The sequence below is a fragment of the Phyllostomus hastatus genome, unplaced genomic scaffold (assembly GCF_019186645.2).
Source record: "Phyllostomus hastatus isolate PE091 unplaced genomic scaffold, TTU_PhHast_1.1 phas_contig_40, whole genome shotgun sequence".
In the NCBI taxonomy this organism is placed as follows: Eukaryota; Metazoa; Chordata; class Mammalia; order Chiroptera; family Phyllostomidae; genus Phyllostomus; species Phyllostomus hastatus.
The window spans coordinates 1,688,389-1,749,215 of NW_025333872.1; the positions used below are offsets into that span (position 1 = coordinate 1,688,389).

The 60,827-nt window shown below is 44.3% G+C and overlaps 1 protein-coding gene across 2 annotated transcripts; it reads left to right on the forward strand.

Moving 5' to 3' along the window:
- Positions 1 to 15,242: 15,242 nt before the first annotated feature.
- Positions 15,243 to 59,716, forward strand: CMTR1 (cap methyltransferase 1). Of its 2 annotated transcripts, none has more exons than XM_045842840.1 (24): positions 15,243 to 15,383; positions 17,394 to 17,531; positions 25,241 to 25,392; positions 28,835 to 28,993; positions 31,577 to 31,669; positions 33,293 to 33,364; positions 34,523 to 34,617; positions 34,735 to 34,807; positions 39,418 to 39,616; positions 40,422 to 40,540; positions 42,677 to 42,773; positions 43,104 to 43,236; positions 43,939 to 44,118; positions 48,947 to 49,003; positions 49,740 to 49,797; positions 50,529 to 50,597; positions 51,556 to 51,687; positions 52,678 to 52,800; positions 53,453 to 53,544; positions 54,376 to 54,444; positions 55,756 to 55,803; positions 56,653 to 56,765; positions 57,382 to 57,490; positions 58,338 to 59,716. In XM_045842840.1, the coding sequence occupies exons 2-24, from the start codon at positions 17,399 to 17,401 to the stop codon at positions 58,468 to 58,470; spliced, it is 2,508 nt and encodes an 835-aa protein (XP_045698796.1). In that variant the 5' UTR covers positions 15,243 to 15,383; positions 17,394 to 17,398; the 3' UTR covers positions 58,471 to 59,716. The 2 variants fall into 2 exon arrangements, with proteins under 2 accessions (XP_045698796.1, XP_045698795.1); XM_045842839.1 differs by having other exon boundaries at positions 15,253 to 15,383; positions 17,330 to 17,531.
- Positions 59,717 to 60,827: the final 1,111 nt, after the last annotated feature.

The following is a 60,827-nucleotide window of genomic DNA, read 5'->3' on the forward strand; positions in this document are numbered from 1 at the left end:
ATAGATGCTTCTTAAAAATTAAGAACATTTTTGGTTAAGTGATAGATAAGAAAGAAACTGGAGTATAGGCTTTTCTAAAATGGAGATGTAGTGCAAAATTCTATCAGTTTTTTTGAAATGAAAAATTTGCAAATTTCTGGAACATTTCAGAAGTCTTTTGAACGTTCCTTATATCTTGATGGCTTCTAGGTTGAAGCATACATGTGCAATCCTTTTCTTTTCTGATATAACTAAGTCAAAGATGTTAAGATGTTGAGCTAACTGAAGGAATTAATCCATTAATCTTCACCATTAATGGGGGAGTAACCCAGCCTACCTGGAGAATTCTGGCATATTCCTTGAGAAAGGATTATTTTTGCCTTGATTAAAAAGAAATCTAGAAGCCTTAATCCCATTTGTAGCTATAGATCTTTATGAATCTATGAATGGGGATTTTCAACACTGACCATGAAAATAAATTTTAAACATTTATTAAAAGTCCAAGGACTTCCCATTAAGATGGATGTGTAGGTAGATACACTTTATTTCCTTGCACAACCAAAAGAAGGACAGCAACAAATTTAAAAACAAAAACCAACTAGAACTGACAGAAAATCAAAATGTATGAAAGTCCAACAACCAAGGAGTTAAACAAGAAACATTCATCCATACTGGTAGGAGGGGCAGTGACAGGCAGCCTGGGTAGAGAGGATATCTGGTAAGGTGAAAGACCAGGCAGTCCCATGTTCACATGTGGGTAAGCAGGGAGGAACAACTGGGGAGCGAGACAGACTGAGCAACCCAGGATTCCAGTGCAGGGAAATAAAGCCTTAAAATAGCCTGGTTGTAAAAACCTGTGGGAATTGCGGCAGTGGGAGAAACTCCCAGCTTCAAAGGAAAGTTGGTTGGAGAAACCCACAGGGTCCTACAATGTATACAATCCCACCCACCTGGGAATCAGCACCAGGAGGGCCCAATTTGCTTGTGGATAGAGGCAGAAGTAACTGAGAGCAGGACAATAGCTGAGCAAGAGGAATTGTTTCCTCTCAGACCTGCCCCTAACTACAGCACCACATTCAAAAAGGTGGGTTGCCCCACCCTGGTGAATACCTCAGGCTCTACCCCTTACAATATAGTAAGTGCACCAAGACAAAGGAATATGGCCAAAAGGAAAGAAAGAATCAAAACTCCAGAAAAAGAAATAAGTGCTGAGGAGATAGCCAACCTATCAGATGCAGAGTTCAAAATACTGGTAATTGCGACGCTCACAGAAATGATGGAGTACAGGTGCAAAATAGAGGAAGAAATGAAGGCTATGCAGAGTGAAATAAAGGAAAATACCTAGGGAACCAATAGTGAAGGGAAGGAAAATAGTACTCAAATCAATGATTTGGAGCAGAAGGAACAAATAAACAGTCAACCAGAACATAATGAAGAAACAATAATTCAAAAATATGAGGAGAGCCTTAGGAATCTCTGGGACAGCTTTAAGCCTTCTAACATCCGAATCATATGGATGCCAGAAGGAGAACAGGAAGAGTAAGAAATTGAAAACTTATTTGAAAAATTAATGAAGGAAAACATCCCCAGTCTGGTGAAGGAAATAAGCTTCCAGGAAGTCCAGGAAGCTCAGACAGTCACAAAGAAGTTGGACCCAAGGAAGAACACACTAAGGCACACTGTAATTATATTACCCAAGATTAAAGTTAAGGAGAAAATCTTAAAAGCAACAGGAGGAAAGGAGACAGTTACCTACAAAGGAGTTCCCATAAAAGATGTCTCAAAAGAAACCTTACAGGCAACAAGGGACTGGAGAGAAATATTCCAAGTCATAAAAGGCAAAGACCTACATCCAAGATTACTCTATCCAGCAAAGCTTTCATTTAGAAAGGAAGGGCAGATAAAGTGCTTACCAGAGAAGGTCAAGTTAAAGGAGTTCATCATCACCAATCCCTTATTATATGAAATGTTAAAGGGACTTATCTAAGAAAAAGAAGATAAAAAGTATGAACAGTAAAATGACAATAAACTCACAATTATTAACAACCAAACCTAAAACAAAAACAAAAAGGAACTAAACGAACAACTAGAACAGGAACAGAATCATAGAAATGGAGATCACATGGAGGGTTATCAGCAGGGATGAGGAGGGAGATGAATGGGGGAAAAGATACAGGGAATAAGAAGCGTAAACAGTAGGTACAAAATAGACAGGGAGAGGGTAAGAATAGTATGGGAAATGGAGAAGCCAAAGAACTTACATGTATGACCCATGGACATGAGCTAAGGGGGGTGATGCTGGTGCAGGGGGTGCGCAGGGTGGAGGGGAATAAAGGGGGGAATGGGACAACTGTAATAGCATAATCAATAAAATTTATTTTTAAAAAAGAATGCATTTTAAACTGTGAATACAAATAAACTTTTTTGAAAGAAAAATGTCCAACAAAACATGTGCATCAAAGACCATCTCACAGTTTGGTTTCTTATTTAAGCTAGGTAAGAATTGGTCTTTCTCACTTATTTTATTCATACACATGGTAATTTTTTATTGAGGTTAGTTTTACGTCCAGTGAAATTGTTACAGAACAGAAAGTGTTTGATCGTCCACCAGGCACCAGCAGAGCCAAACAATAAACACCCAGAATAGCAGTGAAGAAATATTGGCTATTTTATTATGAATAGTGCCACCCAGGAGAATGGGAATCTAATGCCCAAAAGTCTGAACTCCCTGATCCGGAGGTCCAGGTGACTTTTTAAGGGTATAAGGGGAAAACGTATGCAGAAACTCTAGTAGGGCAAGTTTTAATTGGAGAACCTTGGACCTTGGTCATTATGGGAAAAAGGTTTAGTATCAGATATTTCTGGACAATGGACCCTCTGCTTCTGAAAGGTTTCCAGTGTAAAGTTTCAGAATGTTCCAGATATGTCCTGGTCCTTTGGTTCCGTGTGTGTGTGTGTGTGTGTGTGTGTGTGTGTGTGTGTGGTGGGGAGAGACTTTGGCTCCAGATGAAGGTAAAGGTCAAATTCTCTCCTCTGGGCGTGACATACACATTTGGTCTGTTGTCTCGGAAAAGTAACCAATACCTGGTCAAACAGGATAGCACTATTTTGAGCCAGTTCTGCAGTTACAAAGTCACTGATGTTAAATGAACAGTTTCATGAATTTCAAAACAGTTTAATAAGTTTTGACAATGCATGTACCTGGTAACCAACAAATTGATCAAGATATAAAATGCTTCCAGCACCCCAGGAAGTTCCCTTACAGTTCCCTTTCAGTCTGTCCCATGGTCCAACACTGTTGTGAAATCCCTAGAGATTAGTTTTGACTGTTCTTGAACTTTATGTAAGTAGAGTCATAGAATATGTACTCTTATGTGCTTGGTTTCTTTGGATATGTTACATTTTTAAAAAATATTTTTTTATTGCCCTGGCTTGTGTGGTTCAGTGGATTGAACACTGGCCTGTGAACCAAGGGGTCGCTGGTTCGATTCCCAGTCAGGGTACATGCCTGATTTGCGGGTCAGCTCTCCAGTTGGGGGAGTGCAAAAGGCAACCACACATTGATGTTTCTCTCTTTCTCCCTCTTTTACTCTGCCTCTAAAAAATAAATAAAATCTTTTAAAAAAGATATTTTTTTACTGATTATGCTAACAGTTGTCTCAATTTTCCCCCTTTCCTCCCCTCCACAGTGTACCCCCATTCCCTCCAGCATTTCCCCCCCCCCGCCCCCCACCACAGTTCATGTCCATGGGTCATGTACATAAGTTCTTTGGCTTCTCCATTTTCTATACTATTCTTAACGCCCCCCGGCCCGGTCTATTTTATACCTATCAATTATGCTTCTTAATCCCTGCACCTTTTCTCTTATTCTCCCCCTTCCCTTTTTCCCAAATGATAATCTTCTAAATGATCTCCGTATCTATGATTTTGTTCCTGTTCTGATTGCTTAGTTTGTTTTTTTAGATTCAATTGTTGATAGTTGTGAAGTTATTACCATTTTACTGTTCATAGTTTTGATCTTTTTCTTAAATAAGTCCATTTAACATTTCATATAATAAGGGCTTGGTGATGATGAACTCCTTTAACTTTACCTTATCTGGGAAGCACTGTATCTGCTTCCATTCTAAATGATAACTTTGTCGGGTAGAGTAATTTTGGTTGTAGGTCCTTGCTTTTCATCACTTTAAATACTTCTTGCTAGTCTTTTCTTGTCAATAAAGTTTCTTTTGAGAAATTAGCTGACAGTCTTATGGGAACTCCTTCAGAGGTAACTCTCTGCTTTTCTCTGGCTGTTTTTAAGATTCTCTCTTTATCTTTAACCTTTTAATTATGGCATTTTAATTATGATGTGTCTTGGTGTGGTCCTCTTTAGATCCAACTTATTTGGGACTCTGTGCTTCCCAAACTTGCATGTCTATGTCCTTCACCAAATTAGGGATGTTTTCTTTTATTATTTTTTCAAATAAGTTTTCAATTTCTTGCTCTTCCTCTACTCCTTCTGGCATTCCTATGATTCGGATGTTGATGCATTTGGAGATGTCCCCGAGGTTCCTTATACTATCTTCACTTTTTAAAATTCTTTTTTTCTTCTTGCTATTATGGCTGAATGCTTTTTTTCTTCTTCATGTTCCAAATTGTTGATTTGAATCCAGGCTTCATCCCCTCAATTGTTGGTTCCCTATAGATTTTTCTTTATTTCACTTAGTGTAACCTTTATTTCTTCCTGGGTATTTTTATGTTATTGCTGCACTCCATGAGTTTTTTGAGTATCCTGATCACAAATGTTTTGAACTTTGCATCTGATAGGTTGGTTATCCCCATTTCATTTAGTTCTTTTGGAGCAGTTTTGATCTGTTCTTTCATTTGGACCATATTTCTCTGTCTTGGCTCACCTGTTATGTTGCAAGGGGTGGAGCCTTAGGTAGTTGCCAGGGTGGGGGCAACTCAGGTCGCTGCCTTGTGGCATGGTGTGTGGGGGAGGGGTCACAAAGGGAACAATGCCTCTTGCTCAGCTCTCAGCCGGCTTTCAGTCAATTCCTCTGCTACCCAGAAGTGAATTAGGCCCTTCTTGGGCTGGTTCCCTGGTGGGTGGGTTTTTGTACTTTTTAGGAACCTCCTATGGTCTCTCATGTGAGGCTGGGAGTCTCTCCCACTGCTCCAACCCCCACAGGATTTTACAGTCAGAGGTTTTGAGGCTTTGTTTTCCCATGCTGGAACTCTGGGGTACTCCCTCTGTCTTGCTCCCCAGTTGCTCCTTCCCGCTTATCTGCACGTGAATGTGGGACCTCCTGGTCTGCCAGCTGCCGTGTTGCCCTCCTGGTCCGCCAGCTGCTGCCTTGCCACAGGTCCCCGGCTACCCATCTTGGTCCCTCCTTATAAGTCTAGATGAATGTTTCTTCTTTAAGCTCTTGGTTATCAGACTTCCATACAGTTTGATTTTTGGAAGTTCTGGTTGTTTTTTGTTTCTAAATTGATTGTTGTCCTCCTTTTGTTTGTATGAGGAAGCAAAGTATATTGATCTATGCCTCCATCTTGGCTGGTCATTGATCTATTCTTTGTCCCTATAGTTTTTTCTTTTCCAGGGGTCATGTAGATGGAATTATACAGTGTGTAATCATCAGAGCTTTTATTTTTTATTATTTCCTCCCTATGGTTCCTTATTTGCTCTTCCTTTTCTATTTTCTTAAGGTAGAAGTTTTGATTGTTGAACTGTGACCTCTCTTCTTTTCTGATAGAAGCATTTAATACAATAAAATTTACCTTTAAGCATGACATAGCTGCATCCTACAAATTTTGATATATTGTATTTTCATTTTAATTTTGTTTAAAGTATTCTCTAATTTCCATTGAGATTTTATTGACTCATGGATTATTTTAAAAATTAAAATAGTTTCCAAGTAGGTGGAGATTTTTTTAGTTATCTTTCTGTTATTTATTTCTACTTTAATGCTATATAGTCAGGGAACTTTGTGTTACTTTAATTATTTTAAATTTATTAAGTTTATTTTATGATTCTCAGTGGTCTATCTTGGTGCACATGTGTACTTTAAAAGAATGGATATTTTGCTCTTGTCGGGTAAGTGTTCTTTGTTGTCAATTAGATATAGTTGGTTGATGATATTGTTCAGTTTGTCTATATCCTTGCTGATTTTTTGTCTACTGTTACAATGGCTACTGAGAGATGAGTTTTGAACTCTTCAATCATAATGGTGGAGTTGTTCATTTTCCCTTTCATTTCTATCAGTCTTCACATTTATTTCCAAGCTCTGGTATTAGGTACACACATAGGTAGGATTTTTACATCTTCTTGATGAATCCTTTTATTACTATGCAGTATCTCTCTTTATCCCTGATAATTTTCTTCACTAACATCTACTTTGACTGATATTATTGTCAAAATTTCTGCTTTATTTTGATGAGTGTTTGCTTGGTATATAATTTCTTAATCTTTTTAATTTTAACTGACATATACCTTTACACAGTGGTGGGCAAAATAGGTTTACAGTTGTGAGTATTCAAAACAAATTTTATTCTTATATTATTTAAATATTAATTATTTTATTATTTATTATTAATCTACATTTGCTTACTATATTTAGTGGGTTTTTACAGTCAGCATATAGTTGGTTCCTGATTTTTTTAAAATTAAATTTATGTTTAGAGAGAGGAGAAGGGAAAGAAACATTAATGTGCGAGAGAGTCGATTGGTTGCCTCTCAAATGCCCCCAACTGGGGACTTGGCCCACTACCCAGGCATGTGCCCCCAACCGGGAATTGAACAGGTGACCTTTTGGTTCATGGGCCCATCCTCAATCTACTGAGACACGCCAGCCAGAGTTGGTTCCTGATTTTTAAGAATCCTTTCTGACAATCTTTGTCATTTAATTGATATGTTTAGACCACCGATATTTAATATAGTTATTGATGTGCTTGGATTTAGGTCTGTCATTTTATTTCTTCTTTTCTCTTTGTTCACGCTGTTTTTAATACCAATGTTTTCTCTTTCCTGACTTCTTTTGGATTATGAAAAACTTTAAAATATTCCATTTTAATTTATCTAGTGTGTTTTTGACTCTATGTCTTTGAATAGCTTTAAATATTCACATGTTTGTTTTTTAAATAAGAAATAAATACTTATCTTCTCAAACTGCTTCTAACTGGTTTTCTGATTAGGAAGGAAGGATTAGTATGGGAGGCAATATAAGATCGAGTGCTCTGCATGCAACTTTTTACTCCATTTCATCTGCCTACTCCCAAAATGAGTTTGAGGGAATATTTACTGATGCTATATATTTCTTTGTGTAGATTCCATTTATTGTCTAGTGTCCATTTTTAGCTTAAAGAACTCCTTTCAGTATTTCTTTTTATTGTTCTTCTTGGGCCACAGGTTTTACTTTATTCTATTTTACATTCAATATTGCTTTGTATAATAGTTTCAGGTATACAGCAGAGTGGTTATGAAGTGTTCCTCCCAATATTTCAAGTACCCACCTGCCACTGTACATAATTATTTCAATATTATTTACTATATTCCTTATGCTCCAGTTTACATGCCCATGACTATTTTGAGACTACAAATTGGAACTTCTTAATCCCTTCACCTTTTCCACCCAGCTCCTCAAACCCCCTTTCCTCTGACAACCATCAGTCTATCTCTGTACCTATGAGCCTCTTTTGATTTTATTTGTTTGTTTGTTTTGCTCTTTGATTTCATATGCAAATAAAATCATATAGTATTTGTCTTTCTCTATCTGACTTATTTTACTTAGCATAACATTCTTTAGGTCCATCCATGCTGTCACAAATGATGAGATTTCATTCTTTTTATGGTCGAGTAATATTCCATTGTATATATGTACCACAACTTCTTTATCCATTTGTCTATTGATGGATACTTAGGTTAATTACATATCTTTGGTACTGTAAACAACATTGTAATGAACATATGATCACATTATTTTAAATTAGTGTTTTGGTCTTCTTTGGATATATACCCAAAAGTGGAATCTCTAAGTCATGACGAGGTTCCATTTTTAACTTTTTGAGGAAACTCGACACTGTTTTCCACAGTGGCTGTGACAATCTGCATTCCCACCAACAGTGCCTGAGGGCAGCACTTGTTGTCCTTTCAGTATTTCTTATAAGGCCGGTGTATTAGTGACAAATTGTATGTTTTTGTTTATCTGGAAATGTCTTAACTTTTTTCTTTATGCACCTCCTCCCCCAGTTTGTTTCTTTTCATTGCTTTTTTCCTTAGGATAGTTTTTCTGGATATAGAATTTTTGGTTGACAGTGTTTTTTTCTTTCTACTCTTTGAATGTCATCTGCCATCTGGCTTCTATGATGAGAAATGAGCTGTTAATCTTATTTAGGATCCATTATGACTCCATTTAACCATAATTACTTCCTTACATTATTTACATTATTTACATTATCTCCAAATACAGTCACATTGGGAGTTTGGGTTTCAACATATTCATTTTGTGGGGTACACAATTCAGTCCATAGCAAGCCCCAATAGTGAAATTTTATGTCAGTTATTATATTTTTCAAGGTTAGAATTTCTATTTGATTCTTTGAAAAGTAATTTCTATTTCTTTATTGATGTTCTCTATTTGGTGCCACATTGTCATCATATTTTCTTTTAATTCTTTTAAAAATATTTTATTTATTTATTTTTAGAGAGAGGGCAGGGGAGGGAGAGAAACATCAATGTGAGAAACATGCCCTTGTGTGTGTCATGACCAGGGACTGAACCTGCAACCTAGGCATGTGTCCTGACCAGAAATTGAACCAGCAACCTTTTGCTTGGCAGGACAATACCCAACCAACTGAGCCATACTGATCAGGGCTCTTTTAAAAATTTAGATATAATTTTCTTTAATTATTTAAATATATTATAATTGCTGATTTAAAACCATTGTCTACTAGGCTCAGCCTCTGGGCTTCCTCAGGCACAGTTTCTATTGACAGTTCCCCTCACCCCTTCCAGTGTCTGGAGCACACTTTATCATTCATTTCCTAGTGTGTAGAAAACAGTATCTAAACTAATGTGGAAACCATGGATATAAGATACCCCAGTGATCAGTCGAACAGTAGACAGAAATCAGCATGGATGTACAAAAACCGAATGACATATCTATCAGCTAGATCTAATTGACAGTTGTAGAACTTATCACCCAACAACAGCAGAATACACGTTCTTTGCAAGTACGGTTTGTTTTTGTTGCTGTTTTTGAATGATTTCCCTGAACTAGTTCTGTAAAGCCTATATTCTTTGTCATGCATGGCCACTGAAGTTGCTGCTTGGTTAGCTTAATGATCAGCTAATGACTAGACAGATTCCCTTAGATACCTCAAACCAATAAATTTCCTCGCCTTCATTAAGAGTCTCTGTGGCTTCAGTGCTCTGACAGGCTCTTTACAGCTCTGCCTTTTGTCTTGTAGAGAGACTCAAAGTCAGTCAGAGCTGAGAGATTGGGGCCTTCTCAGATCTTTCCTCAGCATGTGCATAGCCCTGCACATTCACGTGGCCTTCTAAATACCTAGGAATATTCTGGGGCTTTTCAGAAACCTCAATGGGCAACTAATTCCCAGATATTTCTTTTAAGGTTTTTGTTAGCTCCATTGGTGATGCTCCCTAAGGCAGATGAAATATTAAACAACTGCCACTGATTATTTTTGACAATGCCTTTCAAATAGTACTGTGTGCACAAAGTAACCTCTGAGTCAGGTAAAATAAAGACAAGCTCGAGAATGGGGCTTTTGAGATGAGCTTCTGGACAGGTCAGATAGTGACATGACTTGGGGAAGGGACTGGGGGAGTTCCAAGCCTGTTTTGTGCTCTTTAGTGGCCCTAGGCTTCTGCTTTTTTCAGCTACCACAGTTGCCACGTTGTTGGCTTTCAAGTCTGCTACGGTGAAAAGGAGACAGTATGGGCACAAGTTAAATGCCACAAAGCTCATGGTTCTTTTTTTAAAATATATTTTATTGATTATGCTATTACAGTTGTCCCATTTTTCCTCCCTTTATTCCCCTCCACCCTGCACCCCTCTCCCACCAGCATTCACCCCCCACCCCTTAGTTCATGTCCAAGGGTTAGAATTCCTAAATCTTTTTTTTTTTTAAGAGGTTGCTCCAGGGATTACAATACAGGCATACCTCAGAGATTTTGTGGCTTTGTTTCCAGACCATCTCAATAGAGCAAGTCACAATCTTTTTGCTGGTGGAGGGTCTTGCCTTTACTTTGTAAAAAACACAACATCTGTGAAGTGCAATAAAGCAAAGTGCAATAAAATGAGGTATGCCTATATATATAGGTATATATATATATATATACACACATATAAATAGCTTTTCAGTCTATTTAGAATTCCTATTTTACTACTTTAAGTGGAATTTTAAAATCTTAACACCTTATAAGTTCTTTGGCTCTACCCCATCTGTTGTAGTTGCTATATGTAATACATCTACACCTATTGAAAATTCCATCAGACAGCATTACATACATGTGTGTATAGATGATTTTATTTATTTATTTATTTATTTATTTTTAGAAACTGGGGAAGGGAGGAAGAAAGAGATGGAGAGAAACATAGATGGCTTGCCTCTTGTACACACCCTGACCTGTGACTGAACCTGCAAAGCAGGCATGATGCTCTGACCACAATCAGTGAGGGGTCTTTTGCTTCAAAGGACAGCACCCAGCCAGCTGAGCCACAGCAGTCAGGGCCAGTGCTACATTTTTTGCTTTTTGCTATTATATATGTTTTTTAAAACTTTAGAGGATAAAAATATTTACCTAGGTATTAACCGTTTTTATTGCTCTTTCTTAATTCTAGACATTTTTGATGTGAAATCCACAATCATTCTGTTTGTTCTGTCCCTATATAAGGTATATGGTTTTTATCCATCTGTTTTCAAGATATTTTCTTTGCGTTTAGTTTTCAGCAGTTTGGTCATTTTAAGTTTGGGAATAGGTTTTTTTGAGTTTTCCGTGTTTGGAGATGGCTGAACTTCTTAAGCCTGTAAATTTATGTCTTTTGCCAACTTTTGGAAGTTTTTAAGAATTATTTCTTTCAATATTTTATCTGCATCACATATATTTTCTTTCTTCTTTCCTTTTGAAACTCTGATGACATGAGTGTTAGACCTTTAGGTTTTTTTCCCACAGGTTCTTGAAACTGTTCAATTTTCCTTCTCTTTGTCGTTCATATTTGATACTTTCCATCTATCTCTCTTCAAATTCAGTGACTTTCCATTTGCATCTCCATTCTGCTCTTAAGTCCATCTTGTGAAAAAAATTTTTTGTAACTGTATTTTTCAATTCTAAAAAATACATTTGGTCCTTTTTATATTTTTTTCTTTCTATTCATTTTAAGAGTCTTCACTTCTCCTTGGATTATAATTATAACAGATGTTTTTCTTTCAATTGTGTTAAAAAAACCCAGATTACATAAAATTTACCATCTTAACCATTTTAAAGTGTTAGTAGTGTTAATTATGTTTATATTGTTGTGTAACATATCTTTAGAGATTTTTCATCTCTTTTTAAATTGATTTTAGAGAGAGAGGAAGGGGGTGAGAGAGAGAGAGAGAGAGAGAGAGAGAGAGAGAGAGAGAGAGAGAGAGAGGGAAACATCTATTTGTTTATCCTCTTATGAACCCACAACCTCGGCATATGGCATGACCATCTAACCAGCTGAGCTACCTGGCCAGGGCAGAAACTCTTTATCTTATGAAACCGAAACTCTATAACTATTGAACAATAACTTCCCATTTCTCCCTCCTTTCAGTCCTTGGCAAATACAATTCTACTTTCTCTTTCTATGATTTTTACTACTATAGATACCTCATATAAGTACAATGAGACAGTATATTTTTTTTATGACTGGCTTATTTCACTTAGTATAACGTTCTGCATGTTCATTCTTGTTATTCCATGTGACAAGAGTTCTTACTTTTTAAGGCTGAAATATACTTCAGAAGGAAATGAGCTATCAAGCCATGAAAAGACATGCAGGGACCTTAAATACACATTTCTAATGGAAAGAGGCCACCTGAACAGGCTACCTACTGCAGACTCCCAGTTGTATGACATTCAGAAAAAGAACTGTGGAGACAGAAAAGAGATCAGTGGTTTCAGGGATTCAGAGGGGGAATGATAAATGGGCAGAACACAGAGGATATTTAGGGCGTTTCAGGTTTCTTGCTGCCTTTCAGTCTGGGCTGGGAGATAGTGTGGGGGTGGAATTTGGGAGGCTCACTCTTGATTTGGTGATTGACTTCCACTTTCCTTCCTCAATAATCCTGCCACCTTTTACTTTCCAGAATTCCTCACGTATGTGTTCCATACGTTCTGCCTAGGCTTTACATTGTATTTACTGAGAGAAATGGGATGGAATGTGTTTTCTCCATTTTGACAGGTATTAGAATCTTCTGTTTTTCTTTTTATTACTGGATATTATATATATTTTGGGGTTTAAGTAAATTGTCAGATATATGTATTGTGAATGTTTTTCTCTCAGTCTGTAGTTTGCCTATTTAATTTCTTAACTGTGTTTTTTGATGAGGAGACACACCTTTTATTTTAATGAGGTCTATGTTAAACTTTTTCTTCCAACTAATGCTCTCTGGGTTTTATGTATAAAATCTTTGTCTATTCCAAGTCTGCAAAGATATTCTCCAATGTTCACTTTTTCCTGTTTTATTAAGATATAATTGACCTATAACATTGTAGTAGTTGAAGGTGTACAACATAATGATTTGATATATGTACCATATTGGGAAATCATTAACAGTTAGTTTAGTTATTCATCACCTCACATAGTCACATATTTTTTTCTTGTAATGAGAACTTTTAAGATCTACTTTCTTAGAAACTTCCAAACACACAATACACAATGTCTATGTTGTTAACTATAGACATCCTTGTTTTCTTTTACAAGATTTATTATCTTAGCTCTGATCCATTTTGACTTAATTTTACTTATGGTGTAAGGTAGGAATTAAGGTTCATCTTTCCCCCATGTATTTATCTGGTTGTTACTGTAGTATGCATTGGATTCACTCATACACATTAGAAAATAAACTCGAACTTTTCTATATTTTAAATGTATTCCCTAATTACTTAATGCTTTACATTAAAATTAAAAACAAATCACACAATTGTTAGATATATTAATTGTATTTCAACCTAATTGATTTCTTTTGTCATTGTGAACATTTTATGTCCTTCAAATTGTTATTGTGAGAATGAGCCCATGAACTTTATAAGATTACCAAAGGTGTCCAAGGCACAACACACGTGAAAACCCCTGCTGATGTTTCCACATGTGGAAAAACACTCAGCTTCAGAACCAAAGAGACCTGGTTTTAAATGCTCATTTGCTGCTTTCTAGGTCTGACCTCGGGCACATCATTCAATCTTCATTCATATTCCACACTTCCACAGATTCAGCAAATGTCTATCGAGCACCCACTACCAGCCACTCTACTAAACATCTAACACAGACACACAGACATAACCTTTCCTCTACCCAGTTTACAGCTGAGTTGGGGAGGCAGATGAGTCAATGGGTGGTAAATGGTTTGATGGAGAAGTGATGGTGTGCTCAGTGGAGGGGTCAGGAAAGACTTCCAGATATACTGACCTAAACTGCTAAGCATACATTGGCCAAGCAAAGAGGGGTTGGAGTGACCCAGGCAGTGGAATGAACCCTTAATAGATATGGCATGGTTGAGAAACAGAGAAAACCAGGTTAGGGAGAAGGAAGGGACAAGGTAGCATAAGGGGTCAGACTAGAGGTTTTTGTAGCCATCTTAAGGACATTAGCTTCATCCTAAGAGAAATGGGAAGCCATTGATGGGTTTTAATCATTGACAGATTGTGGCAGGATTTGAATAAAAAATTTTGAAATCATGTTGGTTTTATGGAGAATAAACTAAAGCACAGATTTTCAACCATTTTTATTTCATGGCACACATAAACTAATTACTAAAATTCTTTGGCACACCAAAAATATATTTTTTGCTGATCTGACAAAAATTAGGTAATTTCGATTCATTCACACCAAGATGGCTATTGTTGTGTTGCTGTTGTCATGCCTTTTAAAAAAAGATTTTATTTATTTATTTTTAGAGAAAGGGTGAGAGAAAGAGAGGGAGAGAAACATCAATGTGTAGTTGCTTCTCACACTCTCCCAGCTGGGGACCTGGCCTGCATCCCAGGCATGTGCCCTGACTGGGAATTGAACTGGCAAACCTTTGTTTGCAGGCCGGCGCTCAATCCACTGAGCCACACCAGCTAGGGTGTTATCATGCTTTTATTTGACACTCCAAGAGAAAAAAAGTCAATGCCCCTGACTAAACAGTCAGGTATTGCCATGTTTTAAAAATTCTTGCAACACATTGGTTGAAAATCACTGCGCTAGAGGGATCGTGACTAGAGACAGTCACAATGACTTGAAAATTATTGGACAAATCCAAGTGAGAGAGGGTAGTGGCAATGGGGTGGGAGAAGAACGGAGAGATTTGAGTAGTTAGGAGATAAACTCAATTAAGTGGATGTTGGAGACTCTGGAAAATGAGGGAGATGGAACCTCCTCAGATTTCTGCTTGGACCAACAGAATGAATGATGGTGCCATTGACTGGAAAAAGAGTAGGCCTATGGGAGAACACAGGGTCAGATTTGCATTTTGGGTGTGAGGACTGAAGATGTTTTGCAGACTCATGGCCATATTGGCCTGAAAATTGGAAGAGAGGTTTGGGATGGGAAGCCATCTATGTCCATATGGTAAGTTGCCAAAGATAGTATTCCTTCTATTCTTCTGACATTCCGTTCAACCTCTATTGAGGATGTAGTACGTGGTGGGTGCTGGGGTACATCAGTCAACATGAAGACGGGGTACATCAATCAGTTTACCGGCTACCTCTTTAAACTTGTTATTAATCTGTAAAATGAATACAATGAGACTGAGTGAGATGAGGTGAGGTAACGGCACTTGGCTCTTAAATTTTTATCTTTCGTCCTCACCGACAGAAGAGAAGATACTATGTTACTTTTGCTTTTGAATCCTTTGCCGGCTGGCTCTTCTGCGCAAGCGCCCTGGATCGCCCGGGTTGGGGGCGGGGCGGGCCCCAACCCTAGAGGTCTTCCCTGGGGGCCAGGACCCTGACGGGCGATGGGAGCGGCTGCCTCGTGACGTCATCAAGCTGCGCTTCCCGTAGGGCGGGACCAGAGTGCGACAGCACGGCCGGCGCCCCAGGACTGGCTTGGGAAACGAAAGTGAGGGAGGAGCCGGCGCTCTGGCAGCAGCAGGGCCGGGCCCGGTGGCGGCGGCGGCATTGGTGGCCTGACCACCCCCCCTCTCCGCTCCCTGGCAGCTTGCCCTCTCCCCTCAGTGTGAGTGCCGACGCGCGGCCCCGGGGGGAGCGAGCGGGCGGGCTCGCGGGCTCAGCATCCTCCTCTCCACCGCCGCCTCGCCCCCCCAATCCGCGCGCGGTCTTGACCCTCACCGCCTCCTCGCTCTCTTTTCCTCCTCCCTTCCCCCCCACCCCTACCCCGCTCCTCCAGCTCCCGGGAGCCAGAGCTGCCACTGACTTCGTCTCTGCGCACACATTCACACACTCACGTTGTCTTCAAATGAGAAGACTGGTCTGGGGAGATAGATGGGAGCTCATTTCTCCCCTCTATGGATAGGGGTGGCAGTGCGAAACGGAGGCCCAGGGAGAGAAGACTGGAGAGGGCATTATGAAGCCCTTCCCTGAGGAAGCAGCAGTTAGAACCATGCCTTCTGCCTAGAAGTTCCCTGCCAGAACACATTTGGGGCTGTGTAGGTCACTTGAGTTGGGCACTAGTTACCTGTAAGGCCTTACCCTCTCGGGCTTCAGTTTTTTTCCAGTGGAAAAATGAGAGGGTTGGATTAGATGATTTGGAATGTTCTAATCTAAGGTGGTTTGGAGAGGAGAGTGCCAGCATCTCCTCCCTTTCACACAACTATCTCCTCGCCTTTCCTTGCACCCACCCAACACTGTCCACATTGAGTTTCTCCTGCTTCCAGCCTCCCCCAGAGTCTAGCTAAGAACCACAGGGGCCTTTTTGCTTTTGTTAGGGACCTTTCTTGGGGGGCGGGGGGATTTAAGATGAATTTAAAGTTAAATGTGGCTCAGCGTGGTCTTGCTTTCTGTTTGTTAAGTGTCTTCCGTTCTTCCTGCAGCCTCAGGATAGCCCCTGCCTGTGTCTCATTCGAGGCTACCTCTTCAGGAAGGATGAGATTGAGCATTGGGTTGACTGTCTCATCTTTGAGCTGGAGGGAAGTGAAACATGTGATTCAGGGTTTTGTGAGGTTTAGGGAGTCAGTGGTATATTTGGATTTTGTTGCTCTTTTGATGCTATTACTCTACTACATAAAATAAGCATGTTCTTTTGCCCCTGCACCAACCCCTTCCCCAAGGATTGCAGCCCTGCCAGTCACCCATCTGTTTGCTGTTTTGAGTCTTACAGCCAATCAGTTGTGTATAAACCACACTTATTCACTACTACTCTTGCTTGCTCTTTAACTTGATAATCTCTTAAAATTTCCGGGTCTTCATAATCTCTTTGTTCCATCCCATTTTTTTTTCCTCATGCACACTTCTCATGTACCTACCGGTGGAAATGGATGGTGGTGGCATGGTGCCTGCCTGTTTTTATTTTTTATTTTTTTGGTGGAGGTGGTTTCCTGTTATAATCACTGCTTTTGTACTTGAGTCCTATACTATGGCCACCTCCAGTTCTGAAAACATTCCCACCCTTATTTCCTCAGTCTTAAGTCAACCACTGCTTCCATTCCTTACTCTGGTGAAGAACTTTCCCACTATTTTTACGTTTTCAAACATCCTGAAGTAAACCAAAAGCCAGTGTTTGTATCATATTATGTAATAAGTTAATTATCTTGGTAAAATGATAACAGTGATGGAACAATCATTCTGGGGTGGTCCCCTTCACCTTGGAAACATTGGTTAACATTCATTAGGTTTCATAAGAAATTTCCAGTGTACATGGTTGTTACATGTGGGCTGTGTTGCACTAAAAGTATAGAATGACAAGTTTCCAAGGCTTTCCCCCCCTGTGGTGTGTGGAGTTGATTCATGACTTTTTGGTATCTGACCCCAGTGGCCCAGAGGCCTTTGAGTCTGTGAGTACCACATTTGCCAGTGAAACTAATAGCTATTTTTGAAAACCAGAGCTTGGCTAGCAGTCCTTGAATTTCTAAAACTGAATTTCTTTGAGGAAGAGGCTATTTAAGTGTTGGCACTGAAAGTTTTTGGAGTTGCCAAGTCCCATCCCATTTGTGGTTTATACTTTAGAATTCCTGCTCTGATCCTAGTGACTCTGACATGAGCAGCCCACTGTCTGGATTTATGGTTGCAGTAACAATGAAGAGGAGAAATGACCCAGAATGCACTGCCCCTATCAAGAAACAGAAGAAAAGAGTTGCAGAGCTTGCCCTGAACCTCAGCTCTACGTCTGATGATGAACCGCCCTCCTCTGTCAATCATGCAGCAAAAGGTATGCTTGTCTGTGTGGTCTGAGGCCACTGGTCACCTGGTTATTTGAATCCCTGGAGCTTGAATTGGGCAGCATACAGTCCACTGCTCCTTGAGGAAAATTAGGCAAATTCTGCAGAGATATGTTGGCTGTAGACTCTCTTCCCTCTCTTGCCAGTTCTCCTAATAGGATGGGGGACTTGTCTTAAATAAAAATTGGAATTTTTACAGAAATGTGTTAGTTTTGTTGCTGGTCCTTCAGTAGGTGGCACTCTTTTGCTGCCATAAACCAGGTGGAAGTTCAGGTATACCTTGGAGATACTGTAGGCTTGGTTCCAGACTACCGCAATAACGTGAATTGTAATCATTTTGCTGATGGAGGGTCTTGCCTTCAATTTGTACAAACCACAACATCTGTAAAGTGCAGTAAAATGGGGTATGTCTGTAGTGGGGAGCATCAAGTGTCCTGTGCTCTTAGTAGTTGTTAATGATCCTGAGGCTCTCTACTGCAGTGATCTGGCCTAATTCCCCTTAGGTTTTTACATTGTTTTCTCGATTCCCTCAGCAGGAATTAGAACATCCCTGTATTCGCTGTTTACATTAAACTCAAAGGATTTTGCTGATCTGATTGAAAGTAGCATTTTGCTTTGCCTCTTTTTTAGCGTTATGGACATTCACAGCTTCCACAGATGCTCTCAGTGAGAAATTGTAGAGTGTCTAGGAGCTTGCCCCAAGTACCAAACAATTAATAGTAGTCCCATTTGCATTTACCTTGACTTATTAGTTGTATTAATTTCCTATGACTGCTGTAACAAATTACAGACTGGGTGGCTTAAAACAACAGCAGTTCATTCTTCATAATCCTGGAGGCCAGAAATCTGAAATCAAGGTGTCAGCAGGGCCAAACTTCCTCCTAAGGCTCTTGGGAAGGATGCTTTTTTCCCTCCTCTAGCTTCTGGTGGTTGGCAGCAGTGCTTGCTATTCCTTGGCATATAGCAGCATAACTCCAGTCTCTGCCTCTGTGTGTGCCTGTGTTCAAATTTCCCTCTTCCTATAAGGACATCAGTCATTGGATTAGGGCCCACTCTAATACAGCATTGCCTCATTTAATTTGATTACATCTGCAAAGATCCTATTTCACATTCCCAGGTGTGAGGTGACATGATCTTTTGGGAGATACTCTTTAACCAGCTGTCATGCATTTTGGATCATCTGCTGGATCACTGGTAAATTGGAATGAAATTTAGTAACAGATTGGTAACTGTAAGGGTGTGAAGCATCCTTTGAGGGTGTCAGAAAATACAGTTTATTCCTGAGTGGTGGGCTGATTGAAGGGCAGTTACTCTTTAGCTGTACTGAGAAGCTGGTCCAGAGAGGAGAAGCTTGACAGGTGTTACAGCTAGTGAAGCATTTGATGTGGCTGTGGTCCTGGCTGGATAAGAGACTCTTTATCAACTTGCTTTTGGGGATATGTGTGCCTTGAAAGTTGTCACGGGTAAATTTCAGGGTAGGAGAGGAGAGCTTTATGTAACCGAGGTTACTAAACGGGAAGGTAAAAAACATACTGGGTGCACTCGTTCGAGGGACTATTGAGGAAGGGAGTTTTGGTTCTCACCCAGGATTTGAGCAGCTTGGTGAAGGTAGAGGGTTTCCTTGGGTAGGGCTCTGGGGTTTTAGGAGAGAGAGACCCAGAAGGGAAAAAGGGAGAGCATGTGTGGGGGAATCAGTGACACTTAGCTGGTGGCAGTATCTAGTTCCAAGCAGATCTTGGGGAACATTTGCTCTCAAGTAACAGCTCTTTGAAGTAAGGAGAGGACCACTTCCAGGTAGAGGAAGGTAAGTGTATATGGTTAAGGATCTTTCAAGGGAACAAGTCTGATTTAAATTTCAAGGTTTCAAAACCGTGACTTTGAATTGAGATTATCTCCCTCCCCCCATAAACTCCCTTTGATTGTACCAAATAGCTTTAACCTTTTCTGTAAGTAGTACCTTATGACTCAGGATTGACTCTTGCTGTTGTGTGTACAGAATGGGAATCTGGAGGTGGCCAGTACCTTGTATGCTTCTGGCAATAGACCCTTGGTCCCTTTCATTTGCGGAAAATGAGGCAGGAGGCAGAGGTTAGCAAACATTGCTCGACTTCCGACTTCTGTGGGTCAACTTACTTTAGTAAGGGTCAGTGCCACATTGACACACAAACTCTGAGGCCTAGAGTCTAATGTCTTCATCAGCAAGATTGCGCCCTGTGCCTGCCCTGCCCCTCCACACTATGCCCAGCATGGAGGAGTAAATGTTAAGTAAATATTTGCTGAATAAAATTGAAGGCAACAGTAGTATCTTTTCCAAGAAGCTTACAATGCTTCTCCACTTTCATTTTGCCTATCTCTCTTTGAATCTACAGAAGGTCATTTCATTAAGTATTTGTAGTTATTTATGTTATTGCTGTTCTGTATTGGCTCCTCTAAGGCATTCCCTGGACAGTGTGCCCTGGCAGTGTGCTGTGTCGTAGACACCGTTGTGCATTCCCATTCTAGTCACAACTCTCAAGTACGTGTGTTCCCTTTGTTCCAGCCACTTCTGCCTGGACGTACTGTTCAAAAGGATGATTGGAAAATGCACTTTGGGGAGTACAATTAGCAAAACAAAAAAAGCAGTGGTTACTATTTCTGTCTGTCTGGGCCTTGTTTGTACTTCTTCTGCCAGATCAATGTGATGACTCATTAATAGATCTATTTAGTTTAATCAATTTGTTTATTTTACATTATTGACAAGGTAGCTGTATTGCCAGGTTAGAAATTGACATCTGACTGAAGTAAAGAAGAAAAAGGGACTTTATTTTTATAGCCACTGTAGCATCATGTGATTTTTTTAAAAAATTATTTTAAGAGGAGTTTGAAAGCATTTTCAAGCCCAAATAAACCCTTGAAAATTTGCTATTAAATAACAATGTTTTAGAGTAAGGGGAGACAGATAGAGGTCATTTTCATCTTGTTCTTTTTGGTTCTTTCTCACAGGGAAACTATGATACAGACCAAGACAATTTCCTTTTCTCCTTAGCTGTGCATCCAGTCTGGGCTTCATTCAGGCCTCCGAAGCGTGTTGCTTTGGAAGTTGCCAGGGTCCTTCACTGGCACCACACTAAAGGTGCCTTCCCTCTACCAGGTTTAATTCTTCCCTAAGTAGGTTATTTTCCCTGAAACACCATTGCTTTCCTGTCAGTCCAGATTCATGACCTTAATCAAAAACTTCCTTTATCGGTATCTGTTTAAATCGCTCTAACGAGTCACCATTTGTCTGCCATGACAGAGAAATTGAGTCTTTAAACAGGAGTGAGTGCATTCCACAGCAATTGTTAGGCATGATAGGATGTTTATTAAAGTCCATAGTTTATTCTTCTGCATCTTTGTGCTGTTCACCTTGGCCACTAGTGGTCGAGTCTGCCCCTCCCTGTGTGTTGTCACTGTCGTTTCTAATCTTGGCGTGTTTGCCCTGCTGTTCTCCTGCAATGTGGAAAAAATTGCCAGCAGCTGGGAAACCTCTGATTCTTCTATAAAGCTAACCTTTCTTCTTTAAAATGACTCAAGAGTAAGGGCCTCTTTCAGGTAGAGAGGAAATCTTCAGTGAAAACTCTAAATAATGTTTTGGGTTCTCTAGTAGGTTTTAGAAGGGGAGTTCCTAGAGAGGTAAATGGGAATGCCACCCAGCCTTGGCAAGTTCTTAATGAAACCAATGATTTTAATAGACTGACCTTATTACTCCCCTTAATTTATATGCTCATTACAAGAGTGTCTGTTCAATGTTTGCTGCAGTTTTATCAGCCTTGGGAGGCTAAACCTCCTCTTCAGTTTCTGCTGCAGCCACAACAGTTGTCTCCTTTTTATCTGAAAAGAGTGGCCCCATAGGTCCAGGGATAAAAATGAGGAGTGGTTGTGATAGTCTGGGAAACTTTGTCTTAAATCATGTCAGGCTAAGAATTGTCTTCAGAATACCACATAAAATAAAAGAGAAATAAGGATTATCTGTTTATCCATTACACTTCTTGATCTTACAAAGAAATGTCTAGTAGGGTGGTATTTTAGCTTCCATCAGCCTCACTCTCAGGACCTGAACAGGTCAGCTGTACATTAGGTGACACCTGGGCAAGAGGAATGGAGGTGAAAGATTTTTTTTTTAAATAAGTGCAGGGATTTTATCTATCTATCTATCTATTTATTTTTAGAGAGGGAAGGCAGGGAGAGAGAGAGAGAGAGAGAGAGAGAGAGGGAGAAAGAAACATCAATGTGCAGTTGCTGGGGGTTATGGCCTGCAACCCAGGCATGTACCCTGGCTGGGAATCGAACCTGCGATACTTTGGTTCGCAGCCCGCATTCAATCCACTGAGCTATGCCAGCCAGGGCTGAGGTGAAAGATCTTTGTACCCAAGTCTGGTGTTGGAATTTTGCACCAGTGTTGTTATTGATTTGCCTTATGAATCTTCCACCCAAATGTGATTCTTTCTGTTACTTTGGTCCAAAAATGTTATGAGGACAAAGAAAACAAACAATCTCTCTCTCTCTGAGATTTGTGGGTGGCAGAAACCCTCCATGCTCAGGAATGATATTCATACCTTTGATGGATGCCCATTAATGGGTCTGCAAGCAAACCTAACATCCTGGCAAGTTGCTAGAGCTGGACCAAGTGCACGTTCTTCTTTGAGGACACAAGGTTTTCCTAACCTTTTCATAGATAGACCTATGAGTCCCCAGATAGCTGGTGAGAGGAATAATGATTGATTTAACATTGTAGCTTCTGGTTAGTCAGGACCCTGGATCCCTGGGCTGCCCTGAAGGAAACTGCCCACATTCCTGGCACCACCTCTTTCTGCACTAAGCAGTACCAGTTGAAGGCGTGGAAACAACTGAGTGAAGAGAACCTGCACCTTTGGAAGGGTGGTTCTTTGGCGTGTGGGCACTCTTTCAGAGCATATCTCGCCCCTCCTCATGGGAGATAAGACTAAGCCCATACTTGTCTTCAGCCATTCAGGAGGTCTTTTCCCTCAGATCGGCTGTCCTCTGAACATTTCTCTGGAAAGGAACCAAACTCTTCCCAAGGGTTGGAATGGTACTTTTTCAATAGCTTTGTAATTTTTACCCTAATTTTCAAATGAATATATTCTTATTTCTCCCATAGAAAAGCAGAAAAGTGTGAAACAAAATAAATATCACTTCACTTCTCAGTTTCCATGGTTACTCATTGTTAATTTTCTGGGTCTTCCCTTCTGAGTGGCACTCGGGCACTCTGTGATATGTGCTGCATTGGTCAGGTAAACAAGTCGGCTTCTTATTGGGGGAACTAGGTAGCCACCTTAAGGGGGAGGGGTGAATTTGGGGCTTCTTGTGCACAGATATTCCCAACCAGAATTTCTCCTTCTTAACTGCTTAGGAGCCAAGATTTTGGTTTTTACATTTATTTTGATTTTTTCACACATATTCATACCTGCCTTTTCTTTTGCAAAATATTGTATCTTTTAACAATTCTTCTGTATTTTTTATCTTAGCAATTAGATTTTTAAGCTCTTTTAGGGTAGGATTGTTACTTTTGGATAGTACCTCATTATATATAGCATAGACCTTTTATAGAACAGGTCCTGAACCAAAGTTGTCAGATCTATTAAACAATATCAATAATAAATAATACAGTCTAATTAGGACCCAGTTCTCTTTCAGGATATAGGTATTCCATCCTCATGCTTAAATTTTTGGTTGGTGTTTTACCTTTAAAAGTATTTTTAAACACTTCATCTCTTTTTAGAGCAGTTTAAGGTTCACAGCAAAATTGAGAGGAAAGTACAAAGGTATCTCCTATACCCCTTGCTCCTACCCATGCATGTCCCTCCTCCATTATCAACATACTTCACCAGAGTGGAGCGTTTGTTGCAGTTGATGAACCTGCATTGACACGTCACTCTCATCTAGAGCACATAGTTTACATTAGGGTTCCTTCCCTCTTGGTGTTGTGTACTCTGGGTTTGAACGAATGTAATCATACATGTCCTTATACTTACGAGGGTGGAATGTCTTGCACTACTTGTATGAGGAAATAAGGAGCTGCACATTTAGTAGGTGCTCATTAGCAAAGGTGGCAACTGGATAAGAGTCCCTTACATTCACTACAGTGAGAGTGTAATTTCTCTTAAGTAGCAAGCCTCAGTCCAGCTGTGGGAGACGGAAGGTCGTCTGGTTTTCAGGACTGGCTCTCAGTGCTGTGCTGATGGTGTGAATACTGATGTTGTGCTGGAGCCCAGTGGAAGGGAGAATCAGGCCTGGGGTGCTGGGGAAGGCTTTGCTCCTCTCGAACGTCAACCCTTTGCAAGTTTGTGTTCTAGTAGGGAAACGGATGGATCAACACACAGGAGTTAGGGTGACATGCTCATGGGTATAGTCTTACTCTTCTAGTCATTTGACAGTGTGTCTGGGTGATCTGTTCCTTCCAGTACACAGAAAGAGGCTCTAAATTTGCTTGGGTCTTGGGCCCTTAGTGCCACCCTAACTTTTTTCACCATGCCCCTAGGCCCAAAGAAATACCTCACAGTTCAGTTTATTAAGTACTTAAGTCTAAATATTAAGCACTTATATCCTTAAAACTAATAGATGTTTAAAGAACAATACACATAAATTGAAAAAAATTATTTTAAGCACAATAACTTATTAATGAGATAGTACACATATCTCATTGGGATCAGGTTGGACATCACCACCCTCATTTCCTGTTCTGCATTCTTCCTTGCTTGCAATTTATGCTATTTTCAATGGGAATGTGTGTAAATTTAAGCAAATTTTTTGAGATGTAGTCTATTTACAAATCGGGGTGGGTTTGTCCAAGAAATTATCTGAGTAAAATTACTTTGGGTTGAAATAGATTTCAAGTTAATAGGTGCATATATCTATAAAAGAGAGGGAAACAGTCAGTCATAATAAATGTCTAGACTGGATCATCCGCTTTTGGCCAGGAGACACGTAACCCACCCCTTCTGGCAGCTGCTAGGTAGGTCTTGTTTGGGGTCCTTTGGCAACAAGGTTGTTGGCAGTGAAGTTAATGGCAGAGCTCACTCAGGCCACCAGCAGCTCCTCTGTTCTCAGCCTCAGTTGGTGCTGCTGCCTGAGCATCTCCTTCTTCCCTGTCCTTCATCTCTTTCTTCCTCTTCCTTCTCTTTTTCCTTCCTTCTTTGTTCCCCTCCCCCTTCCCTTCTCCCCGCTCTTTCCCCTGTCCTCCCTTGTGAGCCAGCTGTTCTCCAGGACTGCGCTGCAGACCCGCCCTCTCACCTCGGCATTTGAAGGACCATGAGAACAAAGGAACCCAGGAGATTAAACAGTCAGAAACTGTTAGTCTGACAATTATATCCTCAATAAAGACATTTTATATTTAGCAGTTTCCTTTAAATATGTTATTTCATTTCATTTTCAAACAATCCTGTGAGGAACATATTACCATTGTAGTTTGGAGGAGAAGAAATTGAAGGATAAGAATGGAAAATTGATATTTATAAGTCCCAGTTGTATGTCAGATATCATTAGAAACTTTTAGTGACTTGACTAAGATTGCACAGCTAGTAAGAGGGAGAGAATACGTTTGCCCCTGTCATTTAATGAACTTTACGTGAGCAATGCATATGCTAAACACTAGTTGAATAAATGAAATTGGGCTTCTAGAGGCTATCTTGTGCTGTAAATACCTAAATATTTTCTTTTCTAGTATCTACCACAAGCCTCAGTGGGTCTGACAGTGACACCGAGGGGAAGCAGCGCAGCTCTGACTCTTTTAATGATGCATTCAAAGCAGACTCTCTCGTGGAGGGAACTTCTTCTCGCTATTCCATGTACAACAGCGTCTCCCGTAAGCTTATGGTATGTCCATGCTTGGGTTGGGTTTCCTAAGCTCCACCAGCACAGGGAGGAAAGCAGAAATGCTACCACGTGAGTTTTTCTTTTGCTTTTCAGCTGCTGAAATTTAGCAGAGTGTGGCCACCTCTTCATAGAGGTGTCAGTCACATTGAAGTCATCTGTGGGCAGTGGCTGCTTAGGCCTGCTTTTCTTGCCCCATTCAGAGCTGTATCACCCTTTGGTCTTCTGATTAATGAATTCTTGTTGTGAGCATGTGTGAACATACTTCTCTACACATGGATGTGTATCGATGGGTAAAGAGGCTTCATGTGGTGAATTTTTGTTCTAGTGAATGATCTCAAAAGAAATGAATAAAATCCTGCTCACTCCCAGGTGCCTAAAGTAGATGGGAGTAGTATAGTCTTCTGTACTGCTTCCAAAAGAAGGCCCAGTTCTCTTTCCCAGCGTCTGTACACCACTGATATACCACAGAAGGAAGACGACCAGGGAGAGCTGCCCGGTTTCCTCATCAAACTTGGGTGTATGTACAAAGGTTGGAGAAATCCAGGTTTGCTTTCTGTCTGGCTTCAGGAATATTACACTCTTCCATTTTCTGTTGGATCTATTTAAGAATGAGAACTGCCAATTCTGAAGTCATAGTAGGGATTGTAGTTTGGGTGCTGTAAACTTTGGGGAAGTGGAAGATGGGGAGAGTCATGACAGCCTCTGACCTGGGGAAAGATTTGTTGCTACTATAGGAACTCCATCTGGCTCTTAAACTGGTAGTGCCCCTTCCAGAGGCGATACAGAGACCCTCTAGGGGAAATCAGATCTTAGGATTGAAGTTCCTTTATTAGACAAAGACCTATAGGGTTTGGGATTCAGGTCTCTGATTTCAAGGGTATAAAAGTAGGCCTAGTGACTCTAGAGTTCAGTGTGAGCTTATAGACAGTTGTGACATTTTAAAAAATGATTCTGGGGGACTTCTGGCCAAGATGGAGGCATAGGTGGACACACTGTGCCTCCTCCCACAACCAAGATAGGGACAACAATTTAGAAACAGAATAACAACCAGAACTGACAGAAAATTGAACTGAATGGAAGTCGGACAACCAAGAAGTTAAAATAGACCTGTTCATCCAGACCGGTAGGAGGGGCGGAGTCAGGGTAGATGGGCGTGGGTTGAGGCACAGAGAGCAGAAAGTGTTGGGACTAGGCGCGTAAGGCATCTGAGGAGCGCAAGACTACAGTGGGTGTACCCTGAGCTCGCAAGCGGCAGCTGGCAGACCCCAGCTGAGGGGTGGCAACCGGCAGACCCAGCGAGGCGGCGATTGTGAAGCAAGGCACTGTGCGCGTAACCCAGGATCACAGTTCTGGGAAATAGAGCCTCGGGACACTGACTGAAAACCCCTGTGGGGGTTGAGGCACAGGAAAAAACTCCCAGCCTCAACAGGAGAGGTCCTTGGAAAGTCCCATGGGGTGCATGACCCACCCACATGGGAATTGGCACCAGAGGGGCCCAGTTTGCTTGGGGGAAGCGGCGGAAGGGACTGAGGTCCAATGGAGAGTGGAGCTAGCGCCGTTGTTCCCCCTCGAACCCCACCCCTGCCTCACAGCCTCACAACCCAGCGACTGGAGTGCCCCACCCTGGTGAACACGGCTCTGCCCCTCATATATAACAGGTGCAACAACACCAAAGGGGGGGGAAGATAGCTCAAACAGAATTGAAAGCCCGGCAACCAGTGCTTTTAAGTGACTGAGAGATAGCCAGCCTATCAGATACACAGTTCAAAGCACTGGTCATCAGGATGCTCACAGAGTTGGTTGATTTTGGTCGCAAATTAGATGAAAAAATGAAGGCTATAATAAGTGAAATGAAGAAAAATGCACAGGGAACTAATAGTGATGGAATGAAAGCTGGGTCTCATATCAGTGGAGTGGACCAGAAGGAAGAAAGAAACATACAACCAGAAAAGAATGAAGAAATAAGAATTCAAAAAAATGAGGAGAGGCTTAGGAACCTCCAGGACATCTTTAAACATTCCAACATCCAAATTATAGGGATACCAGAAGGAGAAGAGGAAGAGCAACAAGTGGAAAAGTTTTCTGAACAAATAATAAAGGAGAACTTCCCCGTTCTGGCAAAGGAAATAGACTTCCAGGAAGTCCAGGAAGCTCAGAGAGTCAGTCCCAAACAAGTTGGACCCAAGAAGGAACACAGCAAGGCACATCATAATTACACTAGCCAAGGTGAAAATGAAGGAGAGAATCCTAGAAGCAGCAAGAAATAAGGAGACAGTTACCTACAAAGGGGTTCCCATCAGACTGTCAGCTGATTTCTCCAAAGAGACCTTACAGGCAAGAAGGGGCTGGAAAGAAGTATTCCAAGTCATGAAAGGCAAGGACCTACATCCAGATTGCTCTATCCAGCAAAGCTTTCATTTAGAATGGAAGGGCAGATAAAGTGCTTACCAGATAAGGTCAAGTTGAAGGAGTTCATCATCACCAAGCCCTTATTATATGAAATGTTAAAGAGACTTATCTAAGAAAAAGAAGATAAGAAAACATGTACAGTAAAATGACAGCAAACTCACAATTAGGAACAACCACACCTAAAACAAAAACAAAAACAAACTAAGCAATCAACTAGAACAGGAACAGAACCACAGAAATGGAAATCACATGGAGAGTTAACAGGGGAGTGGGAGGAGGAGAGAAGGGGAAAAGGTACAGAGAATAAGTAGCATAGATGGTAGGTAGAGAATAGACAGGGAAGGGTAAGAATAGTATGGGAAATGTAGAAGCTAAAGAAATTATGACACATGGAGATGAACTAAAGGGGGGGAATGTGGGTGGGAGAGGGTGTGCAGGGTAGAGGGGAGTCAAGGGGGGAAATGGGACAACTGTAATAACATAATCAATAAAATATATTTTTAAAAAATGACTCTGTCTAGGATCTTATAGTACCTCTCATACCTCAGTTTTACATGAAGTGATTTTTCAGTTAATCTTTCAATTTGGACTCCTATAGGCCCCCATTGTCCATACCTAGCTGAGGTAAGGCAGAAGTAGTCACTTGAAGTGGTTCCATTTTGAATTAAGTTCTCTTTATCAACTCTACTTGGAGATCTACTTGTCAGTCACTCAGACACATTAGCTGGAAGGGTAGTTGTGCAAATGTCCAGTGATCCTCATTAGGTGCCCTTGTGCTGTTAATTGCAGCTGTGAGGTCCCTTCTCATTTATCTAACTTCTGGCTGCCCTAGACTCTCAGCCCAGGACAAACAGCCCCTGGGCCCACAGTTAAACTGCAGTTACTTATTTATGCATCTTTCTTTATTAGGCTAGAAGAAAACTTGTAGGTCTTTTCTGTATTTCTTAGGGTTTAGCACAATGTCTGGTACATGATAGGGGCTAAATAAATGTCTGTCTGTTTATATAAATGCTCCATTACTTCTCTCTTTCAGGCCAAGATGGGCTTCAAGGAAGGTGAAGGATTAGGTAAACACAACCAGGGTCGGAAGGACATCGTTGAAGCCTCTAATCAGAAAGGTCGGAGAGGCTTGGGTCTGACCTTGCAAGGCTTTGACCAGGAGTTGAATGTGGACTGGCGAGATGAGCCGGAGGTAACTGGTGTGGGGAGGAGGGGGCAGGACAGCCACTTGGGCTTTGGGGTGCATGTCTTTAAGTAGTCATATTAACAGACTAGAAGTCTCCAGAGGCGGTATGGTCAGGGTGGTTAGTGGGGTTGAACCAGTTTCTTACGGGGAAGGTTCTGGGGATGTCCAGAATAGAAAACAAGACTGGGGGAGGGGGATGTTAGGATGTGGATTTGTTTCCTGTTGCTTCACAGAGGACTAAGACCAGTGGGTAGGAGATGCTGGAAGGCCAAGTTTGCCTCCACGCCACAGCTTTCTCCTATTGACTGAGAAACGTCACAGGGTAGTGAGTTCCCCTCTGCTGAAAGGATTCAAGTGGCTGAACAAGGACCCACTCTTCTGTTGTGTGAGTGGATTAGGGGCCCTCTAAGGTCCTCGCACCTTCTTGAGCTTATGACATCCTGGTTCTAAACAGGTGCTTGTTTATGCCTTATAGCTTTTTTATTGTAGGTTTAGTCTGCTTACCTACTTGGATACCAGTTTGTTTTAACCCTGAAAACCAAAAAAGACTCTTATTCCTTTTCATGGTACAGATATTGAGATTTTGTTTTTATTCATTTATTTATGCCTGAATCTTACTCCACAAAGGATTTGAAGTTATAGGTATAATGAAAGTCCCTAAAAATAATGATGAAATATTATTATTATGGAGTTGAAATGAAAGAAAATAGAAAACAAATGTCTAGTCTTCTATATAGTTGCTGTAATTTAGCGTTAGATGTGGCTCTGAACTCTGGAAAATTGAGTTGATATTTCCAGTTCAGGAAGAACTCCCATGAACCTGTGCCCGATAAAAGCCCATTACGGCTTCAGAGGAAGAAGCCCACAAGCCCAGAGCTAATGGGTCTGGGGTGGTGGGGGTGGTCCTACTGTTTTGCCTTGTAGTTGTGAGGCGAGGAGACCATCAGAGTAGCTGATGAGACCGTGCAGAGTAAGGTAAATATTTGTAATGGGGTACAAGGTGTAAGTTTTTACTTCAGAAATATTTGGTGCTTTCTGTGTCCTCATTTGTGTGAAAACAAGTAAAGAGCCCTGATGTGGCTCTCAGTGGGGCAGAATTAGAAGTAACTTTGCTAAACTTGAAATGTAAAATTTGCTCATAAAATCTCTGCTTTTAATGGAGGCAGGCTACTGAAATTCCTTTTGAGACAAGGCTCTCCTAATTTCCACCTGCCTTATAATTCAGTTTTTCTCTTACAAAAGATACCCTATCTTTTGGTTAGGAGTTTGGCTTAACTATTAGGTGGTGGCTACTTCTTGAAGGTAGAAGGGTCTGAGGAGCCTGAGGCTGACTGTCCCATTCCTGGAGTCACCACAGGGGAAGCACTCAGTGGCTTCTGTAGCTCAGGAATGGAGAGTGTAAGGCTGGATGCTTTGGTCCACTTTGCAGGTAGCTATAGTTAGGCTTCCATGGGGAGATTGAATCTGCTTTTTTCCTCCAAAGGGATATGTATCGAAACTGTATATGAACTTTTTAAAAAAGAGTTTATAAATCAGAAACATTTATGCTTAAAGGTGATGGATTTGACCCAAGAAGAGAAGCCATGATTCACTGCCAGTTTCATTGACAAAAGGCTTCAGTAATTTTTCTTTTAAACTTTTGCTCTGTTGATGGTGCCTGCCCTAGAGACCTTGCATTGTGATACCATTTTATGCCTTTCAGAGCATGTAATATTGCCTTTAACCGCATTGCTTCAATTTGCAATGGTGGGTCTTCTCTCCACACTTGCTCAGGAGGGAATGTGTAAAGCCGCCATGCAGGTTAGCCACCTACTTAGGTTTCATGATCCATGTCTCTCTGGCCCAGTGAACTCAGCCCTGGCTGCACACGAGACTCATCTGGGGACTTCTGAAAGCGTACTTATACCTAATCCCCCGCTCAGACCACAGACCATATACTCTGAGGGTAGGGCCCAGGCATCAGTACTTTTTAAAAGGACTACAGATGATCCTAATGTAGAACCAGGTTGAAAACCACTGATTTAGCATGATAAGGAAAGTAACTGAAAAATTAAAAGGAAACAATATGTTAGAGGTCAGTTTCTACCCTATCTCGGAATGAAGAGGTGAGGAACCCTCTTTGTGTAACACGTGCGTGCAGTCCTCTTGCATGTTAACACTTTGAAAGGCATTGGGGGGTGAGACTCACTGCTTTGTGTCTTCCTGATGTGATTGCCTTGTCACAGACACACATTCCGTGTGTGCCTCTCTGTATCCCCACTGCCTCTTGCATCTTCTTAACTATGCTTTCTGAGCACATAGTCCAGAGCAGGATTCATCAAAAATATTAGAACAAACCTTCAATGAAATACACATCGAAGGTTTGGAAGTTTCTAGGGATCCAGCTAGAATTGGACCTGGCCTTCAGAAGTTAAACTTTAGAATTCTAGCTCGCAATTCTCATGTCTGACCTCTGCCTTTGGCCTCAGCTCCCCAGACCCTTCCCACTCTATAAGTCCCTCTTGATTGTTTTGGGGCAGCCCTGATGCATTAGGGCACAGCCCCGAGGGTCTGTCTTACTGACTTAGCTTGCCTGTCTTTTGTTTGCAGCCCAGCGCCTGTGAGCAGGTGTCATGGTTCCCAGAATGCACCACTGAGATTCCTGACACGCAGGAAATGAGTGATTGGATGGTTGTGGGAAAGGTACGTTTTCGGGAAGATGTACCTGAAATTGTTGGCACTTATCTCCTGACCTTTCTCCTCTCCAGGTCGGTGTGTGTGTGTTTATGCTCACATGTGAAAAACTTGAGTCTTACCATTCTGGCAGGAATAAAACTGTCAAGGGGCGCCTCAAGGACTTGACAGACATGCCCCTGGGAGATGCAGCAGACAGGGTTTTTTTCCTCCTACTCATTTAACTTGCAAGACAACACAAAATGCCTAACTTTTATTTTCCTCACAGATGTTTTGTAGAGAAGCTGATTATACATCTGTGTATATTCTGGTCACTACTGGGCTCTGTTCCAGGTGGATGAAAAGACACTGTACCTGTCCTTAGAAAGTAATGAGGGTGTTAGAGAGGGAATTTGTTTAATATCCTCCTGGAAAATGTTGAGAGTGAAGTAGATAGCTACTAAATGAGTATGGTCTAGAGAGCAGTTCTTAAAGTGTAGGGGCCCCCAGGGATCTCCAAGACACTTACAGGGGGGATCTGCAAGGTCAAAGTTATTTTCATAATGACACTGAAATGTTTTTTCACTCTCATTCTCTCCCAAAGTGTCCAGTAGAGTTTTCCAGAGGTTATGACATGATATCAAAGCCAATTGAATGCAGACGCGAATAGAGGAATCTGGGTGTTTTCTATTTAGCCAGATACTAAGAGATTTACAAAACTGGAAAACAGTGCCATTCTTCTCACCAAGTTAATTTTGGAAACAGTTATTTTTCATAAAATTATGTTAACATAATATTGTTCTTTTTTTTTTAAAGATTTTATTTATTTATTTTTAGAGAGGGAAGGGAGGGAAAAAGAGAGAGAAACATCAATGTGCGGTTGCTGGGGGTCATGGCCTGCAACCCAGGCATGTACCCTGGCTGGGAATCGAACCTGCGACACTTTGGTTCGCAGCCCGTGCTCAATCCACTGAGCTACGCCAGCCAGGGCTTAATATTGTTCTGTTAAACTGAATAAATATTTTAACATTTTCTGTTTTAATTTCTAATAATAAATCTCGAGTATATACGTACATTAAATAAAAAATAAACGAACAAATAAAAGCAAGCTCTTTGAGGTCCTCAGTGATTTTGAAGAGTGTAAAACCTGAGAACACCAAGTTTGAGCACCGTTGGTTTAGAAGTAGCTGCACTCAGACGTGAGGTCGGACTGTATCCCTGAGAGGCTCTCTGAGCCCTTGTTGACTGGGAGGCTTTCAGGTCAGTGTTTAGTGTCCTGCAGTCATACTTACCACAGAGCAAGAGGCTCACTGCTTGAAGGACAGGCTGCTGTCATTTGGGGTAGTCTCCCTCCTTCTGCCCCCATGCCTTAGGGACAGACAGCTTGAATGTCTCCTTCTTGTTCGATTTTCTCCACCTCAGCATTCGTGGGTCTTGTATCCATATGGTGCTCTAGTCAGAGCACCCGAGGGACTGCTCCATCTTGCAGCCCTCTGGAGTTCAGCCAGAGGGATTTCTCATGCCCGCCCCTCGGGGATTGATGTTCTTTGGCAGGGACTCAAGCCTCTTCTCTACTCAGAACCCTAGTTTCTCCACTCATCCCCCCAAATGCAGTCATACATGGTTGTTATTGACTGTTTTCTTCTCCTGTAGCAAAAGATGATTATTGAAGACGAAACCGAGTTTTGTGGGGAAGACCTGCTTCACAGTGTGCTGCAGTGTAAGGTAAGGCCTTGTGGCTAGGGCTGGAGTTGGGAGCTTCGTGTGGGGGGCTGTGTTGGGCTTTTCTATTTCTTTTAAGTCAATTGTGGGTGGCTGAAGTTTAGCTGATATTTTCCTGGAGACCAAGATGTGTAGCTTGTACATTTCTCCAAGGTGCCCTTTTCCTGGTGACTGTCCTGCCTTGTAGTGTTTGTTGTTCTGTCCCTGTGGTCAGTAGCCAGGACAGGATCCACTTAACCTTGGTGGGTCAGTTCATTGTAGTCTTGGTCGGGGGGTGGGGAGAGCTGGTGTAATGAAAAGTTTGGAATCATTCTTTAGCATCAGATAGACCTGAATTCAAATCCTAGTTTGGCAACATTTTTTGCTGTGTGACCTTGGACCGTGCTTTCGCTTCTCTGAGTTTTAGTTCCCTCATCTATAAGATAGGGAGGAAATATTTCCCAGGGTTGCTGTGAGAATCAAATAAAATACTGGGTGTGAGGCTCCTAACATGCGGGGTGAATATTAGCCTTCTCTTGATATCTTGTGGCCTAAGTTTTGAGCCAGCAGGTGCATTGCCCAGGACAGAATGAGCCAAGGAAATTAAGGAGGAAGTGGGTCGGAGAAGCAGTAAGGCCTCAGACCAGCCCCACAGGGCTTATTTTCTGACAGGCAGAGGGTTGGGAATATCCTTCCAGTGACCGGTGCTCATGTGAAGTGAGGCTTGCTTCCAGAGAGGAAATAGGAGAGTGGAGAAGGAATCCCTCCTGTGTGGGAGGTCTTGGTTTATTTACTCTATCTCAGTGAGCCCCGGTCAAGAGAGCCTTGGTATCAGAACTCTGGTCCTTGGAGAGTTGCTGCTGGAGTGGAGAAACATTTTCTGTGAGGAATAGCAATGCCAAGAGGTGGCCCTGTGCATAACCACGGATGCCATTTATTAACCAGTTACCATGTGCTAGGGATATGCTTACATTTTATTTTTTCACATTTTACCAGTGATGTAGTGAGGGTCAGAGTGATTGAGTAACTTGTCCAGGGTCACACAACTGGTTGTTTTCAAGCTGGGATACAGCAGGAGCCTTGCTCTGTGGAGGGCTGCCTGTTGGGCTTCTCCAGTTGTTGGGAGCCCATCCCATCCCGGTGGGTGGTGCTCACCCTGAGTTTCTGATTCTCTGTGGGCAGAGCGTGTTCGATGTCCTGGACGGGGAGGAGATGCGGCGAGCGCGGACCCGGGCCAATCCCTACGAGATGATCCGAGGAGTCTTCTTCCTAAACAGGTTTGCTGATGTTCCCCGCCCCTCCCCTGACGCATGCACCCTTCCGCCTTTTCTTTGAGCTTCGGCTTTCTGTATGTCTGGTACTGAATTGAGCTTCTCTGTCTGACTTTGTTGTAGGGCGGCAATGAAGATGGCTAACATGGATTTTGTGTTTGATCGCATTTTTACAAATCCACGGGACTCCTACGGGGTGAGAACAAGTTTCTGCTTCTGAAATCATGGTGTTAAATGGGCTTAAGCTTCAGTGGCTCAGAAATTGCCATTTGTGCAATGCAGTTACACCTGCTATGTGTCCGAGATACAAATGTTAGAGGTACACACTTTATGTTAGAGATATATTTTGGTTTGAGCTCCTCAGATGGGGCCCCACAGTGTTTTTTTGTGGTCCCAGGAGTGCCCCAATAAACACTGTCTCTAGGGCTTCCTGTCCCAGCCCCCAGGTCTGCAGATCCTCTTGCTTACTCCAGGTGGAGATGGGTAGGGCTTGCAGCAGTGGAGAGGGAACATTCCTGGGCACGATCAGCAGCTAATGGCATCTAATGGCCTAGGGAACAGGTAGATGAGGCCACGAGTTAGAGCATGGGCCTGCCTCCTGTACTCATTAAACATGTATTTATCCAGCCCCTATTTTGTGCCAGGCACAGTGCTAAAGCACCAGGAATATAATTTGGAATGAGATAGATGTGATTCCTTTCCCCATAGTGCTAAGGTTCTGGACATTCTGGTGGACCTGAGAGCTGGTAAGTATACAGGGTTGGGATATTTGTAAAGCCTGTTGTGCTTACTGACATGTGAGGCCAGTTGTCACCAGGGCCCTTTAGCCTGCCTTGTTTGTACCATGGACGAGATGGAGTAGAAGGGGGACTGTGCAGTTCTTGGAGTGAGCTTATTTTCTGATTTGAAACAGACATCATCTGACGTGGGTGCTGTTTCTGGTATGAGAGGGGAGTGCTCTGGGGAATGTTGAGAGGTGAATGAAATGTGGGCCTCTGCAGCCTTCTGCTGATCCATTTACCATCAGTGTCAGGGCTGTGTCGTGGAGGGGAGTGCAGCATTTACAGTCACAGGTGGTGTGTCACTTAAGATCGCACCTTCTTTGTGCCTCAGCTGCCTGCTCTCTGAAAGTAGCCCTACTAACCTGCTACAGGACCAGTGTAGGACCAAAAGGTTCTTAAGAGTTGTTGCAGCTCTCAGATCTGTGATTTCTGATGTGGCTACTTTCCCTTCCTGCCTCTTAGAACAAGCTTAGTGTGGGGTCATAGTTATCAGGCTTTGGCCCATTCTCAAGAAATGGTAGAGCAAAATGATCTTCTATTCTGCTGCACCTGATTTTTCTGAACACACACCCTCTGTGACAATAGAGAAAGAATAAAGGAAATTTCATTCTGGCATTACCTTGGCTGGGTTTCGAGGCATTTTTACCCAGTTCTAGAAAGTGAGCTCTCTGTTTCTGCTTTATTCACCCTTCTTCCATTAGGCCCCCGATTATCCACTCACTGAAGAAACTACTTTTCCAAGCTCTTTAATGTTTCAGTTCCACCTGCCTCACTGCTTTCTCCGTGCAGGCAAAGCTGGCATGGAGAGCCCTCCAGCCTTTAGTCATTTCTCTCCCAGGTCTCCCACCCCATTTTCTAGTCCCAGCAGGCAGCACAAAAGCACTCTTGGAATTAGCATCTTGAGAAAATTAGGTTGATATAATGTTGATTAAATTTTCTGAGCTCCAAATGATTTTAAACTCCTGCCTGGCAGAGGAGCTCTGTCAAGCTGATGGGAAGTCACAGCATCCTTTTGGGCTTTTGAATGAAAGCGCCTCCAGCAGCTGGTATCTGGTTATTATCTTTTGCTGTCAGGAAAGTGAAGCAGGCACCAGGCCATACCATTCAGGTCAAGGCTGAAGATGTTAGTTACATAGGAAAAGGCAGCCGTGTTTGTAATGCTTCAGGCAGAGTCTTGACCTGAATTGATTATTAGTGCCACGCAGAATTGCTCTTTCATGGGTGTTTCTCTACACTCTACTATAAAAAGTGATTTCTCTCCAGCCCCTAGTATTTTCTTCTTTTTTTTACTCTCTGTTTTTCCCTGAGCACCAGCGTGACAGCCAAGGTCAGTAGGCTTGGTATGTTTTTCACGTGAGCAGAGATGCTCTGGAGCAGTTTCCAGAAAAGATGGGAGTGGCCGAAGCCCCAGCCACTGACCAGGTTTGCTAGAGTCTCTGGCTCTCGGATCAGGCAAATTATAGAAGACTAGCGAGCGTGGATGCAGAACATGAAACTTGGGGTGGTGTGGAGAGGTTAGAAGTGGAGAATGGGAGAGGGAACACGACTCTGGGTTTTCCCTGAGTTCTGCAGGTGGTGGTAAAAGTTGGAAAGAGACTAGGTTAGGAAATAAAGAAATTGTAAACAGGAGTTGGAAGAAATGGAGGAAAGAAGGGAATTTAGGTCCTTTGGGTACATGGAAGTGTAGTATAAACCATAACATTACGTGAGGAATTTGTGTGCCTAGGGATGTTGTTGAGGTAAGAAAACATGTTTTGAAGTGTAACAGGCGACAGAAACTGAGGGTAGATGTTTGAGTTTCAGTTCTGTTTTAGAGGAAATGAGAGCACTTAGAAAGTGCCCAGTGAGGCACTGGAAAGAGAAAAAGATGGAAAGGACAAGAGTTTTGACTCTTGAGTTAATCTAGTTGAATACAGTATCTTACATTTGTTTAGTATTTTACAGTTTATTAAGGTTTTTGACATATGATAATTTATTTAATCCTATAGCAGTCTTAAATAACCTACATTAGTCTCAGTTAATAGTTGAGGAAGCTTGAGCTTCAAGACATAAATTGTGTGCTTGCCCATGACTGCACAGCCAATAGGTGGCAGAGGTGAGCACCCAGCTGTCCTTTTATTACAGGGCCTTCTGGCGGTGGCCTATGAGAGCCCCAAATCTTGAAATCACAAAATGAGATCATATTTACCATCTCTTTTTAGATGTGAGGTGCTTTTGTTGGTGCACTCCCCTTTCTTCCCCTAGTCTTCCTTCGGGCCAGCTGCTCACCCGGAGAGGCTGGAGCCTGGGGCTAGAGGATGGGGCACACCCTGTGGTGAGGACCAGTGTCCAGCCTGTGCAGGCCTTAGGCTTGTGATCCCCGCCTCATTACTACCATGCTGTCAGGAAAGTGCTACGTGATGTTCCTGGCAAGTGCCATTAGGTCTTGTGTATGCGCGCATGTGTGTGTGTGTGCACGTGCAAGCATGCAAATGAATATAATCCAAATATATGAGCAGTTGATGGCTCAGGAACAAGGAAGGGGGGAAAGAACTGATACAGCATAGCATGCCTGGGTGGGCTTGTTGCAGGATGGTGAAGTGTATTTTTAGCTAAAGTCACTTTTTCCAGAAACGTATTCACTGTTTTGATAAAGCTAGATAGCTGTCGTCAGAGGGAAGACCCTTGTCACCTAGAAATGGACTGAATTGTGGATGTTAGTTTTTCCATTTCTTTCTTAAAACTGTTTTCCCTAAAGCTTTCTGATCTTTATCTGACAGTTACGGAACTCTGGACAGCACTCAGCCGTGCCCATCTATAGAGAGCTCAGGCCAAGCTGCCTGAGCCCCTTCATCAGGGTCCTCTTCTGCCGCTATCTAGAGCCCAACCTCTTGTTGTAGATGGTGCCTCCTCCCCACTGTGGAGGGTCGGGACAAGTAGAGGTCCCTGTCTGGGGGGACCAGGTGTGTAGAAGAGAAATGTAAGCACACAACACAGGTCAGTGCTGCTTTCAGCATGAATTTTAGATTAAAAGTTAAAACTACTCAAGTGGCCCAAACTATAATCCAACAAAAATTCAAATGGTTATTATAATGTAGTTACTTCTGAGCTGGGTGGGTGTTCTGAGGGTGTTCTGGAAGCAGCACACCTATGTTTCCTTTTCCCTCTGTCTCATCTGCTGCCAGCTGTGCACCGTCCCAGGCCCCCAGAGAGGCAAAGGCAAGGGAAGAGAGGGCTGTTAAAAAGGAGGAGACCAGATGCATTGTGGTGTCTTGGGTTGGATCCTGGAACAGAACAAGGACTCTAGTGGAATCCGAATCAAGTCTGAGTTTAATCAGTAGTAGAGTACCAATGTTAGTTTCTTAGTTTTGACAAGTGGCAGTGTAACATGTCAGTAAAACTGGAAACTGAGTGAAGGGACTATGAGGGCTCTGTCTTTGCAACTTTTCTATAAATCTAAAATGAAGACAAAATAAAAAGGTAATTGAAGAAAACGGGAGAGCATGGGAAGGAAAGGGGGCAGGGAGGCAGTGGCTTGGTCTGGGAAGGCAGGTAGGTGCTGTGACTGAGGCAGATGATGTTAGAGCCCCCAGACGTGGGTTGGACAGCAAGACCCTAGTGTGGCAGTCAGGCCTACCGGCTCCTGGTTTACCTTTGCTGCACACTGGTTGGAAACAGGTCGCTTTGTGTTTTGGTGTCTTTTTCTTTGTGTGTAATGAATCAGTTCTGCTCAGTAGGACTCTTGTAAGGTAGGATATGGTGAAAAAAGGATGCCGAGAAACAAAAAATGCACACTCAGGTGCCCATTAAGATGAGTTTATGAGGAGTCTGAGGTAGGCCTGTTGGTGTGGAAGGCGTTGGGGTGTTTTGAGGTGGGGATGGGCAACTCCGGAGGGTGGCGGTCACAGAGTTGCATTTCCTGGGTGTCGTGGTCCTGGCGGGAACTCTGCCTTGTGCTTGGGGAAAGGCTGATTTCCCTCCCCGCCTACTCCCCACTGAGCCATCTTTTTTCTCTTTCTCCCCCATCTTCCACTTGCCTTTGCAGAAACCCCTGGTGAAGGACCGGGAAGCTGAGCTTCTGTACTTTGCTGACGTCTGTGCCGGCCCAGGTGGCTTCTCAGAGTACGTGCTGTGGAGGAAGAAGTGGCACGCGAAGGGCTTTGGAATGACTCTGAAGGGCCCAAATGACTTCAAGCTGGAGGACTTCTACTCAGCCTCCAGCGAACTCTTTGAACCTTACTACGGTAGGGACACAGAGGGTACAAGGGGATATGGGACAGTCCTCTGTGGGGACTTGAGGTCAGTAGCAGCTACTATCCACTTGCCATGTTTTCTTTCCTTGGTCTCTTAGCTTGGGGGTCCTAGTCCCATGCCATGAAGGTCTCAGTTTCCTCTGGGCTGTCCCTTTTTACCCCAGGCCTGCGGGATACAGGTTAAACACTCTGCTAGGCAAACTCTCATCCAGACCATACTCATTCCTTCTTTTCTCTCTGGTAACAGGAGATAATGAAACTGCCTGATCTCCGGCTGAGAACTGGCAGGGTTATTAACATACACACCCCATGCCCATCTCCAGCCTGGTGCGGGGCTGTGGAAAGTATTGGTAACAGACAGCTCAGCAACCTCACAGCAGTTCCCTCCACTCGGTCTTGATTGTTGTGATTTGACAGCAGATTCTAAGTCCTTTCTTAACAGTCCTTATTAAAAAGTCAGCACTGCTTCTGAAGTGTAGGTGCTTTAAACATAGTGTTGGCCTTGGGGAGGAAGGCCCTCTGTTCCAATTGCTGATTCTTGGCTGGTTAACTCCTTTTCATCTCTTTAACATCTTTTTCATTTATTACATACAGCAGGGCCCTGTTTCTGCCTCTTGGTGCATCACTGCAAGGCAGCCTTGCAAGAGGGGTCCTACAGGGAGTTGCTCCTCGCAGGGGCTTTTCTCCTGGACCTCATGACCCACCTGGTAGCTTTTTCACAGCCCCAGAGAGCTCTTGCCCCAGCTCTTGGGATGCACAGGACCAACGAGATTAATGTGAGCCTTGTGTCCGGCAGGCGAGGGTGGGGTCGATGGAGATGGAGACATCACCCGCCCTGAGAACATCACTGCTTTCCGGAATTTTGTCCTGGATAACACGGATCGAAAGGGAGTCCACTTTCTGATGGCCGATGGGGTAGGTGTTCTGTTCTCCATAGGCCTATTTATCACATAAGAGGCTTGAGAGTTGTTTTTGTTTTGTTATGATAGCCCTTTAGCTGCCCTGGAAGGTGCTAGCTCACTATTCAGATAGTAGGGGATGCATGATTTATGTTTCTATTCTTTTGTGCATATGTTTCAATGATAACTTTGTCAAGGCAGTGATGTTGTGGACACCTTTGCTTGGAGCAAGTGGCCCCTCTCAGCTCACTTCTTTAAAGGGCCCCAGTTGGCTGTGAGGCCCAGTGAGGTAAGGACCATGACTAAGGTGAACTAGGCAAAACTGGGAAGAGCATGTCCATCCTTTGTCACCTGGGTGCCACTCTTGGCAGAGAGATGAGCACGTAACCAAAGGCAGCAGCTCCAGGGAACCCACAGCAGCTTTCAGTCAGTGGCTGGGCTAAAGCGAATATTCTTGGAGCCTCATTCTTTGGGCAGCTGCTTGAAGTGTACAGAGAGGAGCCCACTGCTGCTTTCTCACCCACTAGTCTGATGTGGCAGGTAGTCTTTTCTGGAGTGGGCCACCACTTAGTCTAGAGGAGGGACAGAGAATAAGGCAGTTGCTCCAGAGTCACATGACTACAGTTGAGGAAAACCTCTGGAACAACTTGAGTTGCCTTTCAAGTATCAGCTTGTGGAAAGATGAAGGGATGTGCAGGATGCCAGCATAGGCTCTCAGAGCATTGTGCACAGCAGGGAACAACACAGATGGGCTGGGGGCGGCGGTACTCCAGCTGAGCCAGCGTGTTTCTGGCAGTGCGTGTTTCTAGCAGTGCTTGGGAGGCCCTGTTGCAGTTGGGCAGCTGGAGTGGCAAACTCGGGTTGTCTTCCTTCTTCAGCAATGTAGACTGGTGACCTGGGCCGCTTTTTTCCTTCTTTTTTGATTGACCCTATAAACAGGCATGCATTTTGAGGAGCATCGATAAATTTAGAACACATTGCTAAACACTTTAAAAGATTTTATTTTATTATTTATTTTTAGAGAGATAGGAAGAAAAGGAAAAAGAGAGGGAGAGAATCATTAATGTGTGAGAAATACAATATATCAGTTGGTTGTCTCTTGAACACCCCCCAACCTGGGGCTCCAGCCCGCACTCCAGGCATGTGTCTCAACTGGGAATCGAACCAGCAATCTTTCAGTTCACAGGCTGGCATTCAGTCCATACCAGCCACAGTCCGCTAAACAGTTTTTGATTTTTGGATCACTTAGCTATTACCTTCATAAGACTGAGTCAGGGAACCTGGCCTGGCTGGGGCCAGCTTAACGAGTGACAGCTTCATTTACTTTTAAAAAAATTATTGTAAAAAAACATGTAACAGATTTCCCATCTCAACCATTTGTAAGTATACAGTTCAGTAGTGTTAAATATACTAACATTATTCTGAAACCGATCTTCAGGATGTTTTGATTTTACAAAATTGAGACCATGCCCATTAAACAGCTGCCCTCTCCCCTCCCCCAGCCCTCAGCCTCCTTTTCTTCTCTGTGATCTTGGCTCTGCTCCCTGCGGGGCTCTCCCAGGAGGAGACCACTCCAAGAACAGCAACATACATTCTTTGAACAAACATCCTGGCCAGAGACCCTGTCAGCTAGAGGGAGAAACTTCATGGTCTTAGAAGAGGAAAGTGGGTTTTATGAGTAAATCTTTGTTCAGCAGAGAAAGTGAGATCACTGAGAGTCAGAGGTTTGCTGACTTTTCTCCTGTCACAAAACTGAGGCCTGTTCAGCGGTCAGCACAGAGGCTGAGGGAGCCCAAGCAGAGCACTCATGCCACACGTACTTCCTGGGTCTCCTCAGACTCACCAGAGCATCGTTCCTGTATTTGGCCTGTGACTAGCCAGTGCTTTGCTTCTGTTCTGCCTTATTCTTCCCTTGGATTCTTAAGTGCGTGTTAAAATTTTCTGGACCATCTCCAGTTGTCAGGCCTGGGTCCTGTTTGTAAGGAACCATATGACCTGCCAAAATAATTCAAATGCTAAGCTGTATCTTTATCAGTCAGGTGGTGGAGATCCATGAAAACACTTGAAGAAATCTTAATGAAGATGAGATAGGGGTGTTTTTCAGTCTCCTTTGCTTCTGTTTCCCACCCCAAGTCTTGTGCTGTCGTTTCAGGGTTTCTCCGTGGAGGGACAGGAGAACCTGCAAGAGATCCTGAGCAAGCAGCTGCTGCTCTGTCAGTTCCTCATGGCGCTCTCTGTGGTCCGGACAGGTGACGCTCCCGCAGCCGTCTCCCCACCCCAGGACCCGCTGGAGGCCCCCCTGTTAGAAAAGAGCATGCATAAGGGCTGGCTCAGAAGTTAAAAACAAGAAACCCGCTCATGTTAGGTGACAGGTGGCTGAATGAGGAGTTTAGGGAGGAAAGTGCTGCAGAATCCTCTAAGTCCCCCCTAAAGCTAAATGGACCCTTAAACTGCCTCTGACTTTTGATGGACCCAGGTTCTGAGTCCCTGACTTGGTCATATTTACTCCCTGAGATCACCTTACCCGCCTCCTGGACTAGAACCTACTGATTGTTGTTGGTATTTTCTCTCTAATCCAGGAGGCCACTTCATCTGTAAAACCTTTGATCTGTTCACACCATTCAGCGTGGGGCTCATCTACCTGCTGTACTGCTGCTTTGAACGAGTGTGTCTATTTAAGCCGATTACCAGCCGTCCGGCCAACTCAGAGAGGTGAGGTTTTCCTCTCCATTTTAATCCGAGTAGTTGGCTAAATGTCAGAACACAAATCCTGGTGCCTCTCTCTGGCATGTTCCCTCAGGCTACATTAAAAATCTTGACTTTAAAGAAGTGATTAAGCCCAGAGGAGTCAGGATTTGGACTTTAGTGGGTCTGTGATAATGCCATTTCAGCCTCTGCCTCCTTCTTTACAAGCCTTATTCACCACACTTACGTGGGGGATCCTTGGGTTGGCCCAAGAAGAAGGAGGTGATCAATAAAAGGGACAACTGGAGAGACAGGGCTTGGGACAGGGCAAGGGAACCACCGGTCAGAAGCATCCTAGGTAGGACACAGTGCCCATGCACAGTGTGAGAGAAGATGCAGCCAAACTGAATTGCTAGGTGGCTTGTTAAAAACACAAGTTTTCTGAGCCCTATCCCTGGAATGTCTGATTGATGAGTCTTTATCAGAATCCCCAGGTGATGGTGATGCAGCCACCCTGGCACAGGGCTCTTGGGAACCACGGCCATAAAGAGTAGAAATACAGTCCAACATAAAAAGGAAGGATTTGAGGTGAACTTTTGTAGCACAGAGTCTGTGCTGTTCCTTGTGTATAGACTTAAGGCTGTTAAACTTCATGACTCCAGGGGTTTGGGGGAGGAGGAATGTTGGCAGAAAGTCCTTGCTCGTGGAATGAAATTTTTCTCCTGCCAGGTATGTGGTGTGCAAGGGCCTGAAGGTGGGCATAGATGATGTGCGGGAGTACCTCTTCTCAGTCAATATTAAACTCAACCAGCTGCGAAACACTGGTTCCGATGTCAACCTTGTGGTCCCTCTGGAAGTGATCAAGGGAGACCATGAATTTACTGACTACATGATACGGTCCAATGAGAGGTAAGCAAACCAGGTATTCTTTGCTGGCACCACTAGGATATTAGGGAAGGCCAAAGAATGAAGGACCAAATGATTGCCTCTTGGTATCAATTTGTCAACCCTAAAAACTGGTAACTGGATTTGGTCTGCTTGTTCTTGGCCACCTGGGACTTAGAATACCTTGGGGACCCTCATCCTGCTCCCATGCCTTCTCACAAGGGTGGCCAGTGGGAGCCTGGGTGCCATAGTCCTGCCCATGGGGGCCTGAAGGGCAGCTTCATCGTGTGTCCCTGGTGGCAGGAGTAATTTCCCTTTAATTTCTTGTTTGTAAAAGGCCATCGTGGTTGCTGGCTTGTGGAGTCCCTGTTTGGAGGCGGGAGGTGGCTGGAAAGCAAGTACATGACAGGTTTTGGAAGTTTCTGATACCAAAGCCTTTGCCAGTTCATGAGTTCCTTAGATGGGTGATTCGAATGCTGTTGTTGTGTGTTTTGTTTTGTTTTTAAACCTTGTTTAATTGTTTTTCCTCCTCCCAGGTAGTGGTAATGTGAAGTTGTGACAGTTGGCTCAGTTTTTTAGGGGCAAGCGTTAGAAACAAGTTTTTTATGGTAGGTTGGAGAGCTGTATAGTAGCAGTGAGTCCATGGAAGTGCTTTTTTGGGGGACTGAATAAGGTCATTTTATCCATTCACCTGTCCATGGACATTTAAATTGTTTCTGCATCTTGGCTATTTTGAATAATGCTACAGTGAACGTGGGGATACTAATATCTTTTCAAGATCCCAGTTTCAGTTATTTTGGATAAATACTCAGAAGAGGAATTGCTGGATCCTAATGGTGTTTGTCTTTTTTTTTCCCTGCTTCGTTGCACTTCTGGTTCCTCCAGTGTGATGTTAAATTGAAGTGATGAGAGCAGACACCCCAGCCTTGTTCCTGGTTTTAAGTGTGAAATGTTTACCCATTAAATACAGTGTTAGCTGGAGATTTTCATAGATATCTTTTATCAGGTTGACAAAGTTTTCTTCTATTCCTTGTTTGCTGAGAGTTTTTACCATGCCTAGATGTTTAATTTTGTCAAATATTTTTTATGTATCTATAGAAATTACTTTTATTTCATTTATAGTGAATTACTTTGATGATTTCCAAATGGCAAACAGATCTTGCATTTTTAGATTAAGTCAAGTTGATCATGAGTTACACTCTCATATGTTGCTAGAATTGATTTATTATATATTATTAATGATTTTTGTATCTATGTTCATAAGGGATATTAGTCTCTAAATCTGTATTCTTTTGAAGTTCTTGTCTGGTTTAAATATATATGTATATTTAAGTGCTATATATTTCTCTTTATAATCCTGTAATTCATACATAAATATATGAAAAGAAAAAGAGTCTAAAATCAAGAAGCTAGAAAAAGAAAAGCAAATTGAGCCTAAATTAAGAAGCATAAAGGAATTAGCCTTGACCACTGTGACTGGGTTGGGTGCCATCTTGCAAAGCTAAAGGTTTTTGGTTCAGTTCCCAGTGGGGGCACATGCCTGGGTTGTGGACCAGGTGCCTGGTTGGGGTGCGTGCGAGAGGCAACTGATTGCTGTTTTCCTCTCCTACATTGATGTTTCTCTCCCTCTCTTTCTCCCTCCCTTCCCCCTCTCTAAAAATAAATAACTATTTTTTTAAAAAGGGGTTAATAATTTTCTTTTATTTAATCAATTATTTATAGCATTTACATATATCTGTATTAAATTTTCCTTTAAGGACTGCTAATCTGAGTGTCCCACATTTTGATATCTTTTCTCATCATTACAGCATTCAAAATATTTTAAAATTTTTCCTTATAATTTGTTCTTTGATTTAATGGATTATGTACATGTGTGATATTTAATATCCAGATATTTTGGGATTTCTAAGATATACTCTGTATGATTTTCATCCTTTGAAATTTATTGAAACTTTTTTTCTGGCCTATCATATGATCTATCTTGGTGAATATTCCAACTGCTACTGTTGAGCCTATAGTGTTTTATGAAGGTTAATGTCAAGTTGGTTCATAGTGATTTTTAAATTTTACATATCTTAGCTGATACTGACTACTTCTGTTGGTAGCTAAAAGAAGGCTGTTAAAATGATTTGTCTATTTTTTTAGTTTTATTAGTTTTCCTTATATATTTGGGGTCCTTGTTATTAGCAGGCACACACACATTTAAGGTTATTTTGTCATCTTAACGAATTGACCTCCTGTCAGTGTAGCGTGTCGTTCCGTATCTCTGGTATACCCTTAGTCTACTTGTCTGATAGCAGTATGGCCACATCATCTTTCTTTTGTTCAGTATTTATGTGGTTTATGTCCTTTTATGTCCTTTTCATGTTCTTTTATTTTCAGCTTGTGTTTGTGTTTGTAAATAACATATGGTTGGGCCTTGACTGGTGTGGCTTGGTAGGTTGGGCATTATCCCATGAACCAAAAGGTCACTGGTTCTATTCCCTGTCAGGGCACATGCCTAGGTTGTGGGCCAGGTCCCTGGTCGGGTGCGTGTTAAGGGCAACTGTTTGATGTTTTTCTCCCTCTCTTTCTCCCTTCTTTCCCCTCTCTCTGAAAATAAATAAAATTATTTAAATAAGTAACATATGGTAGGTCTTACCTTTTTTATCTAGTGTGACAGTCTCACTCTCTTTTTTTAATCCTCATCTGAGGATATGTGTATTGATTTTATGGGGGCTGGGGGGAAGATATCAATCGTTTGCCTCCCTTATGTGCCCTGACTGGGGATCGAACCTGAAATCTTTTGGTTGGACACTCTGACCAGCTGAGCCACCTGGCCAGGACCAGTCTCCACCTTTTAATTGGGGTGTTCGGTACTTTTACATGGACTGCAGTTGTTGATATGTTTGGGTTTAAATCCTTTGTCTTGGTTGTTGATTTCTGTTTATCCTGCCTTCTGTTTCTCTGTTCCTTTTTGGAGAAGCAAACTAAGTATTTTTAGCAGTATTTCTTTTTATCTTCTTGGGGTTTTTTCTTTTAATGCTCTTTGTATGTTATGTTTCAGTTGTTAACTCTAGAGATTACAGTATGCGTCTTTAATTTATCATAGCTTCTTCAAAAAGTGTTCTGCTTCATGAACAATGTAAGAACCTCACCAGATGTAAACATGCTTTTGTAATCCTCCTTTTTTTGTGCTCTTGTTTCATAGAAAAATCTTACTTTACATTGCCTTTTTTAACAATCTATAGTCTTTTATTTTTTATTTAAAAAATTTTTATTGATTGATTTGAGAAAGAGAAACATCAATTTTGTTGTTCCACTTACTCATGCACTCATTGATTGATTCCTGTACGTGCTCTCACCAAGGGTCGAACCCACAACCTTGCTGTATCAGGATAACGCTCTAACCAACTGAGCCACCCGGCCAGTCTAACAGTCTTTTAAAGAGATTTAAAGATACATATGTGTGTGAGTATTTATTTATTTTTAAAGGTTTCTTGATATTTACTGACATACCCGTTTTGGTGTTCTGCATTACTTCCTGGAGAACCAGGAGTCATTTCTCTTCACCCTAAAGGATTTCTTTTAGCCTGTGTTTGTAGTGCAGTCTGCTGGAGACTAACTCCCTCAGCTTTTGTCTTTTGAAAAATGTTTTTATTTACCTTTCACTTTTGAAGGATATTTTCATTGGATAGAGATTTCGAAGTTGGCATTACTTTTCTTTCAGCACTTTAAAGATACTGTTCTCTGCTTTCCTTGGTTTTTGATGAGAAGTCAGCCAATAGTCTTGCCATTGTTTCCCTGTGCATGTGTTGCATTTATGCTTTTCTCCTTATCTTTTGTGTCCAGCATGTTGACCCTGATGTGTTTTGTGTTTGTATATGGTTTATTTTTTTATGTATGGATTCTGCTTGGGGTTGGTTTTTTCACCTTGGGTCTATAGATTGACATCATTCATCAGTTTGGGGAAATTCTTAGTTATTATGTTGTCATTATATGTGTCCTTTCTTTCCTCTGCTTCTGAGATTCTAGTTATATTTGCATTACACTGCTTGTTATTGTCCACAGAGCTCACATGCTTTGTTATGGTTTTCACTTTTTTCTCTGTTTCAGTTTGAGTTTTTGTCTATCCTCAAGTTCACTGATTCTTTCCTCTACTGTGTTCAGTCTGCTGGTGAGCCCATCAAAATCATTCTTTATCTCTAACATCCTATTTATCAGGTCTATAATTTTAGTTGCTTTAAAAAATATAGTTTATATATTTGTTGATATTCTCCATCTGTTTATGCATGTTGTACACCTTTTCCAGTAGATCCTTTGACGTGTTTTTCAGTTGTTGTAAAGGCCCTGTCTGATAATTCCAACATTTGGACCATCTCTGGGTCTTGCTCTATTGCACTTTTTTCTCTCTCGTCAGTGGGTCACCTTTTCTTCCTGTATCAATGAGTTTCATGTTTTTATTAAACTCCAGACAGTGTATATACAAGAAAAATGGAGACCAGAATAAAAAGGGCAGCTGTTAGTGTAGGCGAGTTAAGTCAGTTTAGTCTGTGAACTAGGTCTGTGCTCTGTTGTTGCTTTATTTAGAATCAGCTCACCACTGCTCTCACGCTGGTAAGGATGGGACCAGAACCATCCTTTCTGCAGGACTTGTAGCAGCACCTGAGTGTGTGAAGGGTCTGATTCATTTCTCTACTTTACCGCCAGCCTTCAGCAGGCCCACGGAGTCGTACTTTGGGGTGTGGTTGAGGTGGTTCTTTTTCAACTCCCCTAAATATAGATGGTCATTGCTCCTGCTAAACTTCTCTGTCCTGATGTCTTTTGGCTGTATTTTTTGGTAATCCTTCTGAGATTTTTTTTTTTCTTCTAGACACTGTAGTCTGCAGATCAAAGCTCTGGCCAAAATCCATGCCTTTGTTCAAGACACGTGAGTCTTGCCCATATTCTGGAATTCCCCTACTTCAAGGGAGGATCTCTTCATTTTGCTCCTCCCCCTGAGCTCTTTATTTCATTTCAGCAAACATTTAAAAATTTGTACTCTTTTATCTCCTGCTCTGCTGTGGTTTGTGAAGGATGCCAGAGAAACGTATGGCATGAACCTTGCCCTCAAAGGCTTTATGATGTCTTTGGGAAGATAAGATTCTAGGAAGAGGATACAGGAATAGTTATTAAGGGTGTATCGGAGAGTGTAGAATACATCACTCAGGAGACACAGAATAAAGAGTGGTCAGAGAGGAAAAGCAGGACTGGTTAGGGAAAACCTCTAGTAGCGGCAAGCATAAGCTAATTCAGCTTTCTACGGCACAGTGATGTCCACCAGGATGGATTTACTGGGGCCTGTGCCAGCAGAAGAGCCAGGATGTACCCATGGGTTATTGGAGGGAGCCCAGGCAGGCATCCAGGTGGTCAGGCGGGGAGTCTCCTTTCCCTTTGTGGCGGTGAGGGAAGGTCATCCCCTTTTGTGTGCATCAGAACTCCCGTCTGCAGGGGGCAGAGCCATGTGAGTGTGATAAGCTCCCCGGGCTGATGGTAGCACAGCCTCCGTGTGCGCACACACATTTATGCATGTGGGCTTCTTCTCTCTGGGGTTCTGAGGGGTGCGCAGACGCACACTCCTTGTACCTCATGGAGGTTTTAATCATTTGCTGGCTTCATTTTCCCAGGACCTTGAGTGAGCCTCGGCAGGCAGAGATCCGGAAACAGTGCCTTCGGCTTTGGGAGGTGAGCATCTCGCCCCTAGCCCATTGTTGCTCCACGGCAGGGAGGCTGTAGAGAAGAATAGGTTTGACTCCCAAGCATTTCACCTTAATGTCTCCTACCTCATGAACAGAACACATCTGCCTTCCCTCACAGCATTCCAGAGCTGGAAGTCTCAGCATTGTTGGCTTTTACCTCCTTGGCCCTTTCACTGCCAGTTTGGCCCCGCAGCTGGGTCATAAAGGCCAAGAGTGGTGGAGGAATAGGTATCATTTCACTACTGGTCATCCTAAGTGGACAGCCAGCAGAGAAAGGGAAGTGGCACATGGGGTGTGCTACCACAGGGCCTGAAAGGGAGCAGTGACTGCACTGTCCTCCTCTATCCCCCTCTTTGTGGCCTCCTGTGCTCCATGCTACTTCCTCTTCCCCACTCCTCCGACCCATCCCCTCGCCTACATAGACTAACTCAGCCTTGGTCAAAAGTACATTTGAGCCTTAGCTAGTGAGGCTCAGTGGATTGAGTCTGACCTATGAATCAAAGTGTTGCCGGTTCAATTCCTAGTCAGGACACGTGCCTGGGTTGCAGGCCAGGTCCCTGGTAGGGGGGCGCAACAGAGGCCACCACACATTGATGTTTCTTTCCCTCTCTTTTTCTCTCCCCTCCCCTCTGTCTAAAAATATATAAATAAAATCTTTAAAAAATACTTTTAAAAAAGTACATTTGAAAATCAAAGCTCTTTGCTATCTGTTTTCAGATCCCAGACCAGGCTCGAGTTGCTCCTTCTTCCTCAGACCCGAAATCTAAGTTCTTTGAGCTAATTCAGGTAAGTGTGGTATCTAGTGAGAATAAAAAGTTAGAGAGGCCTACATCTAGATGTGGAAAGTATCAGTGAGACCCCAGATGCCTGGCCTCCAAAGGGTTTGTGCAGGCACCACCTGGGCACCAAGGGGCCAGGCTGAGGGGTAACCTGCAGCGTAGGGTGTTGAGTTCCCCAGGAGCCCATCAGGCTGTCTAAAGACTTTTGTCCTGAGATAGGCTGTGCTCAGCATTCCCGCCACCCAAAGGATGGTGCAGACTGTCACTGTCCGGCAGGTGTAGGATTCTGTGAGATTTGCCTGCAGGGGAGACATTAAATGTGGGGTGACCTTTGTCTGGGGAGCTGGGCAGAGAGCCAAGAGGGCTGCCCGGAGAACTTTGCAATGGGTCTGGCCTAACCCTAGGCTCCCTGACCTGTTTCTGGTAAGTTGGTCCTTGGATTTCTTCTGCCTTGCTTCTTTCCTACCACCCGACTTCCAGCTCTTCCCTGGGTTTCATTTAAATCTGGCCCAATCATGGGCCATTGTGCTGGTTTTGAGAATGAGTTTGAAGCCTCAGAAGAATAGCATGTGTCCATTTTTCTGAAGGGGGTGGAGATATCACTTAACTGCTCTCACATCAGCTGCTGGTGAGTCCTTGCCTTCAGTCTTATTGAAGGGTTGGCTTTTATATTCTGGTGACACTTGCTTATATAAGCTCAGGTAAATCAGTCTGTACTGGGAGACTCGGTGTTGTTTCCTTTCCCAGCCTCCCCTAACAGGTCCTAAAGGAACACTCCAGGCAAATGGAATTAGCTCCCAGTGAGTGCTTGGTTAGGGAGAGCAGGAGTGCAGGGGATGGTTCAGAGAGCAAGTGCTTCCTGTCCTTACCTTTCCCAGCCTGCCCCCACCCTTGTATAGGCACCCATACTGAGTGCTTGTCCCTTCCCCCAACCCAGCCGTGTTTTCTCTGACCCGGGGCTGCAGGGCACTGAGATTGACATCTTCAGCTATAAGCCCACGTTGCTCACCTCCAAAACCTTGGAGAAGATCCGCCCAGTGCTCGACTACCGCTGCATGGTGTCTGGCAGTGAGCAGAAGTTCCTCCTTGGCCTGGGGGTAAGTCTGCAGCTGGCTTCCTACCCAGTGAAGGGTGGCGGAGCCTTGCCTTTGGTCTGAGAATCTAGACAGCTGCCTGCCACACTCAGTGTATGTTCTCTTGGCACCGAGGAGTTGGGGCTTTGACCCCAAGGAAGGTATTTCTTGAAACTTCCTTTCTCCCTCTGAGTTAGCCAGATGTTTTCCTTCTTTCTTTTATTCACGTATTTGCTTATTCATCTCTGTGCATTGCTAAAGGGAATACTGCCTCTTTTCTTGTAATATGGAACTTCCAAGGCTAGTAGGATGGTCAGCGGGCTAATCTGGCTTGGGCCCATGCCGGTGGCATTTCTTTGCAATGCCACCGGCACCCCATTTCATCACTTCTGGGAAAGACACTACCTGTCCCCAACTCTGGGGCCCTAGGAATCTAAAACGAGCTGAAGGAAGGAAAGCCTTGGCAGTTCTGTATGTTGCTCGATTGGGTCATCTCTGTGCATCAAAGGCCCTGGTGGGCCTGCTGGGTATTTTTTAGCTGCTGATTTAGTTTTTGATGAGGGATAATTGCTCTTTCTTTCCACTCTGACTTGTCTTTCTACATAATTTTGTCTCTTCTTCTTCACTTTCCCTGTATCCTCTCACACTTTATCTCTCTCCTCCTCTGCTTTCTGGATCCTTTCCCAAACCTACCTCAGTCTAAGGGGGGTATACACTAAGCTGGATCTTTCTTGAGAGCCACTATTTATGAACCTTGGCCTTTTGAATGCTGCCCTGGGTCTGTTGCCTACATCAGGACTGAGTCAGTCGCTGCTTCTCTCTTGCTGAAGCTGCGGAAGACAACACTGTCTTATCGCCGGAGGATATAACCGACTGGTCTCGCCTAGACGTTTTCTTCCGACACTTCCCAGCCCTATAAGCTTGTAGCCACCAACTAAAAGCCCTTTTAAGAACTGAACCTCTGATCCCTCAGTCTCCATGCCTGCCTGACCCAGCCTTTCTCTCTGCTCTTAGAAGTCACAGATCTACACGTGGGATGGCCGCCAGTCAGACCGCTGGGTCAAGCTGGACCTGAAGACAGAGCTACCCCGGGACACTCTGCTCTCTGTGGAGATTGTCCATGAGCTGAAAGGGGAGGTCAGAGGTGGTTCTGCTCATGTGTCCTGCCCCTGCCAGCCAGGAATCTGGGGCACAGCTGAGTCTGGCCCTTTTCTCCCTGAGTTAACTGGGTTACATTGTATGTGGTGCTTGATAGGCCCAGGGCCAGGGTACGGCTTGGTAATTAGTTGTTGAGCAGCTGTCATGGCATATTCAGGTAGGAGGGACCACAGTCTTCATATGTGAAGGAGGGGACCTCTGCCATCTCTATGCATCAAGGGCCCTGGTGGACTTACTAGGTATTTTTTAGCTGCTGATTTAGTTTTTGACCAGAGATCCCTTGGGAAAGAAGCAACCTTCTCACTAGCTTTGGATGTTAACAGCCATACAGAGGACTCTTAGAACATTCAGTGGGAAAATCTGGCAATAGTAGGAGGTCAGGCCCTTGGCTGGAGCACCATGGCAGCAGCTTCGCTGGGTCTGAGATTCAAGGAGGCTCAATACCCAGAGCCTCAGATCTCTGCCTGCTCAGAAGCCTGGGCCAGGCTAGTGCTGAGAATTCAGCAAGGAGGGGGGCAAGAGAAATACCCTGTGTTTAGAGCCAGTCCCTGCCCCAGCTGTAGGCAGAAAGGTGGGCAGAGTGGTCCCAGGCCAGTGCCTGGCGGGGTGGGCAGTGTGCTTGTCCTTCTAGGGGAAGGCCCAGCGAAAAATTAGTGCGATCCACATCCTTGATGTCCTCGTGCTGAATGGCAGCGACGTGCGGGAGCAGCACTTTAACCAGAGGTCTGACCTGGGCCCTGGGGGAGGGGCCTGGGGTGGGCCAGGGCACCTCTGTGGCAGCAGCCCCCGAGGCTTCTCCACTCACCCAGGCCTTCTGTGCTTAAGGACATCCTTAGAATTTTCCTCCTCCACCCATGGTCTGGTTTCAAGGGTGAGAAATTGGTGTTGGCACTTCAGACTTTGCTTAAGCCTTGCTGGTCATAGATTACCAGCACAGTCCTATTTTGCTACAGCTGTTCAGATAACAGGTGATATTTGTGTTAAGGTTGAGAAAGAGGGTCACCATATAGGGAGAAGGAGGGTCTTCTTGGAAGAACATGTCTCATGCTTGGGTGGTCCCATTTAAGTTGGTTCATCTGGGCCCCACAATTCCCATAGAGGCACTTCTGTTGGAGGGTGCATGCCTGATCAGTTGTGAAAAAGGAGGGATGTCTTGCAGTGCCGTGATGCCGACATCGCTCCTAAGTTGGGTCGTCGGAGTGAGTGTGCTGTGGTGTCTGTGGTTTGGAGCAGACATTTACAGTGGGGATGACACTGGAGTTCTGGAGGAGGGGCCTGAATGCAGCTGCAGGCACACTTCGGGAGAACCAGCCAAGCTATAGCAAAGTCAGAGATCGGAATCCAGAGAGGGAGTGCGTGTAGAGAAAGACATTAGTGGGAAAGGGTAGGGTAAGTCTCCTGGGGCACAGGAGTGCTGCCTCTTGGAGCAGTTGACTGCTGCTTGCCGCAGTCAGGAGTGTTCTCGAACTGGTGCTGGGAGAGTGCCCTGGGGCGGGCAGGGGTGCTGGTGGAGGCACCCTTGCTTGCGTCTGAGTGATTCCCTTTGGATTGTAGAATTCAGCTCGCTGAGAAATTTGTGAAAGCTGTTTCCAAGCCTAGTCGGCCCGACATGAATCCCATCAGGTAAACATATCATCTCCTTCCCAAATCCCCGCTCCCTTTGCTTCTTTATGGCCAGTGTCTTCTTCCTCATCCTATGGGGGAGACCAGGTGAGTTTGGTGTTAGAGATGACTGCCCTTGATGAGTGACTTATCTGGGGTGCTAGGCAGATGGCTTCTTCACCCCAGAGTAACTCCCCATCCTGACTGTCACGATGGGCGAACCTCCACAGGAGAGTCATTCCTAGTGGCTAAGGTGTCCTCATTTAAGACATGCTTCTGAGAGCTCACACACCTCCGCAGGTCACACGCTCACACTTGAGTATCATCAGCTTGTCACCTGGCATTTCCATTTTTTTTCCCAATGAGAAAGGGTCCTGAGGGGATGGGAGTTTTTGAACATGGAAAAGAGAAGGATGGTTTGAGGGAGTGGGATCCCTGATGCTCCGAAGAAGGCCAGGGTTTGCTGCCACGTTGGGCTGTGTGAAGGTTCGGGGGCCTGAGGGAGGAGGACAGTCAGGGAGCAGACAGACGGACAGTAGACTTTTCAGGGCTGGGCAAGGTCTGAAGTTATTACCTCAGGTTTCATACGGTTGAGACTGAGATGTCTATATTTTATCAAAATCATTTTTATTCTTTTTAATGTGAATTTAGTTAAAATTAAATCCAGTACTGAAAATGTACTTTATAGATGCCTTCTGAAAGTCTAAAAGCAATTTCTTCCTGTGCTTGCAAATGTCCTGTCTGCCTGGCCCTGAGAGGCAGCTCCCGGAAACTCCGCCTGTGGTCTGGTTGCTGGGTCTCTGGGGACCTTCCCAGTGGTAGTTCCCAGGGCGTGTTCAAGGGCCCCAGAGGTGGAGGGCAGGGCATTAAACAGGAGCCCTGCATCCTGGTTAGGAGTCCCAGGATGGGACTCCTAACCATCCCTGGGTAACCCTCTATGGTAACAGACATATTAGGACTATTTGGAAGTAACTCTGCTGCAAAAAATGCCTAAAACCCACGTAGTCAGATGTGGCCAAGATGCTGGACCTTGGTGTTCTGGCCTCCAGCAACAGTGATGACCACTGGGGTGGGGTGCTGGCAGAGCCACCTGTGCCCGCCAGCCCTTCCGGACTCACTCCGGTCTTCCCTAACCTCAGTTGCTCTCCCCAATTGCCCTTGGTGGCCCCAGGGGACTCTTGGCAGCTCTGACACCTAGGGTTTGTCTGTGTAGTATGGCAGGCTGGGGGGCAGAGGGCAAGGATGGGCATAGCTTCCTGCCTACCAGCTGCTGCCTGGACAAGAATGTCCCCCTAGGAAGCCCTTGTCCTCTTTCTGTCCTTCTTCCTGCAGGGTGAAGGAGGTGTACAGGCTGGAGGAAATGGAGAAGATTTTTGTCAGGTGAGTGACTCAACCAGGGCAGCTCAGGGTTTGAGAGGAGTTAAGATGGGGGCCATCACAGTGTCCAGGATTCGCTGTTTTTTTCTGTAGAGGTTTGTTGGGGTGGGCAGTAAGCTGCCTTTACCCCCAACCTCCCTTGCCTCATGCAGCGAGGTTCCACTGCAGCCAAGGGCCCCCCGGCCGAGAGCTGATTCAGCACCCTGTCAGAGGGGAGCAGGCTGGTGTGCGTCAGGCAGAAATACGGGCTCATTGATGCTGTAATAGTTACGATTGTCCCTGCGAGGGGCCGAGCAGCAAGCTGCTTGAAACACTATAAATCCCAGCTCCTGGTGCTGACAGAGAGATTGAGCCTGGAGGGTTAGGGGGCATAACTGCCTCTTCGGATTCTTAGCTGTGTGTGGGAAGGTGGCTGGGATCTGTGGGTCCCTTCTAGGCCTGCACTGCTGCGGCCTCTATTCTCAGCGCTTTCATGTTAACTCTTTGTTGGCCATGGTGATGCCATGGGTGGTGGGCTGAAGACCCAGTGGCACCCAGAGGCACTCAGGTCTTACCCCTGCCCTTACTGGTGTCACCCTGAAACATGACAATAGCAGTGTATCACAGACGTCTGTTACTCCCCTGCCTCCATTACTGTGTTGGGAGTTCAGAGTGCCTAGCCTCAGCACAGCACTCACTCGCTTGCAGTGTGGTGTGGAGCATTTCGCTCATGTCTCTGCCTCAGTTTCTTATGTCGAACTGCTAGTACTTTGGTTGCTGTGATTTTGATAACAGCAAGAAGCTAATGTTAGGACTTTCTCTCTGTCATGCACACACTCACACTCCTATTGCACACCTACTTGGGGAAATCAGGTTAGAGATGAAGATCATCAAGGGCTCCAGTGGCACACCGAAGCTCAGCTACACAGGGCGGGACGACCGGCACTTTGTGCCCACTGGCCTCTACATCGTCAGGACCGTGAATGGTGGGTGATAAGTGACTGTTCTCTGTCATTGCCCCTGAGTCAGAGTGATTGGCTCAGACCCTGCCTAAGCCAGAGTTAAGGGTTCTCTACGAATACGGGTAGCAGCCAGGCTGGCATTTCTTTGAGATGCTCAGGGGTCAGGGTGGGGGCGCAGTTGTGTACCCTGAGCCTGTTCTGTTCTTCGTCAATTAGGTTGGGGGTGGGGGGAGGAGCCCCACTCATCTATGCACGCGGTGTCCTCATGGCAGGAAGAGGATTTCTCAGCAAGCAGCGGCAGATTCAGAAAGTCAGTCTCGGACAGTTGCACTCCCTGTAGAATCCCCTTCAGAGCCCCCTTCTGGTTAACAGAGTTGTGCTCCCTCTGCCAGGGTCCGAGTTGTTGCCCTGACGCAGGTTGGCAGGATCAGGTGGGGTTGTTAATAAATGTAGTCATTCTTCTGGAGCCCCTTTGGGCTGGTAGTGAAATCTGCGTCCTCACAGGCCGGTCTCTGCCTGTGCTTTGGGGGAGGGGAGTGGAAGAACGGGAGTGGAGGAAGGCATGCTCTTGCTTTGGCCTGACCTACCCTGTCATGGGTTTGTGTCTTCTCTGGGCTGCTTCTCCTCTTCCTGCTGTCAGAGCCATGGACTATGAGAATCAGCAAAAGCTTTAAGAGGAAGTTCTTCTACAACAAGAAAACTGGAACCTCTACCTATGAGCTCCCTCCAGACTCCATTGCCCCATTTCAGTAAGTAGCCCTCCTCCAAGCCTGTCCGTGCAGGGGCACCCCTGAGCAAGGCCAGGGTCCTCCCCACAAGGGTGCAGAGGGCCCCCTCCAGGGTGTGGGCTGGATCTGGGTAGTAAGCAAGCTCAGTTAAGAGGAGTGACACCAGGACCTGCTATGACGGTTGGGAGTCCTGGGTAGGAAGGGCCCCACTTAGGCAGGGCGTCGGACCCATGGAGCAGCTTACATAAGGCTGGCCCAGTGGTGAGAACGGGCTGAATACCGCAGCACTGCCTCTCAAAAACCCAGCGTCCCAGTGCTCTTCTCAGGGCACCGAGTCCATTTGCCAGATTGTTGATCACAGGTTTCAACAGCTACCAGTAGCCCTAATGTGCCCAAAATGAGCCATTGACACTAGTTCCTGTCAGCACACGAATACTATTTATTAGACCAGCACAGATAGGTGAACCAGGAGTATCAGTAATTGTGAAAACCCAGCGGGGTGCGATAAGCAAGATCAGCAAGCAGGAGCTGTTTGCTGGGAAAAGCTGGTTTGAGGTGAGGAGGAGCTGGAGCTTTCTGGGGTTTTGGCTGCCAGAGGAAAAATCTCCCCAACCCCCCAACTCCTGCCCCTTCCTGGCCACACAGCAGGAGGTGAGGGGGCGGGGTGAGCCAGCAAAGCTTTGCTGGCATTACAGCCTGAGCTCCACCTCCTGTTTGGCCCCCACCCTGGCTCTGTGTAAAAATTCTCTCATGAAACCAGTCCCTGGTGCCAAAAAGGTTGGGGACCGTTGCCCTAAGCCTCGGTTGCCAGGGTGGGGTGGTGATCTCTTTGTCCTGAGTGCAGCCCTCTGACCTTTCTCCTTCCCAGCATCTGCTACTATGGCCGGCTCTTTTGGGAGTGGGGAGATGGCATCCGTGTACATGACTCCCAGAAGCCCCAGGACCCAGACAAGCTGTCCAAGGAAGACGTCCTCTCCTTCATCCAGATGCACAGCGCCTGAGGACCCAGGGACGCCCACTCCTGCAGCATGCCCTGTTGTCCGGAGTCTGCGTGCTCTGCCTGGGGCACACAGTGCCGGTTCCTTCATCCTCGGAAAGGGAGGGAACACAGTCACTGCAGCCTGGCCACGAGGAGTGGGTGGTCTCCTCTCCATCTCCCCTGAAGAGTTCATTTGGGGGCCTTCTGAGGACACTCAGAGGTTCCTTCTTGGACCCGTTTTAGACTTCCCTCCCCAGAGACCCGCCTGGGAACTGTCTCCCCTGCCAGGACTCGGCCTGAGAGATGCTGCTCCTGCGGCGGGTTTGCGGTCAGGGCCCAGGGCACGTGGGGCTGGTGAGGGCCACGTTGGAGAGCCCAGGGCCGTAGCTCTGTTTTCTCCTGTATCCTGTAGACTCACTTTTCTGAGTTCCATGCACTGCCCTGAGGGCAGCCATTGCCCAGCTTTGCCCAACTTTTTACTGGGCCACCACTGAGTGGGTGAAGGCCCACTGTCGTGAGCTGGCCGGGAGCAGCTGCTGTACAAATCAAGGTTTTGTTTCTTTGAACTTGCTCTGTTTTGATGCCAAGTTGGAGATTTTCTTGTCTCATCCTACACCGTCTTGGTCTTTCCTGGAATTCTTCGCAGCCTAGACCTCTGACAGTCCCGCAGGCCGGGAAGGGAGGTGTGAGGGCCCTAGGTCCCTGATACCACATCAGGATGCAGGTAGCACCGCCTTTGGTTGTGTGTGTGACTGCTTCCTTGGGTGATAGAGGCTTCCTGGGCCCCATCCCCTTTGGACCTGAACCGTGGGCAGCTGTGGAAGGGGAGGGAGCATCCTTAAAGCCTTGCTTTTCTCTGTGGCCCCACTGGAACAGATGGTACCTTTTGGTGGTGGAGGGGGAGTGTTTGCACCCCACCCTCTGGCAGTTGTGACAACCTCATTTGCCACAGCCACCTTGCTACCCTTCCCCCTCTTCATTCCCCAGCAGGGGGTACAGTCACTCTGTCATTTTATGGTCACTATTTCCTCTGTGGTGGTGGAGGGGGAAGAGGGAAAGCTGGGCAGTAGCTTTGGGTGGGGAGGATGCCTGTCAGATGTTTGTATAGGCTCCCTAGGGCCCCACCCCAGTGCTAGACTGGTTTCCATGGATAGGGTACTGAGGCTCCCTGTGAGGTTGTGATTGGCTCCACCTGGGTGGGGCGGGTCTCCAGCCAGCATCCAGTCATCATGTGTCCTGTCCCCGTACCGTCCCCCCCGTCCCCCCCCCCCCCCCCCCCGTTGGCAGCAGCACTGCTAAAATGCTGTCTTTCCACCCAGCTCTAGGTATATCAGTGTGTCTTGCAAAATCTTGGATCATTAAAGATAAACATATTTTTAATGCCTGTGTGGCCCTGTGCTGGGGCTGCTGCTGATTGTCCTTGGTACTTTGTGGTCTGGGACTGGCTTGGATAAAACAGCTTGGGCTGAAGGTGAAGGGGGAGAAAGCTGTGCTAGAAGAGAGGATTTGTTTAATCAGGGACTTGTCCAAACTCAGGGCTCCCAGAACTGCTGCCTGCTGCCAGAAAGGGGCCCAAAGAAGTCAGGAAATGATGCAGCTCCTGTTAGCTGAGACTGGAGGATGAATGGACCTACAGCCTAGCGGGGTAGGGAGGCACTTTCTCCCTTACATGAATCACGCAGCTCTGGTGGCACTGGGACAATCCTGGATCAGTCTGTGTGACTAAAATATCACAGGTGTCAGACCAATTAGTGCCACTAGACCAGAGGGAGGGAGAGATGGTTTCGCTGACCTGCAGCCAGCATCCCTCCTTTTTTCTGCACTGGGTGCTGTGCTTGGGGTGGGGGACGTGCAGGTGTTGGCAGCACCTCCCTCCCTGGTGCTGGTTTCCTCCTAGAGCCTGCCTGCATTTTGCTTGGCTCCTTCACGCTGGCCTCAAGGGTCTTTGCCCAAGCTCCCGGGACAACTTTCCTTTTTTACTTACTTCATTGGGGAGATCTCAGCTTCCAAGCCTTTCACCTTTTTGGTTGCCCTGCACCGCTCTGCCTTGCTCTAGCCTCCCACTCCAGACTCCTGGCCCTGTGCTGGGAGTAGGGTTGGGAATGTGCCCAGGGGCTGTATGAGATGTCCGTGTTTGCGGCTCCTGCCTCCCCCTCCAGTCGGCCCCGCCTCTACTGCTGCTTCCTGCAAACCCTGCCTGATTTACTGGCCACTGTCACCATAAGTCAGTCTGGCCATTACCGTGGCTCTTGTTGCCCACTCACTCCACGAGACCTCACCGGCTTGCCTACCTCTTGAAGACGGATTAACTCCTTGCCTCTGTGGGACTGCCATGAGACCACTTCAAGTCCCCAAGTTGCCTTTCGCAGCATAAGGCTA

Coding starts and splice junctions, on each gene's coding strand:
- CMTR1 (XM_045842839.1), top strand. CDS start 17,360: ATGAGCAGCCCACTGTCTGGATTTATGGTTGCAGTAACAATGAAGAGG. Junction 33,365..34,522: donor ACAGTGTGCTGCAGTGTAAG/GTAAGGCCTTGT, acceptor CTCTGTGGGCAG/AGCGTGTTCGATGTCCTGGA. Junction 49,004..49,739: donor CATGCCTTTGTTCAAGACAC/GTGAGTCTTGCC, acceptor TCATTTTCCCAG/GACCTTGAGTGAGCCTCGGC.